Genomic DNA, 72,089 nt, shown 5'->3' on the forward strand with positions numbered 1-72,089 from the left:
CCCGGGGCTGCGCTCTCACCGCTGACCTTTTTCAGGCCACGGTATTCAGAGCTTCGCTTGACTTAGTCAGCGGATATCTGACTTCGCTGACCTCTTGGTCTGAGGTTATACTAATTGCTCCTTCATACCTTAATCAATGTTAATGTGAGAAAGCCACTCCCACGCCACCAAGCGTCCACTCACCTGATGTGGTCTCCTACGGGATCCCGAATTCTGGGTTCACAAAACCTTTATTTGCACACTCACGCTCGTTCACTCATATACACTTTTATTTTTTTTTCTGTACAGAAAATTAACTTTCATTCAGATAAGACAGCCTAGTCCCAGAGGTGACACAGTAAGACAAGGTTCTTTTAAACTAAATATTGGAAACTGAACAAATTTGTGCTATTATCGCGTGGCTACCGTATCGCCTAAACTGAAACAATGCTATTGTGTGATTTGTATTTAGTGGGCGTACCTGTACGCACGTTGCGTAAACACGCCACGTGTGTACGCCTTTACGTTGCGTACGCAGCCCCGAACGCTGTCCGAGACACGTGTACAAAGGCCGTACGTCCGCAGTACTACAAATCCCACACTTCTATAAATGTAAACGATATTTAACTATAATCACTTACTTAACACACACACAGTTTTTACTGTATCAACCTTTACAACTAGGCCAGGCTGCGTGTGCGTCTTACACTTACTCCCTTAAATATTAACTCTATATTTTAACTAAATAGCAACAAATTTTCCAGTACAGGTCAAAATAAACCTAGTAATCAGTGATTATGGCAACGGTGTGAGCAGATATGCAAAGTACAGAATACAGGTGTGTGCGTATGATGTGTGCGCATTTGGCGCCAAAACAGAAATTTACAGATTTTAAAAAGAAAAATAGCTTTTGCGTTCTTACCTTACGGATCCCTCCAGCATCCCTTCAAACCATGCAGGGAAGACGCTTATCTAATCAGCACTTATCTCCCCCGACCAAGAGAAGGTGAACAGGGGGATACCCTTCTGCCCTTTGCTGATAGATAAAGTCTGCGAAAACTCTGCTAGGCTGCGGGTATGAGAAGGAACCTGACGAGCCCTCAATTGATCATGTCGGTATTATCTTAGACCGCAAAGCTATACCCCTTTGTACACTATTACCGTTGAGCCGCTATGGCCGCTAGACTACGTGCGCGTGCTACGCACTTTGTACGCTATTTGCGTACAGGGTCCTCCACGTGGTACGCACTTGGCGTATACAGGCCGCGCTGAGTGTACAGAGAACACACAGCGAGCGCACACACAATTAATAACCTTTAAACCTTGTTAACGATATAATGTAATGATATGCTTATACTTTAAACCCTTAACAGCAAAGTACTGTATTGATGTAATACCTTTCAACCTTAAGTAGCACTGGCGATACAAAGTATCCGCAGTGCGTACACCTTAACAATGCTTACACACCTTACACAGGTTAAACTACTTTAAAGCCCAGGCAGGAAAGTGAAACACAACACTGTTTTGTAGTTGAAACCACAGGGTTCTAAGGCCTCCGTGGATTTGTTCCAAAAAGGTAAACACAATACAATTTATACACTACAGGCTAACAAGTAAATCTAAACAGAATAATGCCTACAGAGAATGTACGTACGTGAGAATATTCGCAAGCGCTTCCCGGATCCGGTCCTCCGCTCATCAGGTAGATAGCGTTCAGAGTCTTTGATAGTGACCTGGCCTGCAGCTCGCTCTTTATTCAGTAGATCAAGGCATAATACAATAGGCACTGTGTGCTCTTCTTCCATTGGTTAGGGGGTGGGACATGTCCTGCACCGGGGACCATTGGTTAGTTCAAGAAGTGGGCGATGGCTAGGACTTGGGATGTGGTTTCTGTTGTTTACATCTGAGTTCCCGCCCCACGATCAGTTAAACCCATCACATTAAACATAAATCTGGTATTATTAATATCTTAATGAGGTAAGTTTTAACAATGTTCTTATTCCCACCAGATTAATGTTCACGTGACTCTGAACAATATGATCCTACACATGATATTACTATCTATTTCAATCTTCAAGATATTCATATATCCACATATTCATATATATATATATATATATATATATATATATACATATACACACATACACACATACTCCTGCTATTACAATTTGTTAGGAATTATATATTTATTCATTTATATATATATATATATACATATATAATATATATAAATGAATACCTCTATCTCCATGGATTTTGGACTAGGAATGTTAGTATCCTAAATTCCTATCTGTCTGGTTTTGTTGTGGTTAGCTATAGTTTCTGATCTTCCAAACATACTTGGCTCCTGGGCATTGTTCACCCTTGTTTGTCCCTTACTTTCAGGTGAGACAATGACAACTCAGCACTCATTATTCTGAAGAGAAACCTGGCCATCTTAGTAAACAAAGGTGTATGCCCTCTTCATAGAATCTCAAAGCTTAGTGTAAATAAGGCCATTGTATCTCAGTCTGTGGGAGAGTTAATTTATGTGTGACTGGGTTCCATTCTCGTTCCCTCCACATTCTTAATATATTTCAAATACAATTTATATCTATATTCTACTTCTGCACATAACTATACGCAGGAACATGCGATTTTTCTCTAACCAACACCAGTATGTTTCCCTTAAAATACCCTACAGCTGGATACTAGACATCACCTTCCAACCTTTATCTGACCCTTCCTATCATGCAAAGGAGAATCTCTCTGTCCAGGAACTGTTTAAACTAATAATACTTGCTGACATGGTCTAGGGGAACTATATCTAAAATGTACGCTATATGGGTTAAATATGCAATGTTCTAATAACACGCTACGCGCTCACAAACTCCGCCGTAAATACCCATATCATGCGCACGATCGCCGGAGCGATCCTACGCAAATTGCGGATATGTGCACGCACGGCGGACTGAGTGCACGAGCAGCGGGCATGTGCATGGGGTTAGTACAAGGCATGTGCATTATGATATTTTTGACTTTGACATTACAATGCACAAAATGGTAAGCTGCTCAATCAGATTGTGATGTCACTCAGGTGCTAAAAGGGGAGGGGTAATTCTGTGTAGGAAAAAACAATGTCTTCCCTAATGCACACCGAGTGCCAGCATGCCCGTACATAAAGGGCCCGCTGGCACCTGTAGTCCACCTGTAAAGAGAATATAAAAAAAAAAAACACACTACACGTACTTTAAAAAAACCTTTATTAAACAGGGTCTTCACCTGGGGACGGCGGCCTTTAAGCTCTTTTGCATGGCCGCCGCCTTCCCAGGGCTTCTGGCGTCTTCACCTGGGGGGGCGCCACCTCCCCAGGGCTTCTGGCGTCTTCCTCCGGCGTCTTCACCTGGGAGGCGGCGGCCTTTAAGCTCTTTTGCATAGCCGCCGCCCATCCAGGACTTCCACGGCGTCTTTGGTCTTCAGGAGCTCTTCTCAGCTCCTCCTCCACCGTCGGACTGACAGCCGCTGCCTCTCGCTGACTTATATAAGTCAGCGGAGGGGACGGGGCGATGATGCGGCGAGCCATGATTGGCTCGCGGCGGCCATCTTGAATTTAAAAAATTACGCTGAGGCTCCATTTTTGAAATGGGTACCGCTTCCGCTGCCAAACTCTGCAGAACTGTCCGTACTGCCGCGTCCCGCCGCCGCTACCGCCGCCCGCATCTCCACCACCAGCACCTCCGCCGCATCCCGCACCTCGCCGCCACCGACGCCCACACAGTGATTGACAGCGGAGCCAGTGACGGATCCGCTGGCCAATCACTGTGGCCTCACTCACAGGGATGTGCTTTCATAGGTTGAAAGCACGTCCCTGCAGGAAAGCGGCACCTCTAATGGTGCCGCTTTCCCATGCAATTTCAATGGGCTTTCCTGCCCATTGCTAGGACCCGCCCGCCCATATATTTTCTCAATCACTACGGGAGGCACCACGATCGGTGCCTCCCAAACTAATTATGCACACTTTAATGATGAGTAAAATAATAAAGAAGATACTTATGTGTCATAAGTATCTTCTTTGTATTATTTTACTCATTAATGACAGGGGAGGCACTGCCTCCCATGCCTCCCCTGACTGCACGTCCCTGAGCGCAATGTGTGCTGAGCATGCGGGGGGAGACGGGGGGGCCGCTCACTTCAACCTGCGGGTGAAAAACATGGCAAGCGCAGAGAGCCATGTGCGGGGATACAGTACACTTAGACGGAGTCCATGTTGACCTATGTCAACATGGACACCAAAACAACAAAAACAACAGAAAAATAGGATTTTAATTACCTACCGGTAAATCCTTTTCTCGTAGTCCTTAGAGGATGCTGAGGTCCACATTAGTACCATGGGGTATAGACGGGTCCCTTGGGAGCCATGGGCACTTTAAGAGTTTAATAGTGTGGGCTGGCTCCTTCCTGTATGCCCCTCCTACCAGACTCAGTCTAGAAACTGTGCCCGAGGAGACGGACATACTTCTAGAGAAGGAAATACACAGATAGTGGTGAGATTCACACCAGCTCTCACACATAGCAACAGAAAGCCAAGCTAACCAGCTTGAAACAATCCAGCAACGGCTGAACAATAGTACTTAACCAAGTAACAATGCAGTACTCAACCAAGTAACAAATGTAGGAAAACGTAGCGCTGGGCGGTTGCCCAGCATCCTCTACAGCAGTGGTCTCCAACCTTAATTGGGGTGTGAGCTACTTTTGGAAAATAAAACCTCTGAAGGAGCTACCCCCTCCCCCCAATGCGCGTGCGTTACTGCGAAAGTGGGCGGGGTCTCACAAAAGTGAGTGTGGCCTCAACTACAAGTAATGCCCCCGCGTAGTGCTAGATACACAAATAATGCCCCTTAGCAGTGCCAGATACACAAATAATGCCCCTCAGCAGAGCCAGATATACAAATAATGTGAATATAGACAATAGTGGGTCCTAATGTGCGCAAATGTTGGCAGCCCACTGAGACAATGTACAGAGAGGCTATCCCCACAGCCCCCAATGTGACAATCTATGGAAAAGTAAAGTGCAATGCTCTGTAGGCGCTAACAAATATAGTGAAAAAAGGATTGTATACGTTCCTTTTAGAGAACTTGAGCCAAGACAAAACTAGGGTGTGTGGCCTTTCTTCTTCCTCTTAACGGTACTTTCTATGTATTTTTCATCAGTCGAACATCTTCCATATATGCCGCACAGTTGGCGACCCGGAACCGCTCGCTGGACCTCTGATTTCTCCAGGCAAGAAGCAGACTCTCTGTCACCGTTGTTGTGCCCCACCAACGCGTTTCAACCCTTCACATGGGTCTTTTTCAACGCCAGATAAAATGTTCCACCACAGTGTCCAATACAGTGCCCCACACAGTGCTAACTCTTGCTGGCTTCTTCTACTGACGCCAGTGCTACTCCTCCTGTATGAGGGACGGAAGGGGAGGAGAGTGCAGTGATCGCCTCTGCTGTGAAGTCCGGAGAGCGGCTGCGGTGAGGGTGACAGAGTCTCCGGCGGCGGCGGGCAATTAAAATATGGTGCCGGTAAGTGAGCCAATCAAAACTCGTGGTTCGGCAGCCAATTAGGTGCCGCCACTGCCGGTCCACGAGCTCTGATTGGCTGACAGCCGGCAACATATTAAAAATGAAGGGAGGAGGAGTGCCAGTGACCACCCAAGCCCGTGCGCTCTGTGAGCTACCGAAAATACTACGGCGAGCTACCAGTAGCTCGCAAGCTACAAGTTGGAGATCATTGCTCTACGGACTACGAGAAAAGGATTTACCGGTAGGTAATTAAAATCCTATTTTCTTTTACGTCCTAGAGGATGCTGGGGTCCACATTAGTACCATGGGGATGTACCAAAGCTCCCAGTACGGGAGGGAGAGCGCGGAGGCTCCTGCAGAACCGATTGACCAAACTTAAGGTCCACAGTGGCCAAAGTATCGAACTTGTAGAACTTAGCAAACGTGTTCGACCCTGACCAAGTAGCCGCTCGGCAAAGTTGTAAAGTCGAGACGCCCCCGGGCAGCCGCCCAGGAAGAACCCACCTTATGAGTAGAGTGAGACTTAACAGATTTTGGACATGACAATCCTGCCGTAGAATAAGCATGCTGGATAGTAAACCTGATCCAGCGAGAAATCGTCTGCTTAGAAGCAGGACACCCAACCTTGTTGGGATCATAAAGGACAAACAGAGTGTCCGACTTTCTGTGATGAGAAGTTCTCTTCACATAAATCCTCAAAGCCCTCACAACATCCAAGAACTTTGAGGTAATTGAGGAGTCAGTAGCCACTGGCACCACAATAGGTTGATTGATATGAAAAGCCAACACAACTTTCGGAAGAAACTGCTGACGCGTCCTGAGCTTAGCTCTATCTTCATGGAAAATTCTGACACGTCTAGCAGATGCCAATGCCAACAGTGTCCAAGTAAGAAACTTGACATCAACCTCCTGTAAAGGCTCGAACCAATCCAACTGCAGGAACTGCAGCACCACGTTAAGATCCCAAGGTGCCGTAGGAGGCACAAAGGGAGGCTGGATGTGCAGAACCCCTTTCAAGAAAGTCTGAACCTCAGGGAGGGCAGCCAATTGTTTCTGGAAGAAAATGGACAAGGCCAAAATCTGGACTTTTATGGAGCCCAAGCGCAGCCCCGCCTCCACACCCGCCTGCAGAAAGAGGAGAATGCACCCTAGTTGAAACTCCACCGTAGTAAACTGCTTGGATTCACACCAAGACACGTACTCTTTCCAAATTCGATGGTAATGTTTAAACGTTACTCCTTTCCTTGCCTGTATCAGGGTAGGAATAACCTTGTTCGGAATGCTCTTCTGAGCTAAGATCTGGTGTTCAACCTCCATCTACGTCAAATGTAGCCGTGGTAAGTCTTAATAAGCGAACGGCCACTGTTGCAGAAGGTCCTCATGAAGAGAAAAATGCCTCGGATCTTCCAGCAGTAACTCCAGAAGATCCACGTACCAAGCCCTTCTTGGCCAGTCTGGAGCAATGAGGATCGCCTGAACTCTTGTTCTTTTTATTAGTTTGAGAACCCTTGGGATCAGTGGAAGTGGAGAGAACACATACACTGACTGGAACACCCAGGGAGTCACCAGGACGTTCACTGCCACTGCCTGTGAGTCTCTCGACCTGGAACAGTACCTCCGAAGCGTCTCATTGAAGCGAGAGATCATTGTGTCTATTTGAGGCACACCCCAAAGACCTGTCACCTCCGTAAACACCTCCAGGTGGAGGCCCCACTCTCCTGGATGGAGATCATGTCTGCTGAGGAAGTCTGCTTCCTAATTGTCCACTCCCGGAATGAAGATTGCTGACAGCGCCACCGTGTGCTTAATCCGCCCAGAGGAGGATTTTTGTTACCTCTGACATTGCAGCTCTGCTCTTCGTTACGCCCTGTCGGTTTATGTAGGCCACTGTCGCTACATTGTCCGACTGAACCTGAATGGCCTGATCTTTTAGAAGATGCGCCGCTTGTAGACGGCCCTTAGTTCCAGAATGTTTATCGGAAGGATGGATTCCAGACTTGACCGCTTTCCTTGAAAGTTTTCCCCTTGGGTGACTGCTCCCCAACCTCCGAGACTTGCATCCGTGGTTAGAAGGATCCAATTCTGAATCCCGAATCTGCAGCCCTCGAGAAGGTGAGAAGTTTGCAGCCACCAGAGGAGCAAAATTCTGGCTTTCGGCGACAGACATATCCTCTGGTGCATGTGAAGATGAGAGCCCGACCTTTTGTCCAGGAGATCCAGTTAGAAGGACCATGCATGAAATCTTTTGTACTGTAGAGCCTCGTAGGAGGCAACCATCTTCCCCAGCAGGTGAATGCACTGATGAACTGACATCCGGGCAGGCTTCAAGACATCCCGGATCATTGCTTGTATCACCAACACTTTCTCCACCAGCAGAAACACCCTCTGCACTTCCGTGTCGAGGATCATCCCCAGGAAGGACAGTCTCCTTGTCGGCTCCAAATGCGACTTTGAAAGATTCAAGATCTATCCATGATCCCTGAGCAGTCGAGTAGTGAGAGCAATGGACTGAAACAACCTCTCCCTGGACGACGCCTTTATCAGTAGATCATCCAGATAAGGAATTATGTTCACTTCCCGTCTGTGGAAAAGTACCATCATCTCTGCCATCACCTTGGTGAACCCCCTCGGTGCCGTGGAGAGGCCGAATGGCAGTGCCTGGAACTGATGACAGTCCAGCAGTGCAAATCTTAGATAAGCCTGGTGAGGCGGCCAGATTGGAATGTGAAGGTACGCATCCTTGATATACAGGGATACCAGGAATTCCCCCTCTTTCAGGCCTGAGATCACCACTCTCAGAGACTCCATTTTGAACTTGAATTCCCTCAAATAAGGGTTTAACGACTTCAGGTTCAAAATTGGTCTGACCGAACCATCTGGTTTCAGTACCACAAATAGGTTTTAATAGGTACCCTTACTTTCCAGGTGAGGTGGAACCGTAACAATGACATCTGCCCTTTCCAATTTTTGAATGGCTTCCTGTAGGATAGCCCTTTCTGTCAGCAAAGCTGGTAAGCCTGATTTGAAGAATCTGTGAGGTGGGAGCTCTAGAAATTCCAGTCTGTACCCCTGGGACACAATATCCTGTACCCAGGGATCCAGGCCGGATGATATCCAGACGTGACTGAAAAGTCTGAGTCTCGCTCCCACCTGCCCGCTCTCCAGGCTGGGAGGTCTACCGTCATGCTGAGGATTTTGAGGAAACAGAGCCAGGCTTCTGTTCCTGGGAACCTGCAGGTACAGGTTTTCTGGATTTTTCCCTTTGAAGAAAGTGGTAGGGGCTTTGGACTTCTTAAACTTTGCGGTCCGAAAGGACTGCATAGTAGATGGAGAAAAAGATTTCTTCGGTGTCTGAGTGGCTGAGGGAAGAAAGGTTGACTTACCCGTGGTTGCCGTGGAAATCCACGCATCCAAAGCTTCCCCAAATAGAGCCTGACCTGTGAAGGGTAGGTTCTCCACACTTCTCTTGAATTCCGCGTCTGCAGACCATTGGCGTAGCCGGAGTCCCTTGCGTGCCGAGATAGCCATGGAAGACGTCCTTGCATTCAGATGACCAAGGTCCTCCACAGGGCCGGTGCTAGAGTGTTTGGCGCCCCCCTGCAAATAATAAATTTGCGCCCTCCCATCCGTAAAAAATGGATAGCGCGCACTGCAAAAAGGGGTGTGGCCACACAAAGAAGCAGAGTGACCACAAAGGTACCCACAATTCAAATTACGCCACACAGTATTACAATCTTATGCACATTAACCCAAACGTAGTGCCCCTGATTCATATTATGCCACATAATAATGCCACTTATTCACATTTAAAATCGATGACAGGGCCAGTTCTAGATCTTGAAGACCTCAGGGCAACAGTTTCCTCTGGCCATGCTCAGAACAGGGACAGTGCGCGCCGAAGGCGCGCGCAAAAAGTTTAGGGCCACAGAATAGTGCCAGTTCACATGACCCCGCACAGTAGTGCCCATTAGTCACATTACACCACACACCAGTGTCCGTTAGTCACATTACACCGCACAGTAGTGTCCGTTAGTCACATTACACCGGACAGCAGTGTCCGTTAGTCACATTACACCACACAGTAGTGTCCGTTAGTCACATTACACCGGACAGTAGTGTCCGTTAGTAACATTACACCACACAGTAGTACCCTTATACACCTTATGCCATACAGGAGAGCCGCTATTACATGTTACGCCAGAGTAGAGCTCATTATACACATTATGCCAGGTACAGCCCATTATACACATTATGAAGGTCATTGAGACCCCACTGCAATGGCGGCCCTCAGCGCAGTTTGCCAGTGCAGCAAACTGTGCATGCACAGTGGGCGTGAGGCCACACACATTGCGGTCACTTCCCCAATGGATGCGACCACAAAGTGATTGATAGGCGACAGCGTAGTGGAGATAAGTTGTTGCTGGGGTGACGCTGGAAAAATGGGGGCAGGCCGGGATGTCACACGCAGCTGCTCCCCCCCAAAAATGGCTGCTGACCAGGCTACACTGCCAGGGGTCAACCTTAGATCAGATGCATCCTCAATCAAATTTCGGATGCATCGGGAGGCGACGCCACACATGCTGGGCGGTCTTGCCTTGTGCTGGGCGGCCCTCAGCATGTGCAGAGATTAACGCAGATCCGGCTGCCTATGCATCCATCTGCGTTCATCTCTAAATAACCCCCTATGCCAGGTACAGCCCTCATTCCCTCCACAGTGCAGCCCCGTTACCTGCAGGAGGTCCCGGCTCGGGCGCTGCTCCTCCTCTTCCTTCTCTGCCTCCGGTTTCTTGCAGGCTCTTCAGCAGCAACGGCTGTAGGATGTCGGTAGTGATGCCGAGGGGGGGGGGGATTTGGAGGGAGCGGGTGCTAATTACCCGGGCCTAGGACTTAGCCTGGTCTGCAGCACTCCCACCACTATCCCTCTTTACTAGGCAGCAGCATAAGGCTCTCATCCTGGGAGCACAGCACATGCTGCTAATGCTGAGCCTCTGCCTGTTCTTGTACAGGTGGGGGAGGTGGGGGGTGGGGTGAGTGATCACACTAATCACCCTCCCACACCGAAATGACCCTGGCTGAGGGGCTGAGGGCTGGGGGCACAGGGATCATCAGGCACTATAAAGATTTTTTTGTTTTTACGTTTTCCATAAAGGGCGTGGCCACGCCTCCCACGATTAGGCCACCCCCCCAATACAGTTCGGAGCGCGAGAGGCCGGCGGCGGCAGCGGAGCTGTGAGAGGGGGTGAGTATGCACAGTGCGCGCTGCCTGCTGCAGTCTCACTCTGGAGTAGGAGGGGGAGGGAGCCGCGCTACCCGCTGCCAGCGCCGCTACCTGTCATCCAGTCTGACAGGCACAGCGGCTGCCGGCAGCAGCAGGGTAGCAGAGCAGGGAGAGCGCCTCTTCACCTCAGCGCCTCCCTGCATTGCATACCCTTGCTGAGCGGGTAGCGCCGGCTCTGGTCCTTCATGGCCTCCACCATGAAACCTGCAGAATCCTGTATGTGACGTAAAAACATTTCAATGTCACTTCTATCCATAGAATCTCATTCCTCTAGTAATGTGCCTGACCACTTTACTATGGCTTTAGAAATCCATGCACAGGCAATAGTAGGCCTTAACGCCATGCCTGAAGCAGTGTATATGGATTTGAGCGTAGTCTCAATCTTGCGGTCTGCCGGTTCTTTCAACACGGTAGACCCAGGGACTGTTAAAACCACCTTTTTAGATACAGACGTGTCTACTATAGGAGGGGTTTCCCACTTTTTCCTATCCTCCTCAGGAAAGGGAAAAGCCACAAGAACTCTCTTTGAGACCTGGAATTTTTTCTTTGGGTTTTCCCAGGATTTTTCAAATAATGCGTTTAACTCCTTAGACGCAGGAAAGGTCAGGGAGGGTTTCTTATTTTCTGTAAAGTAAGCCTCCTCGACCTGCACAGGTACTTTGTCAGTAATGTGTAATACATCCCTAATTGCCTCAATCTTGAGCTGCACCCCTTTTGCAAGTGATGCCTCACCCCCCCCCCCCAATATCCCCATTACCGCCTCCCATAACAGAGTAGGTATCCATGTCGACTTGCATAATTTGGGCAAGAGCACACTTTGGGCGGATACCAGGGGAGTTTGAGGAGGCTGTGGGAACAGAAAGACAAAACCTCTACAGATTTTTTCAAAACCTGAGTTTCAGTCTCATTATGAGCTATCCTAGATGAAATCTGGGATATCATTCCCTTAATTGAAGCCACCCACAACGGTTCGGATTCAGAAGGCTGAGACATGACATTACATTCCTGAGTACATGGAATGGATTCCTTTGGGGAAGATACATGGAATGGATTCCATTGGGGCAGATACATACTCTGCAGCGCAAGACACAGAGTCCCTGGACATGGTAATGTGAGAAATATGTACACACACACACGAAAATGTCAGACACAGTTTCCCCCCAGGTACCTTCAGAGAGACACCGAGTTAATAGAGCCAGCACCCACACAGCGCCCCAGTAGGCAGTTATATCATAAAAGCCTGTCGCTGACTGTGCAACCTTAATAGACTACACAGTGTAAAATAGTGACTAACACTCTCTCCCCGCCCCCCTTCTATAACCCCCTGGTACCGCACAGGATAGCTGGAGTTATGTGGAGGGTCAGCGCTCACAGTCAGCGTCTCTGTGTATGATCTGTAGGGAGAAAATGGCGCTGGTGAGCTGCTGTATCCGCTGACAAGAAGCTCCGCCCCCTGTCATGGCGCGTCTTCCCGCACTTTAGGATTATACTGGCCTGAGGTAAAAACATCGCTAGCAGTAGAAACGCTTCCCAGATAGCCCAGATGACCAGTTGTAAGGGTATTGCGCTGGCCCAGGGCACCCCTCACAGCGCCACACAGCAGTCCTCTGAACCCTCCGAAGCGCAGCTTGAGCGCTGTGCTCCTACCCTTATGCCGCCATACTCACCGGATCCCCACTTGTCGGGTCGCTGGCAACCTACGCACCACTGGCGTCTTCTGGCTCTGATAGGGGGTGGCGGCATGCTGCAGGAGTGAGCGGTCGCCTCTGGGGCTTGCGATCATCACCCTCAGGAGCTCAGTGTCCTGTCAGCGGAGATAGTGGCCATTAACCTTAGAGGGTTGCACACTACTCCTCCCCTAAGTCCCACGAAGCAGCCTCCCTGTGCCTAACGCTAATAAAAATAATAAAACTAGAAAAACTCCTATGGAGCTCCCCTAGCTGTGACCGGCTCCAGCGGGCACATTTTCTAAACTGGGTCTGGTAGGAGGGGCATAGAGGGAGGAGCCAGCCCATACTATTAAACTCTTAAAGTGCCCATGGCTCCGAAGGGACCCGTCTGTACCCCATGGTATTAATGTGGACCCCAGCATCCTCTAGGACGTAAGAGAAATAACTTAATGGTAGCGGCACTGAAGGGTATATAGAGAACTATATTATTTTACACAGAAGGTAAAAATAAAGGTAATCTGATAGATATCTTATCTTTTTTTTATACATTATTAAATATTTATATTGTATTAAAGTTTTATACAGTACATGTACAATAAAACCAATTAGAATAATTTATTCTGCTGTGAGCTGAAGCAGCGTGCCGATGGGAACCCGTGAGATCACTGCCTAACTAATATGATCAGTTGCTTAGATCAGGGGTAAGCTACCTGTGGTAATCAAGTTGTTGTGGAACTGCACCTCCCAGCAGGCCCTGACGCAGGCATTGTGTTAGGGCATGCTAAAACTGTGTCAGGGCAGGCTGGAATGTGTAGTTACAATATAAGAAAGGGAGTCGCACTACAGACACCTGGTGCCACATAGAATGTAAATTAAAAAGTGTGCAGCCTGAACATTAAAAATATAAACAATTTATTCAATTCATAACAATAAAAACGTTTTGATGAGTATCATACATTAAATTCACTCTCATAACAAAATCAATCAACAGATATAGACATAAAAGGTCTGTGAATTGGTAACAGAAGTATATCCCTTAATAGGGTTAAGTCTGTTGATATTACTTCTCCTCAAACTCCTGTATTATAAAGTTCATATAATAGAGGTTGATAAGACTTCATATACTGTGTGAAGGTTCGTTATATGGAAGTCCAACACTGCCGAAGAATAAGCCTGTTGGATAGTCATCCTGATCCAACGAGCAATGGTCTGATCGGAAGCAGGTCATCCAATCTAGGTAGCGTTGTAAAGGACACAGAGTGAGTCAGTCTTTCTGTGACGAGCTGTCCTTTTGACGTAAATCCTCAAAGCCCGAACTACATCCAGGGACTTTGGAGCAACCGACGTGTCAGACATCACTGGAACCACTATCGGTTGATGTATGTGAAAAGACGACACCACCTTCGGCAAAAAGTATGGGCGAGTCCTGAACTCCACCCTATCCCTGTGGAAGATCAAATAAGGGCTCTTACAGGATAAGGCCCCCAATTCCGACACAAGCCTCGCAGAGGCCAATGCTAGCAACATGACAGTCTTCTAAGTAAGATATTTCAAGTCCACCCTGTGTAAAGGTTCAAACCAGTCCAATTGGATAAAGGTCAGAACCACATTGAGATCCCACGGAGCCATGGGAGGGACTAAGGGCGGTTGAATGCGAACATTAAGAACATCTGTACCACTGGAACAACTGCCTCTGTACCTCTGATACCTCTGGAACAACTGCCTCTGGAAGAATATGGACAAAGCCGTAATCCGAAGTTTGAGGGAGCCTAACTGTAGGCCCAAATCCACACCTGCTTGCAGGAAGAGCAGGAAACGGCCAAGATGAAATTCTACAGTAGAATGTTTTCTAACCTCACACCAAGAAACATTTCTTCCACATGACCACCTTTTGGGCTTGGACCATAGTCGAGATACCCCTGGAAGGAAGACCTTTTCTGGGTAGAATCTCCCTCTCAACTTCCAGTCCGTCAAACATAGCCGCAGGAAGTCTGGAGAGACGAACAGCCCTTGTTGAAGAAGATCCTTGAGAAGCGGTAGAGGCCAGGGATCCTCGAGAGACATGGCCAATCCAGAGCAATCAAAATTGCTTGAGCGCTTTCCCTTTTGAGTCTTTTTAGAACTCTGGGAATGAGAGGTACTGGAGGGCAGATGGTAGAACTGGTAAATCTACGGCGTCGCAGAGTGTCCACCGCTATAGCCTGCGGATCCCTCGTTCTGGAACAGTAGCGACACAGTTTCTTGTTGAAACGAGAAGCCATCATGTCTATCAGTGGGCAGCCCCACCATTGAACTAGCTGTTGAAACACCTGAGGGTGAAGGCTTCATTCCCCCGGATGGAGGTCGTGCTTGCTGAGGAAGTCTGCTTCCTAGTTGTCCACTCCTGGAATGAATATGGCCGAGATGGCCCTTGTGTTGGCTTCTGCCCAGAGGAGTGTCGAAGTCAAAAATATTACATAGAGAGAACATACAGACTCCACACATTATGAGTCGCTATGCTTGCAAATACGCGCAGCGCGCACCGCAATATATGGTAACGTATGCATTTACACAGATATGCCACAAAGATAGATTCGACACATATTTCATACAGCACATAAATTGAACATATCAAGCGCCAGACATCATAATGTTTTAAATTATATAATGGAGTAACGTCATGTATGTGTATTATTGGAGCAGAGCAAGATGGACATGTCGTGCTTGGTGTCAAAGTAATCAGATTAATGAGTGTGTTAATTTGGTGCCTGTTATTAAGTTGTAGCACATTGCCATGAGTAGATATGATTGAATGTATGAATATTGTCACTTTTACTGGAACAAAAGGATTCTACTTAAAGCATGTGATAGACAGGAAACCTGAGACCAGCAACCTTGAACAAAAGCCCAAACACTGACCAGTGACTCATCATGAATGAGAAAGTTCCCTCTCCTAGACTAATAAGACCTGTGCACGCCCCCAACTGTCAGTGTATAGGTGATCACACACAGAGCCGGCTGCCCTTTTTGTCCCAGATGCTGAGCGAGATGGAGTGTTGGTAATATTTTGCTGCTGTTAGCTGGAGTTTAGACACAGCTAAAGATGGAGGAACTGGAGCGATTATAAAGTGCATTGAGGGAGATGGTGATGTATTACTGGCCGTGTCTGTATTTGAATTAGTTTGTAATAACTGTTTACTGTGTAAATTGTAACCATGTAACTATATATATATATATATATATATATATATACTGTACATTGTGATATATTGAATACCTATCCTTTTAATAACAAATATATACATCCATGAGCTTTGGAACTCAGATAATGTGTGGGTGTATTGTTTTTCTCTTATGGAATGCAGTGTTTTGTGATGTATAGCGCACATTCATAGCACATGGTAATAAGATGTGCAGGCGTTCACAGTATATAATAGAACTGGCATTTTAAATATTTGTTAGAAAGCAATTTGACTTTCACAGGAGTATCCTTGACACCTCTTGCATCGCGGCCCTGCTTTTTGTTCCTCCCTGTCGGTTTATGTACGCCACCGCCGTGGCATTGTCCAACTGTACCTGTATGACCTGATGTTGGAGGAGAGGGGAGGCCTGTAGAAGGGCATTGTAAATCGCCCTGAGTTACAGAACAGTTATCGGAAGAGAAGACTCCTGACTCGACCACCTCCCTTGGAACTGAGCCCGTTGGGTCCCAGTCATCCAACCGCGGATGCTCATATCCGTTGTCAAAAGAGTCCAAGACTGAGTTCCGAAACTCCGACCCTCCACGAGGTGAGAGACTTGTAGAAACCACAACAGGGAGATCCTTGCTTACGGCGACAGGGATATTCTCTGGTGCATGTGGAGGTTAGACCCCGACCACTTGTCCAGCAGATCCAGGTGGAACGGGCGGGCGTGGAACCTGCCATACTGGATTGCCTTGTAGGAGGCCACCATCTTGCCTAGCAGGTGGATGCAAAGGTGCACTGAGATCTTGTGGGGCCTGAGCACAGAACGGACCATAGCCTGGATCATCAAGCTTTGTCCATAGGGAAAAATACTTTGAGACACAGGTTGTCCAGTATCATCCCCAGGAACTGAAGTCTCTGCAATGGTTCCAAAAGTGATTTTTGTAAATTTAGGATCCACCCATGGTCCGTAAGAAGACGCGTACTCAAGTTGATGCTTTGCAACAGACGCTCTCTGGATATCGCTTTTATGAGGAGATCATCCAAGTAAAGGACTATGTTTATTCCCATCATGCGGAGTTGCAGCATCATTTCTGCCATAACTATTGTGAATACCCTCGGTGCTGTTGCAGGTAAGCATTTTTGATATCCAGGGATACCAGGAATTCCCCTTCTTCCATGCCAGAAACCACCGCTCTTAGAGATTCCATCGTGAACTTGAACACACATATATACGGGATCAGAGATTTGAGGTTCAAGATTGGCCGTACCGAACTGTCCGGTACCACAAATAGTCTTTAATAAAATCCCTTGCTTCTGAGCAGAGGAGGGACCGGTACAATCACTTGTGAAGTTTTTGAATGGCGTCTTGCAAGGTAACTCTTGTTACAGGTGAAGCTGGTAAGCCTGACCTGAAGAATATGTGAGGAGGGAGTGCTAGAAATTCCAACCAGTAGCCCTGGGACATGAGGTCCCTCACCCAAGCGTCTCAGCAGGACTCCATCCACACCTGGGCAACATATTGCAGTCGAGCACCCACCTGAAAGTCCTCCTGCAGCTGGGGCCAACCATTACGCGGAGTGCTTTGTGGAGGATGATCCGGAAGTCTGGTCCAATGATCCAGCAGCCTCTGGTCTGCAAGATTTACCTCTAATTCCTCTAGCTGCATTTGAGGCATCCCTGGCCCTGCCTCCAAACCGCGCCACATGAAAGGACTGTAGAGAGGGACCGGGTAGGGATGTCTAGCCGGAGGCACAGCAGATGGCAGATAGGTGTACTTACCTGCTGTTGCTTGAGAAATCCACTTGTTTAGTTCCTCCCCAAACAAGGCATCCCACGTGAAGGGAAGATTCTCCATGCCCTTTTTGGAATCAGCATCCCATGGTCCATTGTTGTAGCCACAGAGTTCTGCGAACTGGGACCGCCATAGGCATGAAATGGCCATTAATGAGGCCTATCTCCTTGACTGCCTCACTCATGAACTTAGCAGCATTCTTGATATGGTGTAGTAGAGTCGGGATCTCATCCTGAGGCATAGTGTCAAACCCCTCAATTATGTTACCAAACCATTTGACCATGGCCCTTGTGAGCCAACCGCAAGCAATGGTGGGCCTCTGTGCGACTCCTACTGCAGTATAAATGAATTTGAGTGTAGTCCAATTTTACAGTCCGCAGGGTCTTTTAGGGAGATAGCACCAGGTACAGGCAGCACAATCTTACGTGACAGCCTGGACACTGAGGTATCCACAACCGAAGGGTTCTCCCACACCTTCCAATCCTCAGGAGGGAAAGGGAAGGAATTCAGCAACCGCTTAGGGGTGTGACATTTCTAGTCAGGATTAATGCATGCCTCTTTAAAAAGTGTGTTTAATTCCTTGGAGACAGGAAAGGTGGCAGTAGATTTTGGTTTTACATTTAAAAAACAACAACTTTTCATCAGGTTATATTGAGTACCTCCCTAATCTCCTATATAATAGCCCTGTGATTCTGTGCCTGGGTCTCTAACACTGGGCATGGCTAGGAGCTCTCATTGGGTTAGTGGCAGGTCTATCACACCCAGTCCACAGCTGATTGGGCGAGAAACGCCCTCCCACACAGGTTACATCCAATGGGAGGCTCTGCCCTTTGCCTGCTGTGTTTTCACAGAGCAGGATTAGCAATGGGACTGATGGAGCTGCAGCTCCAGCCCCACACCCCAAAATAGGTCCACTGCATCTGAAGCAACATACCCTCCAACAATTTACACATAAACATTGATACAAATTGGAAAAGGGGGCGTGGCCACGGGTACAGCAGTATGGCCACGCCCTTTTTCCTATACTTTCAATGGAAGCTTGGAGAGTCAAAAAATGGTACAGACCATAAAAAAAGGGACTGTACCTGCCAAAAAGGTGCAGCTGGTGGGTATGTCACTGCATCTGCAGCAAGTCTCTGCACTGTAGATAGGGGAAAAAACAATCCTTTTACTGCAGCGTCCTATGGGGGTCATTCCAAGTTGATCGCTAGCTGCATCCGTTCACTGTGCAGCTATCAGGCAAAAACTCGGCACTTCTGCGCATGCAGCGCAAGTGCGGCGTACTATTACAACGAACAATGTAGTTTTACACAGGGTCTAGCGATGCTTTTCAGTCGCACAGCCAGCCGCAGAGTGATTGACAGGAAGAGGGCGTTTCGGGGTGTCAACTGACCATTTTTAGGGAGTGTTCAGAAAAAAGCAGGGCGTGTTCATGACGTCAAATCAGGAACTGAATGGTCTGAAGTGATCGCAAGCGACGAGTAGGTCTGAAGCTACTCTGAAACTGCACAAAATTTTTTTTTAACCGCTCTCCGATCCCTTCGTTCGCACTTCTGCTAAGCTAAAATACACTCCCAGTGGACGGCGGCATAGCGTTTGCACGGCTGCTAAAAACTCCTAGCGAGCGATCAACTCGGAATGACCACCAATGTCTTGCTGCCAGTCCACCTGCCCCCTCCGGCATCAACAATCCCCACTCCCTAGCCGCGCCGCAGGTGGAACAAAAGCTGCTGTGGCCACCGGCATAGGTGTGTATGAAAGCGGCGCAGCGGAAGGCTTTCATAGGCCTCCCTGCGCCGCATACACTCTGAGCCCCGGAGCCTGCTCTGCGTGTGATGTCACAGAAGTGCCTCCCCACCACAGCCGCACCCAGATCCCTAGAGGCCCTGACTCCGCAACACAGCACCTGGCTTGCCGGCCTGGAAGCCCCGAGATGGCTAATGTAGCGGATAGAGAGGCTGATATCGCGGAGGGTAATGCATGGACGCTGAATCAATGTAAAAGGTGACAGTGCTGTGCACTGCAGTGGGTGCGCAGTCAGGGCCGTTGCTAGAGTGTTCGGCACCCCCTGCAAACTATAAATTTCCACCCTCGCATACTTTACAAACGCACAGCGCACATAATGACCCCTGCAGTAGAGACACTTACACATGTAACGCCCCCTGTACCAGTGACGCTTACACATGTAATGCCCCCTTAACCAGTGACGCTTACACAAGTAACACCCCCTGTAGCAGTGACGCTTACACACATAATGCCCCCTGTAGTAGTGACGCTTACACACGTAACGCCCTCTGTACCAGTGCTGCGTAGACACGTAACGCCCCCTGTATCAGTGCTGCATACACACGTAACGCCCCCTGTACCAGTGACGCATACACACGTAACGCCCCCTGTACCAGTGATGCTTACACACGTAATGCCCCCACTACCAGTACCGCTTGCACACGTAACGCCCCCTGTACCAGTGACGCTTACACACATTATGCAGCAGTCACACATACATACTGTACATACATTACACACATACACAGTCACACATATATACAGTATACACAGACACTGTATATATACACACACACTCACTCTCTTTCCAGACACTTAACTAATGAAGTCTGGCTGGCCGAAGCTGTAGCAGCTCATCTTCCTGCTGCAGCATGGTCCTGTGTAGCTCCGCCACTTACTCCCACCTAGCTCCGCCCACTTTGGCTCCCTCCCGGCCACTGAATGTCACACAGGGGAGGGGAGAGGAGGTTTTGTGCTGATGGCGCCGAGGGGGAGAGGAGGCTTTGTGCTGTCGGCGCCGAGGGGGAGAAAAGGTTTTGTGCTTCCGGCAGCGCTGTATGTGTGACAGCAGCCAGCAGCAGCAGGAATAGCAGCATAAGCTCAGCACAGGGATGCAGAGCAGGGAGAACGTCTCTCCTTCCTGGTGCCTCCCTGCACTGCATCCCTTTGCTGAGCAGCTAGTGCCGGCCCTGTGTGCAGTGTCAACTGACACTGCACAGCACTCTCACCTTTTACATTGATTCAGCCAGTCACACAGTTCTGCCAGCCAGGCACTATTGTTAGCACCGGTGTCCCAACGCGCCTTATTATAGGGAAGTAGACGCACTACATAAACTACAGCTCCCAGCAGCCCTTAGCACCAAAGCATTCCGCCCCTTAGGGCTGCTGGGAGCTGTAGTTTATTGCGTACATCTTCCCTGTAATGCCTGGACACCGGCGCGAACAATAGTGACTGGCTGCTGTGCGAGTCTCTGGGAGAGACACTGCCAAAGGGAGGACAGCAGCTTAGCTGCTGACAGGAGAAGCAGGATAAGCATAACCCGCCCCTCCCCCACTCACAGTACCTCCGGGCCCCATCCGCGGCACCCCCACACACCCCCTCCAGCACCCACGATAGCTCCGGACGCCCTCCCCTCCCGCAGCGACCCCGCACCTGTACCTCTCGCTGCACCACCGCATTCGCCCCTCCCCCACCCGGGGCAACCCCACAACTGCTCCTCCCCCACCCGCAGCAGCTCCGGACCACCACACGCGGCGACCACCACACGCGGCACCCACCCCCACCTGCGGCACCACCGCAACCACCCCTCCCGTGGCACCCCAGGATCCCATCAGCCTCTTCCCCGCACCCCCTACTCCCCGAACCAAAGCACCTTCTAGGTGATTCACCAGGCCCTGCGTGCGCTGTTCACGCTGTTGCAAGGGGCTTCCACCCCTTAACCATTGCACGCCCTTTGTCCGTGCAATATTTAACCACTCACACAATTATGATTGGATGTAATACTCCATATAATAAAAATATTGCACGCCACAAGGGTGTGCAAGGGTTAAGGGGGCGTAGCCCCTTACGACGGTGTGAAGAGCGCCCGTAGGGCGCGATGAATCACCTAGTAGAATATATTAGGGCTTCCACACCCTGAGACAGATTATTGTCCTCTGTGTCTATGTCCACTTCACCCTCTTCCAAATCTGGCATGTCATTTTCAGAGTCAGATTGGAGTACATGTGGGAGTGTACGTTTATGTGAGACCAGCAGGGGGGCTGAGGAGCCAGTCTGTGGTCTGAAGTGTGTACTAAAAAATCATCCACAGATTTATTTATTTATTTTTAAGCATTTGTCTTTCCTGTCTGGCATCAGACAATTCAGTGTTAATGTTAGATATCATCATGGACGGCGCTACCACTAGGCAGCTTTAGGCAGCTGCCTATGGGCGGCGACCACTGGAGGGCGGCACCGCACACTGAATGAAAGACAGAACGCTTTCTTTATCACCCTGCCTCGCCTCAGTTAAGCCAAGCTCATCCTCTTCTTTAAGAGATCAGTCGAGGAGCAACCAGAGATGTTGTGGGCGCCCACCTAGTCTGTGTTCAGTGTGAGTCAGTGAATTATGGATCGATTCCTTTCTGCACACTGACTGTCCTTACTCCTGTTTCTGCAATCCTGCCGCCCCCCCACCTCCGCCCATAGCATAGCACCCACCCGGCATAGATATACCTGCCCGCATAGTGGAATGCCCCCAACCGTTTTAAGGATCCCCAGTCCCGCATATTAGCAGCTGGCAGCTCCCCCCGCGATTGGCTCCCGTGTCATGTTGCCCGCTCCCCCCCTGCGATTGGCCTCCTCAATGTTACTCACTCCCCTCCCGCATATCTCCACCCGCTCCCCCCCGCAATTGGTCTCCCGCTCCCGAATGTTACCCGCTGCCTCCCCCCTCCTGCATCTTCATCTTGTTACCAGCTCCCCCCCCCCCCTGGCTACCGCATGTTACCCGCTGCCTACCCCCTCCAGCATCGTTACCAGCTCCCCCCCCCCGCAATTGGTCTCCCACTCCCGAATGTTACCCGCTGCCTCTCCCCTCCTGCATCTTCATCTTGTTACCAGCTCCCCCCCCCTCCTGGCTACCGCATGTTACCCGCTGCCCCCCCCTCCCCCTCCAGCATCGTCACCAGCTCTCCCCCCCGCAATTGGTCTCCCGCACCCGAATGTTACCCGCTGCCTACCCCCTCCTTCCTCTTGTTATCAGCCCCCCCCCCCCGGCTACCGCGTGCTACCCGCGGCCCCCCCCCCCCCTCCGGCATCATTACCAGCTCCCCCCCCCCCCGCAATTGGTCTCCTGCTCCGGAATGTTACCCGCTGTTATGACAAGCTTCAAAACATCAAAGATTACATCAAAGGTGATACAAAAAGTAGTGTCTGCATAGTTTGTGTGTGTCAGTAAGTGGTGTCTATGTGCATTTGTGTCAGTAAGTGGTGTGTGTGTTTGTGTCAGTAAGTGGTGTCTATGTGTGTTTGTGTCAGTCAGTGGTGTGTGTGTCAGTAAGTGGTGTGTGTGTGTGTCAATAAGTAGTGTGTGTGTGTAAGTTAGTAGTGTGTATGTCAGTAAGCGTTTGTGGCGGTAAGTGGTGTCTGTGTAGTGTGTGTCAGTAAGTTGTATCTTTGTCAGCAAGGGGTGTCCATGTACAGTACATGCCAGTAAGTGGTGTCAGTAAGGGGTATACTGTATATGACTAAGTAGTGTGTGTCAGTAAGGGGTATATGTCAGTAAGTATCTGTGTCAGTACATTTTTGTGTCAGTAAGGTATGTCTGGGTATGTACTGTATGTGCCAATATCTGGTGTCTATATCAGGGGTATTTGTCAGTAAGGGGCATCTGTGTCAGTAAGAGGTATCTGCCAGTAACTAGTGTCTATATCAGTTAGGGGGTGCCTGTCAGTAAGTATGTATGTGCCAACAAGTGATGTCTGTGTCAGTAAGTGGTGGTAGTGTATCTGTGTCAGTAAGTGTGTATGTGTCAGCGGAATCTGTGTCTTTTTTTACATATTTTTTTAGGGGACGATTTCTTTTTGACAGCAGTGGAACTTCTAAGAAGCCACTGCCATACTTTTACCTGAGGGGTGGGTGTGTGTAGTGTGAGGGGGGGGGGGCAGCAGGCAGAAGTTTTGCCTAGGGTGCCGAGAAGCCTTGCACCGGCCCTGGATATCATCCCCTTAAATGATTCCAGCCATTCTGGTTCCTGACTACTACTTCCCTGAGAAAGAAGAGAGCACTGATTATATAACAGAAAAACCCCTGGAGAAGGGGAAAACTTTGTGTTGCAGGATGGACACACAGCCTTTCTGCCAGACATGCTGATACAGCAGAACACACACACATAGTAGTAGTGAAATAACACAGTGGTAGTAAAATAACACAGAACCCCAGACAGCCTGTATGGAGTGATGTAGAGAGGGATGAGACCAGCACACAATGCCACAACAGCTAAATCAGCGCTTTGCCGGACATAAACCAGAGCCTTAGATAAGGCAACTAGTTTTCTGACAATATATATGCTCCCCCCTTCTATAAATCCCCCTGGTACCAGTACAAGGTGACTTTGGAGGACCTCTGGAGAAGCAGCGCTTCCTTGGCTTCAGCCTGTAGTCTGAAGCAGCAGGAAATAGTGCCTCTGACCCACTGGTCCTGCTCTCTGGGAAGCCACGCCCCCATCATGGCATGCGGTCCCTGTGCATAATTATACTGGCAGTTAATTCCAAAATGCAGAAAACAGGGTTAAAACCCCTTTCTGCGCCAGAGTGGGTAACCACAGCGGGCACCACAGCCCACGGCCAAGTGTCCGCCGCACCCTTATGCCGCCACTGTAACCAGGGACCCGGTTTCTGTACTCATCACACCAGCATCTCTTCAGCTTCTGTTAGGGGTGGTGGTATGCTGTTGGCGTGCACGCACACCCTAGGGGTAATGCGAAACAGATACACAATGTGGATATATAGCACTCAACCCCTTTATTTGCACTTTCTGTTGTCAAGGATGTCAAAATAAAAGTGTTGTGAACCTGAATTAACTGCTAGATGACAAAGTAGTGTTTGTTGTAAGTAAAAGAGTGTTCTGATATGATGCGATGGGAACACTTGCAAACAACCTGACAATATGGTGAAATAAAATTATGCAGCAAACGGAAATTGAATAACCAATTAGTTTTTATTGAGGAGACACAGTGCTCCTACTAATTGACTGTTGTTAATAACTTTCTCACTGTGTGGAACTCTTAATTGGTCCGTGCAAAAATGTCCAAAAAGGTGTGAGATGTCTCTCACCGCAGGTAAATAGACAAAAGGGCTGAGGAAATGAGTTAGATGAAAGACTGTAGTTATTGCTGACCGCAAATGAGTTCAATAGACAATATCAATTCTAATGAGGAATACTGGATGAGGATAATGTGAATCCGTTTTTGTTGGTAATCGCAATTTGTCCAGTAGCGCCAATAACAATAAATGGTGGGGGATATATGTTCTGGGGGTACGGCGTCCCATTACAGCAGGTGCATATACTTACCCTTCTTCTTTTGAACTGTCCGAAGCCGCCGCTGAACACCACGTCTCCGTCGCTCCCCGTCCCGGGCTCAGGTGGATGCTGTCACTCTGTGTGCTGGCTTGCACACAGATGCCTGGATCTTCGGGACCACCGGTGGCTGCAATACTTCCGGGTACCGGCTACTTGGTTGAAGTGCGCGGTCTCCGGCGTGCTGCAGTGCTGCCGATCGCTCGACTTCACAGGCCTGTGAAGGAGACTAGGGTTGCGGTGCAGGAGATGTTGTCAGCTTCTTTTTTTTTTTTTTCATTTACATCCTAGCATGCCCGTGTCATAAACAATATGTAGGGAGAACAATCAGGCAATTGAAAATCAGGATCAGTGAACACATAAGGAACACACAGAAAGGTTCGGAAGAACACCCATTATCCACACATTTCATAAAATTCCATAACAGTGACGCAACATCACTAACATTCATGGGGATTAAAGAAATTAAACCTAACTGGAGAGGAGAGGACTATAGTACACAAATTAATAAAGAAGAACTACGAATGATCATTGAGATGGACAGACTGACACGCAGAGGTCTCAACCTAGACAACGAAGTCAGGTCTATTATATGCAAATAGTTTAACTCTCATTGCTTATTCATTCACAATAAGCAAAAAAGTGACCATTTAAGCAATTCACCCACCCAAGCTTTACAGAGATTATACACATCTGCAGTTAGTAACACCCTATATTTACAGTATAATTGTTCATGCAATACAGTAGATTAATTATGTTGGTACATTTGATCTATACATCCATCTTACACTCATTTACTTACAAACAGTTTGGACACTTAAAAAAAAAAATAATAATAATTTTTAATTCCTAAGCGAATTATCACTCCAGATTTCATGCGCCTAGGTGCCTAGTTATAGATATAGATAACTCACCCCATTTTTCTAATGTTAGAATGACAGGGAATCAATGCTAACCATTTAGCAACACCACTATTGATAAACTGCATTCTAAAGACTGCTTAGATGTCAAGAAGAACAAATAGAAATGAGATTGGATACGTTTATTGATTGACAATCTCAGCAACCAATCACTGAATGGACACTGAACACCAATCAGACGGACAAGCGGGCTTAGGCTCCCTATTTAAACACATCAATTACATGGAGGCATGCACCTATCTCCCAGAGGAAGGCCTCTAAGGGCCGAAACGCGTTGGTGGACACTGCATCACAAAGATTATCTGATAAGAGAAGCTGACGACATCTCCTGCACCGCAACCTTAGTCTCCTTCACAGGCCTGTGAAGTCGAGCGATCGGCAGCGCTGCAGCGCGCCGAAGACCGCGCACTTCAACCAAGTAGCCGGTACCCGGAAGTGCTGCAGCCACCGGTGGTCCAGGTAGATCCAGGCATCTGTGTGCAGGCCAGCACACAGAGTGACAGCATCCACCTGAGCCTGGAACGGGGAGCGACGGAGACGTGGTGTTCAGCGGCAGCTACGGACAGTTCAAAAGAAGAAGGGTAAGTATATGCACCTGCGGGAACGGGAAGCCGTACCCCCAGAACATATATCCCCCACTATTCATTGTTATTGGCGCTACTGGACAAATTGCGATTAGCAACAAAAACGGATTCACATTATCCTCATCCAGTATTCCTCATTAGAATTGATATTGTCTATTGAACTCATTTGCGGTCAGCAATAACTACGGTCTTTCATCTAACTCATTTCCTCAGCCCTTTTGTCTATTTACCTGCGGTGAGAGACATCTCACACCTTTTTGGACATTTTTGCACGGACAAAATTAAGATTTCCACACAGTGAGAAAGTTATTAACAGTCAATTAGTAGGAGCACTGTGTCTCCTCAATAAAAACTAATTGGTTGCTCAATTTCCGTTTACTGCATAATTTTATTTCACCATATTGTCAGGTTGTTTGCAAGTGTTCCCATCGCATCATGGGGGTAATTCCAAGTTGATCGCAGCAGGAATTTTGTTAGCAGTTGGGCAAAACCATGGGGGTCATTCCGAGTTGTTCGCTCGGTAATTTTTTTTCGCATCGCAGCGATTTTCCGCTTAGTGCGCATGCGCAATGTCCGCAGTGCGACGGCGCCAAGTAAATTTGCTATGCAGTTAGGAATTTTACTCACGGCTTTTTCTTCGTTCTGGTGATCGTAGTGTGACAGGAAGTGGGTGTTACTGGGCGGAAACTGGACGTTTTATGGGTGTGTGCGGAAAAACGCTACCGTTTCTGGGAAAAACGCGGGAGTGGCTGGAGAAACGGAGGAGTGTCTGGGCGAACGCTGGGTGTGTTTATGACGTCAAACCAGGAACGACAAGCACTGAACTGATCGCAGATGCCGAGTAAGGTTGAAGCTACTCAGAAACTGCTAAGAGGTGTGTAATCGCAATTTTGAGAATCTTTTGTTCGCAATTTTAAGATGCTAAGATTCACTCCCAGTAGGCGGCGGCTTAGCGTGTGTAAAGCTGCTAAAAACAGCTTGCGAGCGAACAACTCGGAATGACCCCCTATGTGCACTGCACGGGAGGCAGATTTAACATGTGCAGAGAGAGTTAGAATTGGGTGTGGTGTGTTCAATCTGCAATCTAATTTGCAGTGTAAAAATAAATCAGCCAGTATTTACCCTGCACAGAAACAAAATAACCCACCCAAATCTAACTCTTTCTGCACATGTTATATCTGCCTCCCCTGCAGTGCACATGGTTTTGCCCAATTGCTAACAAACTTGCTGCTGCGATCAACTCAGAATTACCCCCCATATCAGAACACTCTTTTACTTACAACAAACACTACTTTGTCATCTAGCAGTTAATTCAGGTTCACAGTACCTTTATTTTAACATCCTTGACGACAGAAAGTGCAAATAATAGGATTTTATTTACCTGCCAGTAAATCCTTTTCTCGTAGTCCGTAGAGGATGCTGGGGTCCATTTTAGTACCATGGGGTATAGACTGTTCCGCAGGAGCCTCTGGCACTTTAAGACTTTTTAACAGTGTGAACTGGCTCCTCCCTCTATGCCCCTCCTCCAGACCTCAGTATAGGAACTGTGCCCGAGGAGACGGACATCTTTGAGAGAAGAATTCATATTAAACTAGTGGTGAGATTCACACCAGCTCACACCATACAACAAAACATGCCGCCAAACATGGCCTTCAACATAACCCATGCTAACGTGCATGCCTAACATAACAGCAACCGCTGTAAAACATCTTAACACATGACAACTTGTGTAAAAAGATAAAATGTAAAACTGCAGGAAAAAAGGAGCACTGGGCGGGCGCCCAGCATCCTCTACGGACTACGAGAAAAGGATTTACCGGTAGGTAATTAAAATCCTATTTTCTCTTACGTCCTAGAGGATGCTGGGGTCCATTTTAGTACCATGGGGATGTACCAAAGCTCCCAGTAAGGGCGGGAAAGTGCTACTGTTCCTGCAGAACTGACTGACCAAACTTAAGGTCGTCAGCAGCCAAGGTATCAAACTTGTAGAACTTAGCAAACGTGTTTGCCACTGACCAAGTAGCAGCTCGGCAGATTTGTAATGCCGAGAAACCACGGGCAGCCGCCCAGGATGAACCAACCTTCCTAGTAGAGTGGGCTTTTACTGAAGTCGGTAACAGCAATCCTGCCGTGGAATGAGCGTGCTGAATGGTACCTCTGATCCAGCGCGCAATAGTCTGCTTAGAAACAGGACACCCAATCTTGTTGGGGTCATAGAGGACAAACAAAGATTCTGTTTTCCGTATTCGAGCCGTTCTTGTAGCATAAGTCCTCAATGCCCTGACGACATCCAGGGACTTGGAAACGGCTGAGGTTTCAGATGCCACTGGCACCACCACTGGTTGGTTGATATGGAAAGAAGACACAACCTTAGGAAGAAAATGCTGACGTGTTCTCTGTTCAGCCCTATCTTAATGAATAACAAATAAGGACTCTTGTGAGACAGAGCCCCTAACTCAGACACACGCCTGCCTGAAGCCAAGGCCAACAACATGACCACTTTCCAAGTTAAAAACTTCAACTCCACCTCTTGTAGAGGCTCAAACCAGTCCGATTTAAGGAACTGCAACACTACATTAAGATCCCATGGCGCCGCTGGAGGCACAAAGGGAGGTTGGATGCGTAGAACCCCCATCACAAACGTCTGGATCTCAGAAAGGGAAGCCAATTGTTTCTGAAAGAAAATGCACAAGGCCGAAATTTGTACCTTCATAGATCCTAATCTCAATCCAGCATCCACACCCGCCTGTAGAAATAGGAGAAGCCATCCCAATTGAAACTCCACCGCAGGAGACCACACCAAGATACATATTTCCTCCAAATACGATGGTAATGTTTGGACGTTACCCATTTCCTGGCCAGAATAAGTGTGGAAATGACTTCAGTAGGAATACCCTTACGGGCTAGGATCTGGCGCTAAACAGCCATGCCGTCAAATGCAGCTGCGGTAAGGCTTGATAAACTGACGACCCCTGCTGAAGCAGGTCCTCGCGAAGAGGAAGCGGCCGAGGATATTCCAGTAGTAATTCCTGAAGATCTGGATACCAGGCCCTCCTTGGCCAGACTGGGGCAATGAGGATTGCTCAAACCCTTGTTCTTCTGACAATCTTGAGAACTTTTGGAATTAGTGGAAGTGGAGGGAACAGATACACTGACTGAAACACCCACTGGGTCACCAGTGCATCCACTGCTATTGCTTATGAGTCTCTTGACCTGGAACAATATTTCTGAAGCTTCTTGTTGAGACGTGAAGCCATCATACATATCTACTTGAGGAACGCCCCAACGACTTGCTACCTCTGCAAAGACTTCTGGGCGGAGGTCCCATTCTCCTGGATGGAGATTGTGTCTGCTGAGGAAGTCTGCTTCCCAGTTGTCCACTCCCGGAATGAAAATTGCCGACAAAGCTTTTGCATGTCTTTCTGCCTAGAGGAGTATCTTTGTCACCTCTGCCATTGCCACTCTGCTTTTTGTTCCGCCTTGACGGTTTATGTAAGCTACAGCTGTTACATTGTCTGACTGGATCTGAATTGGACGACCTTGAAGAAGGTGTGCCGCTTGATGAAGGCTGTTGTACACAGCTCTCAATTCCAGAATGTTTATGTGAAGAAGAGTCTCCTGACTTGACCATCTTCTTTGGAAGCTTTCCCCTTGCGTGACTGCTCCCCAACCTCGGAGACTTGCATCTGTGGTTACCAGGATCCAGTTCTGAATCCCGAACCTGCGTCCCTCCAGGAGGTGAGAAATTTGTAGCCACCACAGGAGCGAAACTCTGGCTTTCGCTGACAAGATTATCCTTTGATGCATGTGGAGATGCGACCCGGACCACTTGTCCAGTAGGTCCCACTGGAAAACCCTGGCATGGAATCGGCCATATTGTAGCACCTCGTAAGCTGCTACCATTTTCCCCAGCAGGTGAATACACTGATGAATCGATACTTTTCGTGGTCTCAAAATTTGTTTGACCATGCTCTGGATTTCCTGAGCCTTTTCCACCGGTAGAAATACTCTCTGTACCTCGGTGTCCAGTATCCTTCTCAGAAATGATAACCTCATCGTCGGTTCCAATTGTGATTTTGGAAAGTTGATGATCCAACCGTGCTGTTGAAGCACCATCAGGGATAATGTTATGTTCTGGAGTAACTTGTCCCTGGATCTCGCTTTTATGAGGAGATCGTCCAAGTATGGAATTATGTTGACTCCTTGCTTGCGAAGGAGAACCATCATCTCCGCCATCACCTTGGTGAATATTCTCGGAGCCGTGGAGAGCCCGAACTGTAATGTTTGGAATTGGTAATGGCAATCCTGAACCGCAAACCTCAGGTATGCTTGATGTGGCGGGTAAATGGGGACATGCAAGTAAGCATCCTTGATGTCCACTGACACCAGAAATTCCATTTCTTCCAAGCTGGAGATCACCGCTCTCAGGGACTCCATCTTGAACTTGAACCTTTTCAAATAAAGATTCAGAGATTTTAGGTTTAAAATCGGTCTGACCGAGCTATCCGGCTCCGGCACCACAAACAGGCTTGAATAAAAAACCTTGGTTCTTTTGTTCAGCAGGAACCAAGGAAATTACCTTGTCTTGGCATAATTTGTGTATTGCGTTCAGGACATTTGCGCTGTCCTAAGCAGAAACTGGCAAGGCTGATTTGAAAAATCGGCATGGGGGAAGGTCTTGAAATTCCAACCTGTAACCTTGGGATACTATCTGTAATATCCAAGGATCCAGATCTGAGTGAAGCCAGACTTGGCTGAAAAATAGTAGACGCGCCCCCACCCGATCGCACTGCCGCAGGGGAGCCCCAGCGTCATGCTGCGGCTTTTGCAGAAGTAGTTGCGGACTTCTGCTCCCGGGAGCCTGATGGTGTTGTAGGTTTCCTACCTCTTCCTGTGAAGAAGGGGGTACCCTTCGCCTTTTTGTACGTGTTGGGCCGAAAGGACTGCATAGTATGAGAATAATATACTTTTTTAGGCGGCGCAGCTGCCGATGGCAGAAAAGCTGACTTGCCCGATGTAGTAGTTGATATCATGGCATCCAGCTTCTCACCAAAGAGGGCCTCCCCATTGTAAGGGAGCGCCTCAATATTTCTTTTGGATTCTGCGTCAGCATTCCATTGGCGGATCCAGAGTGCCCTGCGGGCTGAAATTGCCATAGCAGAGGCCCTTGAGCCCAGTAAGCCAACGTCCTTTATAGCCTCCACCAAGTAACCTGCAGAATCTTTGATATGACCTGAGCAATTGTGGGCCTGTGTAACATATCCGTAGCTATATATATATATATATATATATATATATATAGACTTTAAAGTCGTCTCTAGCTTGCGGTCAGCAGGTTCTTTTAAGGACGCTGACCCTGGGGCAGGCAAAATGATTTTCTTCGGCAGCCTAGAGACTGAGGTGTCTACCATTGGGGGGTGACTCCCACTTACGCCAGACCTCTTCAGGTAAAAGGAACGCTACCCGCAACCTTCTAGGAACAGCAAACTTCTTTTCCGGGTTAGCCAAGGATTCCTCAAAGAATGCATTTAAGTCCTAAGACGGAGAAAAAACCACCACCTGTTTTTTATTTAATTTAAAGTAATCTTTTTCCTCAGGTGCAAGTGTTGTGCAAACTCTAACACCTCTTTTATAGTGACTATCATACATTGAATGCTCTTAGCGAGTTTGGGGTCTACCCCTCTCAAATCCCCAGTGTCGACCTCAGTGTCGGAATCTGGGTCAGTGTCCCTCCCTATGCATAATTTGGGCCAGAGTCCTTTTTTGGGAACTGGAGGGGTCCCGACTGTATGAAGTGGAGATATCAGCAAACAATGCATCTTCCACAGACTGTCTCCAATACTTTGTTTGTTGTTCAGACTCAGAGAATTTCTTTGCCAGTTTAGACATATTACTCTGCAACTTTCTCACCCACACAGGCTCAGAACACTCTTGTGCCTCCAAAATGGGTTCCTCTGGGGAAGAACTTTCTCTAGACATGGTACACGCGTGTACAGTCACACTACTCACACACAGGGAAGCTATTGGGGACAGCTCTAACCTAATGTTTGTCAGAGGGACACAGAGGGAATTGCCAGTCCACACCATGCGCCCTATATGTATTGCATACAATAAAGATATATATTATATTTTATATATATATATATATATATATATATATATATATATACATATATATACATACATACATTTACACACACACACACACACACACACACACACACACACACACACACAACGCTTTTATCCAGTATGAAGTCCGCAGACCTCAACACATTATGTGCTCCCCTCCCTCTATAACACCCTGGTACTTGTATCAGCGATGTGAGGAGAAGCAGCGTTCAGGATCAGCGCTCCGGCGTCTCTGTGAGGAGAAAACAGCGCTAATTGAGTGTAACTAACAAGTCTGAGGAGAAGCCCCGCCCCCTGTAAACGCACGGTTCAGCCTCAGCAAATACAATATTTATACTGGCAGGGGTACGTACACCAGCGGCTCCCATGTGTGTACTTTAGTGCCAGTGAGAGTAAGGATTTAACCATGTCCCTCAGAGTGTGCGCCCCCCCCCCTGCACCCTGTGCTGAGAGACATGTTTGTACCTTTATGCCGCCATGATGACCGGAGAACCCCTCTCTGCAGGTTCCGGTAAATACTCACCAGTCTTCTGGCTCTGTTAGGGGGTGGCAGCAGTGCTGTGGGAGTGAGCAGCAGCCAGGCAAGGGCTGTGTTCAGTACCCTTCAGGAGCTAATGGTGGCCTGTCAGCGGAAGCAGAGCCATTGAACTAATGGAGAAGTTGGTTCCTACTCCCCCCCCCTAAGTCCCACGAAGCAGGGAAGCTGTTGCCAGCAGCTTCCCTGTAAAATAAAAACCTAACAAAGTCTTTTTCAGCAAAACTCAGTAGAGCTTCACTGATGTGCAGCCAGTCTCACGGGCACATTTTCTAAACTTGAGGTCTGGAGGAGGGGCACAGAGGGAGGAGCCAGTTCACACTGTTAAAAAGTCTTAAAGTGTCAGAGGCTCCTGCGGAACCGTCTATACCCCATGGTACTAAAATGAACCCCAGCATCCTCTAGGACGTAAGAGAAAAAGGGGTTGAGCGCTATATATCCACATTGTGTATCAGTTAACAAACAAGAAGGACGTACTTGTTCTATATTAGCAGCACTCCCCGACACATATAGATACCACGGTGCACAGTAAAAACCACAATTTTGTAATGTGAAACAGCACCGCAGGAGGTTTGTCCTGTCAGCGGAGATCCGGACCATTAACCCTATAAGAGGTTGGTTCTGTCCCCCCCTCCCTCCCTCCCTCCCCTAAGTCCCACGACCCAGGCAGACTGGTGCCAGCCAGTGCTGCCTGAAAATAAGAAATTAAAACAAATTTTGAAGAAAACACTCTGGAGCTCCAGAGAATGCACCCCACTCCTTGGGCACATTTTTCTAAACTGAGTCTGCAGGAGGGGCATAGAGGGGAGGAGCCAGCACACACTGAAGATTTCTAAAAGTGCCAGGCTCCAATGGACCCAATCTTTACCCCATAGTACTAATACCATCCCAGTATCCCCTAGGACATTAGAGGAAAATTGTTTATATTTTTAATGTTCAGGCTGCACAATTTACATTCTATGTGGCACCAGGTGTCTGTAGCACAACTCCGTTTCTTATATTGTTTCTCCATTATTTTAGAAAGTCTCAGAAACTCACAGAGCTGCGGCTGGATTAACCTCACTCCACATAGAGAACCAATTTACACTAATTGCCCAGCGCCAGAGTGATCAATGGGGGCAATTCCAAGTTGATCGCAGCAGGATTTTTGTTAGCAATTGGGCAAAACCATGTGCACTGCAGGGGAGGCAGATATAACATGTGCAGAGAGAGTTAGATTTGGGTGGGGTGTGTTCAATCTACAATCTAATTTGCAGTGTAAAAATAAAGCAGCCAGTAACTGCACAGAAAAAAATAACCCACCCAAATCTAACTCTTTCTGCACATGTTATATCTGCCTCCCCTGGAGTGCACATGGTTTTGCCCAATTGCTATCAAAAATCCTGCTGCGATCAACTTGGAATTACCCCCATTATACATATATTTGTGGCTTTTGGAATATGTAGTCCTGGGGCAGCTGTTTGTCAAAGGCTGCCTAGCCCTGGCTTAAGCTAGCTACAGAATTGAGTGATTTTCTGATCTAACAGACAAAAGGCGCGTTATGGTAGACCTCCCTTGTTTAACTCACTTTCTTCAAGGTCCATAGGTTCCACAGCGAGACAATGGTGTCTGGTCATTTACCAACACCTACACCCCAAACAGTTAAGCTTGTAGGTATTCCAAGATTCTCCCTCTGCTGCTGCTGGGAGGGACCGGAAGGTCCCTCTGCCTTCCAGCAACCAGCCCAAAATGCTGCCGATCATTGCTGATCAGTCAGCACAGCAGAATACCCCAGCGGCTACAGACAATTGCAGCTACTGGTAAGTGTAAATTATCGCCCCCACGCCCCTCCTGTGTAGCTGGCTGCTGTCCGGGCTCTAAAAACTAAAGTCGCAATGTTCCAATGTTTGAAGGGGGGGGGGAAATTAATTAAAAACTTTTTTTTTCTTAAATCATTTTGATAGGGTTATTTATGTTCTTTACCTAATTCACTCATAAACCCCCCCCCCCAACAAATTCTGAGCGGTTTTATGTGGAAAAAATTGTCAGTTAAGTGTTTAAGGAGGAAATGGGACACTTACTTGGGAAGGTAATCAGGTCACATTCAAAGAACAGCCCTGTACCGATGAAAGATCAGAAAGGGAGAGCACCTCCAAATCTGACACCCTGCGTGCTGATACAGTAGCTAGAAGGAAAAATAAGATTTTAAACCTACCGGTAAATCTTTTTCTCCTAGTCCGTAGAGAATGCTGGGGACTCCGTAATGACCATGGGAATAGACGGGCTCCGCAGGAGACATGGGCACTAAAAAGAACTTTAGATCTGGTGTGCACTGGCTCCTCCCTCTATGCCCCTCCTCCAGACCTCAGTTAGAGAAACTGTGCCCAGAGGAGACGGACAGTACGAGGAAAGGATTTTTGTTAATCCAAGGGCAAGATTCATACCAGCCACACCATCCACACCGTATAACATGGAATATACGAACCAGTTAACAGCATGAAACAAAACAGTATCAGTCCGAGACTGATCAAAACTGTAACGTAACCCTTAAGTAAGCAAAAACTATATACAAGTCTTGCAGATGTAGTCCGCACTGGGACGGGCGACCAGCATCCTCTACGGACTAGGAGAAAAAGATTTACCGGTAGGTTTAAAATCTCATTTTCTCTTACGTCCTAGAGGATGCTGGGGACTCCGTAAGGACCATGGGGATTATACCAAAGCTCCAAAACGGGCGGGAGAGTGCAGATGACTCTGCAGCACCGATTGAGCAAACATGAGGTCCTCGTCAGCCAGGGTATCAAACTTGTAGAACTTCGCAAAGGTGTTTGAACCCGACCAAGTAGCAGCTCGGCACAGCTGTAATGCCGAGACACCCCGGGCAGCCGCCCAAGAAGAGCCCACCTTCCTAGTGGAATGGGCCTTTACAATCCAGCCGTAGAATGAGCCTGCTGAATCGTGTTACAGATCCAGCGAGCAATAGTCTGTTTCGAAGCAGGAGCGCCAACCTTGTTGGCTGCATACAGGACAAACAGTGCCTCTGTTTTCCTAACCCGAGCCGTTCTGGCCACATAAATTTTCAATGCCCTGACCACATCAAGGGACTCGGAATCCTCCAAGTCCCGTGTAGCCACAGGCACCACAATAGGTTGGTTCATATGAAAAGATGAAACCACCTTGGGCAAAAATTGAGGACGAGTCCGCAACTCCACTCTATCCACATGGAAAATCAGATAGGGGCTTCTGTGAGATAAAGCCGCCAACTCTGACACTCGCCTTGCCGACGCCAAGGCCAACAACATGACCACTTTCCAAGTGAGATATTTTAATTCCACCGTTTTAAGTGGTTCAAACCAGTGAGACTTGAGGAACCGCAACACCACGTTAAGGTCCCAGGGCGCCACCGGAGGTACAAAAGGAGGCTGGATATGCAGCACTCCCTTCACAAAAGTCTGGACTTCTGGGAGAGAAGCCAATTCCTTCTGAAAGAAAATGGATAGGGCCGAAATCTGAACCTTAATGGAGCCTAATTTTAGGCCCAAATTCACTCCAGTCTGTAGGAAGTGAAGGAAACGGTCCAGATGGAATTCTTCCGGAGGAGCATTCCTGGACTCACACCAAGATACATATTTCCGTCATATACGGTGATAATGTTTTGCTGTCACGTCCTTCCTAGCCTTTATCAGAGTAGGAATGACCTCATCCGGAATGCCCTTTTCCGCTAGGATCCGGCATTCAACCGCCATGCAATCAAACGCAGCCGCGGTAAGTCTTGGAACAGACAGGGCCCCTGTTGTAACAGGTCCTCTCTGAGAGGAAGAGGCAACGGATCTTCTGTGAGCATTTCCTGCAGATCTGGATACGAGGCCCTTCGCGGCCAATCTGGAACAATGAGAATTGTCTGTACTCCTCTTCTTCTTATGATTCTTAATATCTTTGAGATGAGCAGAAGAGGAGGGAACACATACACCGACTGAAATACCCATGGTGTCACCAGGGCCTGAGGGTCCCTTGACCTGGCGCAATACTTCGGTAGTTTCTTGTTGAGGCGTGACGCCATCATGTCTATCTGAGGCAGTCCCCACTGACTTGTAATCTCTGCAAAGACTTCCTGATGAAGTCCCCACTCCCCTGGATGTAGATCGTGTCTGCTGAGGAAGTCTGCTTTCCAGTTGTCCACTCCTGGAATGAAGACTGCTGTCAGAGCACTTACATGATTTTCCGTCCAGCGAAGAATCCTGGTGGCTTCTGCCATTGCCACTCTGCTCTTTGTTCCGCCTTGGCGGTTTACATGCGCCACTGCGGTGATGTTGTCCAACTGAATCAGAACCAGTAGGTCGCGAAGCAAATTCTCCGCTTGACGAAGGGCGTTGTATATGGCCCTCAACTCCAGTACGTTGATGTGAAGACAAGCCTCCTGGCTTGCCCAGAGACCTTGGAAGTTTCTTCCCTGTGTGACTGCTCCCCAACCCCGGAGGCTCGTGTCCGTGGTTACCAGAACCCAGTCCAGAATGCCGAACCTGCGACCCTCCAGAAGGTGAGCACTCTGCAGCCACCACAGAAGAGATTCCCTGGCCCTGGGGGACAGGGTGATAATCTGATGAATCTGAAGATGTGACCCAGCCCCACTTGTCCAGAAGGTCCCATTGAAAAGTTCTCGCATGGAAACTGCCGACTGGAATGGCCTTGTAAGACGCCACCATTTTTCCCAGAACTCGAGTGCAGTGATGCACCGACACCCTTTTTGGCTTCAATAGGTCCCTGACCAAAGTCATGAGTTCTTGGGCCTTTTCCATCGGAAGATAAACCCTTTTCTGGTCTGTATCCAGAATCATGCCTAAGAAAGGCAAACGAGTCGTTGGAACCAACTGTGACTTCGGGATATTGAGAATCCAGCCGTGCTGTTGCAACACCCTCAGGGAGAGTGATACGCTGTTCAGTAACTGTTCTTTCGATCTCGCTTTTATTAGGAGATCGTCCAAGTACGGGATAATTGTGACACCCTGCTTGCGCAGGAGCACCATCATTTCCGCCATTACCTTGAAAATCCTCGGGGCTGTGGAAAGCCCAAACGGCAACGTCTGAAATTGGTAATGACAATCCTGTACAGCAAATCTCAGGAACGCCTGATGAGGCGAATATATAGGGACATGAAGGTACGCATCCTTTATGTCCAGGGACACCATATAATCCCCCCCTTCCAGGCTGGCGATGACCGCTCTGAGCGATGCCATCTTGAACTTGAACCTTTTTATGTATAGGTTTAAGGATTTAAAATTCAAAATGGGTCTGACCGAACCGTCCGGTTTCGGGACTACAAACAGGGTTGAGTGATACCCCATCCCCTGCTGAAGCAGGGGGACTTTGACCACCACTTGTTGAAGACACATTTTTTTAATTGCAACTATCTCCCTCTCTGGGGGAGAAGCCGGTAGGGCAGATTTGAAAAACCGGCGAGGAGGCACCTCTTCGAATTCCAGCTTGTAACCCTGGGAAACAATTTCTATTGCCCAGGGATCCCACCGTATCCTGTCCTTAGTCGGGAAAGGATACGCCATAAGAATCCTTTTGGGAATCTGCAGTTTTTTGTCTGGAGATTCTCAAGCCTTTTCAAATAATTCGTTCAGCTCATGAGATGGGGGAAAGGTTACCTCCGGTTTCTTCTCCTTATACATGCGCACCTTCGTGTCAAGGACAGAGGGCTCATCAGTGATAATCATATAATGAATACTTTTAGCCAACTTTGGCTGCAACTTTGCATCATCGTAATAGACACTGGAGTCAGAATCCGTGTCGGTATCAGTGTCTACTATTTGGGATAGTGGGCGCTTTTGAGACCCCGAAGGCCCCTGCAACATAGTGAAAGGCAGGGCTAGACTCCCTGTACATTCCCTGGACTCGGCTTTGTCCAACCTTTTGTGCAATAAATTCACATTTGCATTTAAAACAATCCACATATCCAACCAGTCAGGTGTCGGCGTTGCCGACGGAGACACCACACTCATTTGCTCCACCTCCTCCCTAGAAGAGCCTTCTGCTTCAGACATGCCGACACACGCGTACTGACACCCCACACACTCAGGGAATTCTCTAACTGGAGACAGTTCCCCCACAAGGCCCTTTGGAGAGACAGAGAGAGAGTATGCCAGCACACACCCAGCGCAAATGACTCTGGACAGAAAAAAAAATCCAGAGAGCTTTTATTTCATATAATTATATCACTGCGCCAAATTATGTGCCCCCCTCCCTTCTTTAAAACCCTCTGTCACCGTGTTCAGCAGGGGAGAGTCCGGGGAGTAAGCTTTCTCAGCGGTTGCTGTGGAGAAAATGGCGCAGGTGAGTGCTGAGGATCAAGCTCCGCCCCCTCAGCGGCGGGCTTTGGTCCCACTTGATTTCATTTAAAAACTGGCGGGGGATCTCAAATATACAGTGCAGAGCCTATATAAGTACTGCTTTTGCCAGACCAGAGGTTTAAATTGCTGCCCAGGGCGCCCCCCCTGCGCCCTGCACCCTTACAGTGCCTGCCGTGTGTGTGTTATGTGGGAGCAATGGCGAGCAGCGTTACCTCAATGAAGAGCCGAAGTCTTCTGCCGCCTCTGATGTCTTCTATCTTCTCATACTCACCCGGCTTCTATCTTCCGGCTCTGTGAGGAGGACGGCGGCGCGGCTCCGGGACGAACTGCTAGGAGAGACCTGCGTTCCGACTCCCTCTGGAGCGCGGCTCCGGGACGAACTGCTAGGAGAGACCTGCGCTCCGACTCCCTCTGGAGCTAATGGTGTCCAGTAGCCTAAGAAGCAGTGCCTAGCATTTAAGTAGGTCTGCTTCTCTCTCCTCAGTCCCTCGATGCAGGGAGCCTGTTGCCAGCAGGCTCCCTGAAAATAAAAAACCTAACAAAAAATATTTCTTTCAGGAAACTCAGGAGAGCTCCCTGTAATGCACCCAGTCTCCTCTGGGCACAGTATCAAACTGAGGTCTGGAGGAGGGGCATAGAGGGAGGAGCCAGTGCACACCCATATCTAAAGTTCTTTTTAGTGCCCATGTCGCCTGCGGAGCCCGTCTATTCCCATGGTCCTTACGGAGTCCCCAGCATCCTCTAAGACGTAAGAGAAAAAGTCTTTCCAGATAGCCAATTGAGATCCACTGATTACAGAGGTTCAAATGGAGGCTCCTGAAGCGCTTGGAAAACCAGTGACAAATCCCACAGAGCCACTGAATGGACGTTGTACACAGAGGACACTTGTAGAATAAAGGTGCGAACATCCGGCTGTGGAGCAATTCTGCGCTGGAACCAGACGAAAGGAGCAGAGAGGTAGACTTTAGGAGAGGCCAGATGGAGTCCAAGATCCAATCCAGCTTGAAGGAAGGCAAGGATTCGGGAAACTCTAAAAACCAGAGAGGGTCAAAGCATCTTGCAGTGCACCACTGGAAGTATATACGCCACTCACGGTAATAGATACGGGTGGAGGCTGGCTTCCGCGCTCTGAGCAAGGTCTGAACCATAGAGCAAGAGAAACCTTTGGATCTTAAGATTGATGACTCAAGAACCACATCATCAAAGACAGAAGTGCTAGGTCCGGATGGATACAGGGACCCAGAAACAGCAGGTCTGGTCGTAGAGGAAGTGGAAAGGAGAGACTGTGTAGATCAGAGAACCAATGATGCCTGTGCCATGCCGGAGCTACCACGAGGATGGTGCCTCCTTCTTGCTTTAACTTCCAAAGAACCCACGGAAGGGGGGGGGAGACTGGAAGAAAGACATATGGCAGACAGAAGTTTCACCTCACGGACAGGGCGTCCACGAAGGCCTTCTGGGTTTCTTGTCCTGGACCCATACACGGGAACCTTGTGGTTGTGTTGGGAGGGCATTTAGTCTGCATCTGGTTGGCCCCACTTGTGCACCAGGAGCTAGGTGTAGAGACCACTTGCCAACGTGTACGTCTTGCTGCCGGAGGAAGTCCGCTTCCCTGTCGAGTATTCCTGGAATGAAAACTGCTGAGATGGCCAGAAGATGGCGTTCGTCCCACATGAGAATGTGAGCCACTTCCTGCATCGCCAACCGACTGCGAGTGCCTCCCTGATGGTTGAAGTAGACCACGCAGTGGTGTTGATGGATTGAACTTGGACCGGTCTGCCCTGGAGCAGGACCTGCACTAGAGTGAGGGCTCTGTAGACAGCTCGGAGCTCCAGAACGCTGATTGGTAAGCAGCTTTCTGCGGGAGTCCAACGCCCCTGAAAGGAGTGTTGTCTGGTCACTGCACCCCATCAGCAGAGACTGGCATCTGTGGTAAGGAGTACCCAATCCGGAATCCTGAAGGGTCACCCCTGAAGCAACCAGGTTAGGCACAGCCCTTTCCACCGGGATAGGATCAGGTACTGCACGGGCCCAGAGCCGGATTAAGGCTCTGGGGGGCCCGGAGTACAGAAGGCAAGTGGCCCCTAAGGACTAAATATAGTACATACAGTATATTTATGTTTATATATATATATATGTGTGTGTGTGTGTGTATGTATGTTTGTATAGATATATATATATATATATATATATATTTATATTGCATGACCATTTAATTTTAATTAAAACAAAGAATAAAAAATTACTTCTGGCTTACTTTGAGCTGCTTGGCTGCAAACACAGCAGTGCCTGCAGCACGTTCCTTTGCCATTACCCCTTCATGTTCCCGTTGCCTCCGCGGCTCCTCCCTGCAGCCCACGAGACAGCCAGTCAATCTGGTTATATTGAAAGCCTGCACACTGCGCAGATGCAGGCTTTCACTTTGAATCCTCCCCAGTGAATGACTGCCGCCACTGGCAGCCCAGCGATGCTGTGTAGTGATGCGCCGGCGCGGGCAGCACAGCTATGAGGTCAGTGACTATCAGCGTAGCGCTGCAGATTGGTGATAAGATCCGATCTGTGGCGGCTGGTGGGGGGCCCTGTCACAGCGGGGGACCCAGGGATACATACCTCCTGGGCCCCCCCCTTAATCCGGCTCTGCACGGGTCTGGAGTGGAACTGGGTGTACTCCACCATGTCGAAGGTGGAGACCATGGATCCCAGGACTTGCATGGCCGAGTAGGTAGCCACTCGACTACTGTGCAGTAATTTGAATACTCGTTGCTGTAGTGGTGATATTTTGCCTGCATGCAGGAAAAGCCTCTGGACCCGAAACGCAAGGAGAGCTCCCAGATGTAGCATCCATTGCAAAGGCGAGAGGGGTGACTTTTCCAGTTGATGAGACAGCCATGTTGCTGTAGAAAGGCAATAGTCATCTGGAGATGGCGGTATAGGACCTCCGCGAGTGCACCAGAAGAAGCAGGTGGTCCTGATAAGTGAGTAGTCTGACTCCCTGATGACACAGCTATGCCGCCATAACTGCCTTTTCTTGGTACAGACCCTGTGCGCAGTAGAAAGACCAAAAAGAGTAGTGCTTGAAACTAAGTGTAAGGAGTGATACAAAAATATAAGTTTCACTATTATCAATCTCATCAAGATCATGCTCTCATGTGTTTTTAGCACCAAATACAAAGAACAGAATGAGTAAACATTCTGAAGATAGTACTTGTTACCCATTACATGCCAGGTTGCATACTGGCTATATACAAATCATGTTCTAAACTTCATTGGATTATTATAGGAGTGCTTTATGTTATATCTTTAGAATGGTGGTTGGTGTTTGTTATGAATATAATACGGTGTTTTTAATAGTACAAGAAGGGGGAAATATATATATATATTTAATACAAGGGAAATATAGATATATATATTTATTACAAACTATGTTCTGTGTGTGTCAGTATTCCTGACACAGGTATATTTTACAAGCAAGGGCAATGTCCATTGTCTGGTTATATGAGACAGACAAAAACAAGACAAGTGTTTGGAGTTGGACATATGTCAACATTGTAATGTTTGCATCTTCATATTAAGACAATGGTGTTTTCACCTTGTGTGTTAATCTATATAATCCATGTTACACATTGATATTTTTATGTTATTTCTAACACTCATAATTGAGGCAACAGTGCCCCCTACTGTTTCTTAGCATTTATGTATATGTCATCATATGAACTTTGGACACATGAAATACCCTTACTCAGGAGTTCTTCAGCCTATATAAGATAGAAATTTGCAATGTTAAAGTAGCCTAGATAGCCTGGATGAACCAGGATGATCTGAATAGAACTCAGCCTCTAGACGAAGAGGGCGAGGCTCCTGAGTATGATGATGTGATTGCTGTATCGAACTGGATCTACTGAATTGATCAATAACCTTAGCTAAGTATACAATAAATTCATATTTATATATCTTCAAGTTATTTGTTGAAGTACTTTTCTGGGAATCCACCAATCTGGGTCTCCTCGAACTTAACCCACCTGTAACATTTGGCGAGCCAGCCAGGAGACCCCGTTTGGACCCCCAGAAAGTGTTATATATTTTGTGTAAGAAAAATGTTTAAAAGGTTATTCAGTAAGAAGCGGGTAAGTGTTCCATCATATCTAAATAGATCCGGACACTGTTATGATATTTTGGAGACTGACGCTAAATACATGCAACCAATCAGGACTGTAACTCCTTTAGAAGATTTACAGAATGTTGATTTAAGTATTTTTTTGGAAAATGAGTATCGAGCTGTGACTGCAATTCAGAAGCTCAATGCACAGGCTGTCTGTAAACTCGTTTCACAGGTACAGGAAGTGCTGATAGAGCGAGATGCACTAAGGGAACAAAATACTGTCCTGCGAACTTGTGTGTTGTCCCAGGAACAGTGTACCAGTGAATTGCAGACACAGTTTGAAAATTATGTTGTAAAAAGAGTGAACTGTAAGAAACAGCTGGGTAAAAAGCCCAAACATGATTCTGTGCAGATACGCACATTGATTACCTCACAAAAGTGGGAACAGTTAGACAGTGATTCTGAGGTAGAATATGAGGAAGATGTGACAGGGCAGCTGCACTCTGTCAGACATACTACTTGCACTTCCTCACAAGAGAATAGACAAATTGAAGATGGGACGCCTAATCAGTTTGTTTGCACTAACTGTATACAAACCACAATAGATAATAAGAATGTAGTTAAAACTGCAGATGTAACAAAGGATGTTGACATTCTCAGACAACAGTGTGAAGTTTTAGCCCTCTCACATAGTTTCAGCCCAGATAGTGATGAAATCAAGGGGGGCTGTTCAGAGTTAGGAGGGACTGATGTTGATACCCACAAGATTTCACAAACTGCATGTGTGAAAGGGGGGTTTGATTTATACAACACAGAGAGGGGAGAGAATTGCTGCTCCATGCAGAATATCACAGACAGAGCCCAAACTGTGATAACAAATTGCCAGACAGAAATGACCATGCACATTGACACTACAGATAAGGGCAACAATGATTCTGAGCAGAAATGTGAATGTGGGGTGGTAGAAGATTCTTTTAAGAAAGTTACATGGGAAAACATACTGAATGATTTCAAGTTTCTTGCTGAAAAAAGTGAACAAGATGTGTTTCATGAGCAAACATGCAAAGTAAACTGGATACCTGATAATTGTATACCAGCTGATGACACACAGGCTGGGAGATACTCATTCAACAAGGGGGTTGGTAACACACTGATAAAGATTTACGATGTGCAACCCATTACAGACAAACTGTCTGATAACAGAGAGCAACAGAGAGTTAGAAACACACTGATTTGGGGATTTAGTTCAGATTTTGTGTTTGGTACTGAAATTCGAACCCCAATGTATTCAATGGTATTGAAACTGTTGAAAGATGCGCAGTTACCAACAACAACCGGAAATCTACTTGCTGGACTTGTCAAATTTAAACCAGTGTTGACAGAGATAACAGAACTGTCTAATTTGGATTTTTCCATAAGCACAGCTCCACGGTGGGAGGAACCATTGGAAGATGGAGTGAAATACTGGTTTATGTATAATTTTGTCACATTTACAGATGAAGACCAAGAGTGGACAGCTGATGCAGGGTTGAAGCAACCTATACAGACTGTCAGACTTCAGACAGAAGCAGTTGCAGAGACAATAAATCCAGTAAATCTTTGCTTTGAAAACTGGACAATTGTCAAGCCCATGTGGATGGTTGCTGACATGGAATATATACTGATGGTTGCTGACATGGAACATGCTGACAAATACGCTTATGTCTTGAAGGGCGTGCAGACACAAGAACTGAGTGCAAAGCGTGGTGTGCAAGTTGTCACAGATACAGCACTGATGGTGCTAAGATGCTGGGTTCAAATACTGATGCTGTTGTCAAGCCATGGAAGAGTGGAAGCTTCATTCCAGCAAGCTCAAGTCAGAGGTATTGCCTGTATCCAGACCATGGATGATATTACAGAGAACTTTCAAGTTTGCCAGCAGTTGAAAATGTGGAGTATCTTCCCTGACACTGAAAAAGGGCCCATGAACTTTGAAATATAAACTGCACAAGTATGGCAATTTGAATATAGAATTTCCTGCCAAGAAGAAGAATGCTGTATTTAACAGCTACAGAACATCGTCATCCAGGAGTGAAGTTGTCTCAAGCAGAGAGAAGCAAGATAAGAGACTATCCCGATGTTGACAAATACTTAAATACTTTTTTGTTGTTATTATGGGATGTCCAAGAAGATTTGAGCAGACAGACACCCATTTTACAGACAGAACACAAGAGTATATTGGTTCTTTAATGATTCATACCATTCACAAAACTGACATCAGTATGATTGAAGGAATGGATGTGTTGTTTAGGAAACAGGAATGTTCATGCATATGCAAACTGGTGTTTAGAGCAGACTGTATGTATATACAGATGTAGCCACCTTTATCTTGAGTGGCTGCGGCGTTTGTCCCGTTCGACCATACGCAGCGTACTGGGGCGTAGCGAGGCGCGCCTAGTCACAGAGAGGCTATCTAATCGCACGGAGACAGACATTTGACGTTTGGCGTTACCTTTACGTGTAATACCTGCGATCAGCCACCAGATGTCGCTTTTTACAATCACCACTGCGCATGCGTGTGGTCTCCCGTAAAATACAATACTGAAATACATAATAAGGACTACTTTACTAAGGCGTCTCATTACGCTGCATACAGTAAATACTGTACTCATTACGCTGCATTATTTAATACAGTACTGTATATACGACACCAACGCAAATAGTACAGCATACAGTATATGATCCATCTACAATACTTTATGAATACTGTATGTGAGCGTCCAAGTCCCGCAGACAAAACATACAGTACTGTAAAACCAGTAGTGTACACTGTCGCAAATGGATGTGTGTTACAAGTTCACTATTGCCTCTCAAGATTAGGAATTTTGTACAGTATGTTATCGTCCTAATCCCGTAGCCATTACAGCATAATCAAAACCAACGGATTTATACATTTGTCTGCGGCGAAGTGGTGAAGTGTTTCGCTTCCTATACTCAGAGTCCAGGGTTCGATTCCTTAAGTACGAATGCATGTTAGTTTTTTTCAGACACTTTATTATTATTTTTATTCACATAAACCAGGGCAAAGCTGCATGAGCGGTTCTATGCGATCGAGTCCGGTGTACCATAATGTGCAGGTTCTATGCAGGTTAAGGTTCTATGCTCCGTACAGTACACATACTGTACAATTCTGTAGCTGGGCAGACTGAATAGAAATGGCTACCACCTATGACTCCTTGCCCCACAGAGGCCCTAGGCAACGGAGCAAGTAATAGTCCAGATTGTACAGACTATGGGGCAATGCTGAAGGAGCGTCACAATCCCCTAGCTCAATTACACTGGGATAAGCGAGGTCTATGCACATTACGGTATACCGAGCTGGATCGCTTAGCAACCTGACAAAATGGCCGCCGACCGTGAACTCCCAGCACGTGGCAGCGCTCGGATATGTAGTGAGATACAGTATGGCATACATTTCACACTCCAGGGGGCAATGCTGAAGGAGCGTCACAATCCCCTAGCTAAAATACACAGTATGCACATTATGGTACACCGGACTCGATCACATACTGTAGCACACTGGCAAAATGGCCGCCGCCCCTGAACCCTTGTGCAGGTTATGGGGCAATGCTGAAGGAGCGTCACAATCCCCTAACCAAAATACACAGGGGAGATAGGGATAAGCTACTGTAGGATTGCATACAGTATTACGGTACACCGGACTCAATCGCATAGCACACTGTCAAAACGACCACTACCCATGAACCCCCACCTCCTGAACCCCCACCTCGTGGCAGGCAGCAGTTGGGTATGGAATGAGAAATGGCATAAGCTGTGCAGGCTACGGGGCGATGCTGAAGGAGCGTCACAATCCCCTAGCCAAAATACACAGAGATAAGCGAGGTCTATGCACATTACAGTACGTTACACCGGGCTCGGTCGCATAGCAAACTGACAAAACACAAGTTTTACAGTACATACAGTAAAGCAGGCCAAAGCTGCAGGAGAGTTTCTACTGTAAAGGTTCTATGCACCGTACGGTAATGTACACATACAATTCTATAGCAGGGCAGACTCAATTGAAATGGCTACCGCCTGTGACTCCTAGCTCCTAGGAGGCACTCAGCTATGGAGCAAATAACAGCACAGATTTTGCAGGCTACGGGGCAATGCTGAAGGAGCGTCACAATCCCCTAGCTACAATACACAGGGGTGATAGAGATAATCGAGTGGCTGGAGGGGGGGTCCCCTTGATTTAAGGGGCCCCCACTCCTCCAGGGTACTCCGGCCAGGTGTGACTAGTTGGGTATTTAATTCCATGGCCGCAGGGACCGGTATAAAAGTGTCCCCCGGCTGTGCATTATCTGTCCAGCTAGTGGAGCCCAGTGCTGATTCAAAAAATATGGGGAACCCCTACGCTTTTTTGTCCCCCTTATTTTTTGCACCAGGACCAGGCGCAGAGCCCGGTGCTGGTTCTAAAAAGATGAGGGATCCCGTGTCCATTTTTTCCGTATTCCTGCCGGAATTCGACCGCAATTGCATATACAGTACTGTACCCCTTAATGTCACTGCTTACAGTATACAGTATTTAGACATGAGCTTGTGTACAGTATCTGTCATGAGGTGCTTTTTTCACTGACACTATAACTTTTTTCTATTGTAATATACTGTACAGAGGCGGCAAACTAGCCAAACGGGAATAATCAGCTTCTGCTGAATAAAATGAGATGCTACAGTACATGCCTATATTCTGTGAGTGACTGCGGCTCTATGAAATTAAATCAGAAAATTTAAATATGAAATGCATTACTAATGTGTGGCATTACTGTACTGTATGTGTATAAGGTGTACTACAATATTTTCTGGTGTAACATAAGGAAAGGGCACTACTGCATGGTCTAATGCAGTGGTTCTCAAACTTGGTCCTCAGGACCCCACACAGTGCATGTTTTGCAGGTAAACCAGCAAGTGCACAGATGTATTCATTACTAACTGACACATTTTAGAAGGTCCATACAGTAGGTGGAGCTAATTTTTTCACTTGTGATTCTGTGAGACCTGCAAAACCTGCACTGTGTGGGGTCCTGAGGACTGAGTTTGAGAACCTGTGGTCTAATGTAAATAAAGATGAATGTGGTGGGGTGTAATGTGAATAAGGGGCATTACTGTTAGGAGTAATGTGGTACTATGATATGATGTCATGAGAATAAGAGACACCACTGCATGATATAATGTGAATAAAGTTGCAGTACTGTGTTGTGTCATTTCATCTTCGGGTATTATTGTGTTACCATGCCCCTTCCCAGCAAGAACATACTGTACACTGTTTTGGGCTGGCACTAAATGTGCACATTGTTCTTATTTAGATTATAGGGGGTAGGAGCGCCAAAATGGGTGATGGTGCTGGGAAAGGGGTGCAGGGTTAGAGGCGGAACTACGTAGCATCTGTGCAAGAGGGCATCAGCCAAAATCTAGCCTAGGGCATCATGTTGGTCAGGTTTGGCTCTGATAATACTGTATACTGTACTCTTACTGTACTTTGCATTCAATACAGATACTGTTTGCACACAGGTTTTACATGAATCATTGGCAATGCTGCAGGAGTGTCTCATTAGGCAATCTAAAATATACCACGACTATGGGTGGGGATACAGTAGGGAAGTTCTGTCACCATAAGCTGTCTGCTGTGTATAGCATATTTCCATCTGAGATGCATTTGTGTGTTTGTAATAAGAAAAAAACATTTTACTGTACATTTAGTGGATACAGTATTTCTCCCCCATAATGACGTATCATACTGTACAGGTACCCTCATGTACTGTACCGTACCATACTGTAAAATTGAATATTTATTGGAAAAACATCAATATTAATGTAAAAAAAAAGTATTACAACATCCGATTCCATGTACTGCACTGATCAAAATGTACAGTACTCTTATTCAGGACTTATAAAACTGAAAATAACTGTTCATACACATCAATAACATTACTACTGTATAATATTCTACATTAGTTTATGCAATAATCAGACAAAGGCAATTTTATAATTTTTTTTAATAATGCACCAATTTAAAATTTTAAACAGAAAATACAGTACAGAACTACATATTTGTGGCTTGACCATTTCTTTCGACTACAACAGGTAATACTTTATACAGGTGATTTATATAATTATTACAATGTTCAGGTGTGAGTACTTCTAGCCAAAATCTCTTTATCCCATCCACCAGTTGCTGTTTTGTTGTTGGCTTTGCAACACTCCTAACGTACCTCTTCAATTGAGCCCACACTAATTCGATTGGGTTCATGTCTGGTGATCTATATAAAAATAAAAAAAAAGCGTATAGAAAAAATTAATTACATTACAGTAAATAGAGAAAATTAAACATACAATATTGTACTGTTTATTAAACAAATTTTTTTTTTACAGTACTAGAGAGCTATCCAAAATTTTACTTGTACACTGTTGAAAGAATACTCACTCTGGTGGTGTGCGTTCCCAATTCATACCTTTCTCTTCCATAAATTTGGCTGAGGCGGAGTGTTTAGGATCATTGTCTTGGAATATCCTATGGTGAGTTGGGTAATATTTATTCACAAATGGCACCATACATTCCTCTACTATTGTTTCTTGGAAAAATTTCTTATCCATGATTCCTACAGAAATCAAAAAATGTTGTTCATTAATAAGCAACTCCTTTTATTGTGCAGTTACACGTACTCTACAGTACAGCATGTATTTTTACAGAACACAGGCACAGAATAAAGTATAGTACTGTACCTTCGAAAAATAATAGGGGACCAGCTCCTAATCGTGATATGCCTCCCCATACATGGACTTTCAAATGCCCTAGGCATTTGCCTATTGTAGTTTGCCTATGCCTAAGGCCGGCTCTGCTGCACGATGTGATTCACTATGCATTACACTCACTGCACAATACCATATACTGAATGTACACTGCATGACACGCTGCAATTACGCAGCACGATACACTGTGATACATTGCATATACTGTACACTGCATGATACTGTACACTGCACAATCGTAGACCACGTGGATTGTAAAGAACTACTGTATATACACAAGTTTAAAAAAATAACAATTGTTTTTGTAAAACGCATGTCGATCTTTTTCCATGTCAACTTAACGACCATGTCAACCTACAGTAACTGGTGTCAACCAATTTCAAAAGCCGCACCATCTAGGTCGACGCAAAAAAACAAATTGACCTTTTGACCCGGGTTAATGTTTGGTCCTTGTTTAACCATTTGTTTACCACAAATACTGTACAGTGCTGTATAGACCGGATACCTGCTGCTACAGCAGCCCCTGCTATAATGTACTGTACCTGTAACTACAGTAACTTAAAGTACAGTAATCTACAGTAATGTACTGTACTTACAATCCCTTATGGCCTGCAGGCGTCGTGGGGTCCTCCTCACGAGGTCACTCCATCTCCTCTGGAGTGACCTCACCGTTCTCCTCCGGTTGTAAGTCCGGAGGATATCCCTGCTGGCCCTCCTATAAGCTCTCACCTTCTCCTCGTTGCTGGCGAGAGTTCTGTCCCGCCAGCGAACGAGGAGACGCAGCTCACCCAGAGCATAGGGACGGTCCCGTACAGCAGCCATGACCGTCCTTATGCTCAATGAGCGTCTCAGACGTCGTGCGCCTCAGACGTCGTGCGTCTCAGACGTCGTGCGTTCCAGGCATTCAACGTACAGTACTGTAGTTACTGTACTTTGTGACAGTTTCCCTTAGTTTTAAATATGCCCTTTCTTTGACCACAGTATTTTCCACTGTCTTGCCCTACGCCCTTCCCTCCTGGGAGCCTTCACAGGTCTTATGCAATACACAAATACCGAAGATGCACAGTCCGTCAGAATACACTCATTTCATTCCCGCTGTTTAGGTGCATTTAGCGTAAAGAATCGCTCCTGCAGATGTACTTTGATTTATGTGAAACCTGTGTGCATCCTTCCATTGACTGTCTTACAATGTAAATAAAATAATACAGTGCATTATTACAGAAAAAAAAAAAAAAAGAAAGAAAGCACATCAGGTCTCGAACCCAGGACCCCCAGCGAGGGAGGTGGGAGCCTTCACCCCTAGCCCACGACGCCTCATGAGAGATTTCCAATTTCATGTGTGAAAGTACTGCAAACAGCGCCTGGCCCCCGCCCCATTGCTGTTGGTTTATGCCTTAGAGGACTCGGACGCTCGCATTTGTAAAGCACAGTGTTTTCCTCCGCCTCCTGCTAGCCTGTTGCCCTTCCCCCATGGGAGCCTGCACAGATCATGCAGTAGACAGGGAGGGAATGCAGGTCATGTGCAATACACAAACGCCCACTGTAGTACTGTTTTGCTCACTTACAGTACTGTACTGTAGGTTGCATTTAGCGTAAAGAATCGCTCCTGCAGATGTACTTTGATTTATGTGAAACCTGTCTGCATCCTTCCATTGACTGTCTTACAATGTAAATAAAATAATACAGTGCATTATTACAGAAAAAAAAAGAAAGAAAGAAAGCACATCAGGTCTCGAACCCTGGACCACCAGCGAGGGAGGTGGGAGCCTTCACCCCTAGCCCACGACGCCTCATGAGAGATTTCCAATTTCATGTGTGAAAGTACTGCAAACAGCGCCCGGCCCCCGCCCCATTGCTGTTGGTTTATGCCTTAGAGGACTCGGACGCTCGCATTTGTAAAGCACGGTGTTTTCTCCGCCTCCTGCTAGCCTGTTGCCCTTCCCCCATGGGAGCCTGCACAGATCATGCAGTAGACAGGGAGGGAATGCAGGTCATGTGCAATACACAAACGCCCACTGTAGTACTGTTTTGCTCACTTACAGTACTGTACTGTACAGTAGGTTGCATTTAGCGTAAAGAATCGCTCCTGCAGATGTACTTTGATTTATGTGAAACCTGTGTGCATCCTTCCATTGGATGTACTGTATTGGAGAGAAAAAAAAAAATGTTACAGTGAATGTCACGGGAACACATTAAAAATAAGGTTGGCACTTCCTTCCCATTGGTGTTGGTTTACAGTATGCCGTAGTGTACTCGGATGCTCATGTAATTGCATTTCAAAGGCACAGTATTTTCCATCGTCTCCCCCCTACCCCCATCGCCCTTCCCCCCTGGGGGCCTGCACAGGGAGGAAATTCAGGTCCTGTGCAATACACAAACGCTGAAGATCTACAGTACTGTTTTGCTCAGTTGGTAGCGTCAGAATACACTCATTTCATTCCCGCTGTTTAGGTGCATTTAGCGTAAAGAATCGCTCCTGCAGATGTACTTTGATTTATGTGAAACCTGTGTGCATCCTTCCGTTGACTGTCTTACAATGTAAATAAAATAATACAGTGCATTATTACAGAAAAAAAAGAAAGAAAGAAAGCACATCAGGTCTCGAACCCTGGACCCCCAGCGAGGGAAGGCTCCCTTCACCCCTAGCCCACGACGCCTCATGAGAGATTTCCAATTTCATGTGTGAAAGTACTGCAAACAGCGCCCGGCCCCCGCCCCATTGCTGTTGGTTTATGCCTTAGAGGACTCGGACGCTCGCATTTGTAAAGCACGGTGTTTTCCTCCGCCTCCTGCTAGCCTGTTGCCCTTCCCCCATGGGAGCCTGCACAGATCATGCAGTAGACAGGGAGGGAATGCAGGTCATGTGCAATACACAAACGCCCACTGTAGTACTGTTTTGCTCACTTACAGTACTGTACTGTAGGTTGCATTTAGCGTAAAGAATCGCTCCTGCAGATGTACTTTGATTTATGTGAAACCTGTGTGCATCCTTCCATTGACTGTCTTACAATGTAAATAAAATAATACAGTGCATTATTACAGAAAAAAAAAAAAAAAGAAAGAAAGCACATCAGGTCTCGAACCCTGGACCCCCAGCGAGGGAGGTGGGAGCCTTCACCCCTAGCCCACGACGCCTCATGAGAGATTTCCAATTTCATGTGTGAAAGTACTGCAAACAGCGCCCGGCCCCCGCCCCATTGCTGTTGGTTTATGCCTTAGAGGACTCGGACGCTCGCATTTGTAAAGCACGGTGTTTTCCTCCGCCTTCTGCTAGTCCTCCATTCCCATTATGCATTAGCGAACTCAGACGCTCATATATTTTAAAAGCACGGTGTTTATACATTGTACTGTACATTCTTCCTTTTACACAATTACTGTAGTTGCGTCTCCATACACATACAGTACTCCATACTTTTTCCACCGCCTCCCGTTACGCCTACAGTATTGCCAGAGCTGTAGATCAATCCGCCACTATACTGTACGATCGAAAGTACTGGATTAGTGGAGCATTAGCCACACAGTGGTGGAGATGTGTAATGCATGATGAGTATCTAGATCGCCTCAACGCGCCTGCCTGTGATTAAACTCAGCTATCGCATTAGCGTGACTAAACGCCCATCTCGGCGGAGAAACAGTCAAGATAAAGGTGGCTACATCTGTATGTTTTATTAACCAGAGGGTGGTAAAAGCTTGAATTTTTGGGGGGAATATTTTCAGGGTTTCTTTTCACAAAAACACACAGTGATGATAAGATTGTTCTGTAGAAATGTTTAGAAATAAAAACAGGAAGAAGAGATATTAGTAGTAGGATAAAGAAATGTTTATTTTGTTTTAATGTAATGGTTTATCTCACACTGTCTATTGTTCTTAAGCCAACAGACTGATTACTTCTACACTCGTTGAAAGAGGAGATGAGAGGACTTAACTTGAGAGGTGCCTGTGATGACTATGGCTAGAAAGAAGTTTCTTATACAAGAAAGAGACCATGAAGATAAGACATTTGCACAAGATGGATGACACAGCATCTATATAATTATGGAAAATTGAACTTGAACCATATATTGCATGGATTCATACATTCAGCAATATCCCAAGACTTTATTGAACTAGACTTTATAGACATTATTTACCCTTTGACAGCCCATATCAAGCGAGTACCAAAGTTAAAGGAGGAGTAACTAAATACTGACAATGATCCAGAATATGATATCCTGGTTTAATACAACAAATTGATTCTCTGGATTAAAAATGTTGCTCATAGGAATCCTACATCTAAAATGATGCTTTGCTTATGTTTTTAAAAAAATAATATTTGGTGATTTAAATGTGGTATATAGTTAATAGGTAAATGTTGTTCTTGTTTAGAAAATGTTAAGATAACTGATACAGGATATAACTTGCAAGGTATATTATGGTGCAAAACCAGAGAGCAGAGGGTGGAGTGTAAGGAGTGATACAAAAATATAAGTTTCACTATTATCAATCTCATCAAGATCATGCTCTCATGTGTTTTTAGCACCAAATACAAAGAACAGAATGAGTAAACATTCTGAAGATAGTACTTGTTACCCATTACATGCCAGGTTGCATACTGGCTATATACAAATCATGTTCTAAACTTCATTGGATTATTATAGGAGTGCTTTATGTTATATCTTTAGAATGGTGGTTGGTGTTTGTTATGAATATAATACGGTGTTTTTAATAGTACAAGAAGGGGGAAATATATATATATATTTAATACAAGGGAAATATAGATATATATATTTATTACAAACTATGTTCTGTGTGTGTCAGTATTCCTGACACAGGTATATTTTACAAGCAAGGGCAATGTCCATTGTCTGGTTATATGAGACAGACAAAAACAAGACAAGTGTTTGGAGTTGGACATATGTCAACATTGTAATGTTTGCATCTTCATATTAAGACAATGGTGTTTTCACCTTGTGTGTTAATCTATATAATCCATGTTACACATTGATATTTTTATGTTATTTCTAACACTCATAATTGAGGCAACAGTGCCCCCTACTGTTTCTTCGCATTTATGTATATGTCATCATATGAACTTTGGACACATGAAATACCCTTACTCAGGAGTTCTTCAGCCTATATAAGATAGAAATTTGCAATGTTAAAGTAGCCTAGATAGCCTGGATGAACCAGGATGATCTGAATAGAACTCAGCCTCTAGACGAAGAGGGCGAGGCTCCTGAGTATGATGATGTGATTGCTGTATCGAACTGGATCTACTGAATTGATCAATAACCTTCATATTTATATATCTTCAAGTTATTTGTTGAAGTACTTTTCTGGGAATCCACCCATCTGGGTCTCCTCGAACTTAACCCACCTGTAACACTAGTAATGTTAAAGAATAGCAAACCGTAGGAATTACTGATGAGAGGGTGCTATAGGGACATGCAGATAAGCATACTGAATGTCCAAAGACACCATAAAGTCCCCAGGCTCCATAGCTAGAACAATAGAGCAGAGAGTTTCCATATGAAACCTGGGTACTCTGACTTGTTGAGAGATTTGAGATTTAGGATAGGTCGATGAGACCCATTGGGTTTCTGAACCAGGAAAATAGACGTTATGGTAAGAACTTACCGTTGATCACGTGATTTCTCCTATGTCCTCAGGTATCCACAGGATAACATTGGGATATGCCGGAGCGACAGCGGAAATGGCACCAAACAGTCACGAGCTTTCTGGCCTCCCATGATGCATCGGGGCTTCTCCATATAATCCTGCCCACTGACTCAGTCAAATCAGTTATTTCCACAGCAATTTAGGCAGGAGCATCAGGTAGAAACTTATTCAGGCGATAAGAACACACATGCACACCCTTCCATGGAAGAGGGAAGAGGTTTAGTGATTGTAAAGCTCCTCAAATCAGGTGCATCAGGGTGGGACCCCTGTGGATACCTGTGGACATAGGAGAAATCACGTTATCAACGGTAAGTTCTTACCATAACGACTATTTCTCCGGCTGGGTCCACAGGTTATCCACGGGATAACATTGGGATTCCCAAAGCCAGTTTTAGTGGTGGGGACGCTCCTGATTAGACAGGAGAACCTTTCGCCCGAATTCAGCGTCATGAGAGGCAAAAGTATCCATGGCATAATGTCTAATGAAAGTGTTAATGGAAGACCATGTGGCTGCCTTACAAATCTGTTCTGCTGAAGCACCATGTTGTGCTGCCGATGACCTACCTTACGTGTAGAGTGAGCAGAGACATTAGCCGGAACAGGGAGATCAGCATGAGAATAAGCTTCTGAAATTACCATTCGGAGCCATCTTGCCAGCGTCTGTTTACTAGCAGGCCATCCTCTTCTATGAAATCCGTAGAGGATGAAGAGAGAATCTGTTTTTCTGATGGCACTAGTACGATCTACGTAGATTCTTAAAGCCCGGACCACGTCCAGCGACGCTTCTCCCGCAGAAAGTCCCGATACCTGAAAAGCTGGGACTACAATCTCCTCGTTAAGGTGAAACTTTGAAACCACCTTCGGAAGATTACCAGATCTAGTTCTGAGAACTGCCTTATCTGGAAAAAATATTAGAAAAGGAGACTTACAGGACAGTGCTCCTAAATCTGACACTCTTCTAGCTGACACCACTGCCAGTAGAAAGAGCACTTTAGCCGTCAACCATTTAAGATCTGCTCTCTTAAGTGGTTCAAACGGAGGTCCCTGAAGGATTTTAAGAACTAGATTCAAATCCCAGGGAGCTGCAGGAGGAACAAACGGAGGTTGAATGTGTAAAACTCCCTGAAAGAAAGTATGCACATCCCGTAAGTCAGCAATCTCTCTCTGAAACCATACAGTTAATGCTGATACTTGAACTCTCAAGGAAGCTACTTTCAACCCCTTATCCAATCCTGCTTGAAGGAAATCCCAAATCTTGGATACTTGAAAAGATCTTGGATTCAAACTTTTTTCACTACACCAATGAATATAGGCTTGCCCTATTCGATGATAAATACAAGCTGAAGGCGGCTTTCTTGCTCTAAGCATAGTTTGAATTACTTGTTTTGAAAATCCTCTAGCTTCTAGGATAGAGGTCTCAATAGCCACGCGTCAAAGACAGACGATCCAGATGGCTGTGACAACAAGGACCCTGCATTAGTAGATCTGGACGTTGAGGGAGCAGTATCGGTGCTTCCACGGACATCCTTAGTAGATCTGTGTACCAATGCCTTCTGGGCCAAGCTGGAGCTATTAGAATTATGGCTCCCTTTGCTTGCTTTATTTTTCTCACTACCCTGGGTAACAGGGAGATTGGAGGAAACCGATATGCCAGATGAAACTTCCAATTCACTGACAGTGCGTCTACAAGGATCGCTCCAGGATCCTTTGTTCTTGATCCGTATAATGAAACTTTGTTGTTCAGACGAGATGCCATGAGATCTCTCTCTGGCAAACCCATCCGTTTACTATGGTCTGAAACATTTCTGGATGTACTGCCCATTCAGTTTCCTGAATGGTGTGTCGACTGAGAAAAATTGCTTCCCAGTTCAGTACTCCTGGAACAAACACTGCTGACAATGCTGGAAGATGGAGCTCTGCCCACATTAGTAAGTGAGTTACTTCCTCCACCAGTCTTTTGCTGTGAGTTCCTCCCTGATGATTGAGGTATGCTACTGCTGTTGCATTGTCTGAGCGGATTTGGACTGGACTTCCTTGCAAACTGTCCTTTGCCTGAACTAGGGCCCTCATTCCGAGTTGTTCGCTCGCAAGCTGTTTTTAGCAGATTTACTCACGCTAAGCCGCCGCCTACTGGGAGTGAATCTTAGCTTCTTAAAATTGCGAACGACGTATTCGCAATATTGCGATTACACCTCTTAGCAGTTTCTGAGTAGCTCCAGACTTACTCGGCATCTGCGATCAGTTCAGTGCTTGTCGTTCCTGGTTTGACGTCACAAACACACCCAGCGTTCGCCCAGACACTCCCCCGTTTCTCCAGCCACTCCCGCGTTTTTCCCAGAAACGGTAGCGTTTTTTCACACACTCCCATAAAACGGCGAGTTTTTGCCCAGAAACACCAACTTCCTGTCAATCACACTACGATCAACAGAACGATGAAAAAGCCGTGAGTAAAATTCCAAACTGCATAGCAAATTTACTTGGCGCAGTCGCACTGCGGACATTGCGCATGCGCACTAAGCGGAAAATCGCTGCGATGCGAAAAAATTTACCGAGCGAACAACTCGGAATGACCCCCTAGAGTCATATATATATGGCCCTTATTTCCAACAGATTTATTGGCAGGCGACTTTCCTTTATGGTCCATTTTCCCTGGAACCAAAGGCTTTCGAGCACCGCTCCCCAGCCCTGAAGACTGGCATCTGTTGTCAGGACTTGCCATTCCTTTATCCAAAAGGGTCTCCCCTTGTTTAACTGGTTCGTCTGTAGCCACCAAGCTAGAGACCTTTTTACGTTTACCGGGAGATTTATCATCTGTGGTTTTTTTATTTTATTTTTTTATTATTGTCTGATAATTTCAGTTCCATTTGGTCACAATAAGGTGATGTAGAGGCCTGGAGTGGAATTGTGCATATTCCACCATGTTGAAGGTTGACACCATCAGACCCAACAGTCGCATTGCTGCATGGACTGACATTGTCTGACTATGCAACGACTCCTGAGACATTACCAGCACCTTGGATATCTTTTTCTCTGGTAAGAAAATTCTCTGTAGACCTGAGTCCAATATGGCCCCCAGGTGAACCATCCGTTGTGACGGATTCAGAGACGACCTTTCCCAGTTTATGAGCCACCCATGTCTTTGTAGACAAACTATTGTCTGTTGAAGATGGCTCAAAAGTAATTCCTGCGATTGTGCTAGGATAAAAAGATCGTCAAGGTATGGAAAAATTCTTATCCCCTGCTTGCGGAGATAAGCTGCCATAACCACCATAATTTTGGTAAATACCCTGGGTGCTGTTGCTTGCCCGAAGGGCAAAGCTTGGAACTGAAAATGTTGCTGGAGGATAGCAAACCTGAGGTAACATTGATGCGACCGTGCTATGGGCACATGTAGGTAAGCATCCTGTATATTTAGCGATACCATGTAATCTCCCGGTTCCATGGCCAAAACTATGGAGCGTAACGTCTCCATGTGGAACCTAAATGTATTTGTTTAACATTCTGAGATTGAGGATTGGTCAGAACGACCCATTTGGTTTCTGAATCAAGAAAAGATTGGAGTAAAAACCCTGTCCCCGTTGTGTCGGGGTACTGGGACAATTACACCAGACTGAAGCAATTTGTGATCTGCTTCTTGCAAGGCCCTGGCTTTCAATTCTATTTGAGACGGGCTGGTGCAAAAAAACTTCTGAGGAGGCTGCCTCCTGCAGGGGAAACCATAACTGAGAGATACCACCTTCTGCACCCAAGCATCTGTCGTCGACTGCTGCCATGTGTGCAAATTGAAGGAGTCGGCCCCCAACCCTGGAATCCTCCAGGCGGAGGCCCATACCCTCAGACTGATGGCTTCTGTTCTGGCTTGGAAGCTGGCCTTCTACTAGCCCATTGCTTCCTACCCCTGGGTGATTTATTGAACTGGGGTTGTTTAGACTCCTCTTTCGCTTTTGCTTTGCCATCGGAATAGCCGTAATTTTGCCCCCCTAGTCTTAGGGTTATAACTAGCCGGAAATCTGACTTTTTTGGATTCAGCTTCCGATTCTAAAATATCTGTCAATTGTTTTCCAAACAAAATATCACCAGTGAAAGGCAACGCTTAAAAAGATTTCTTGGATTCTGCATCCGCTTTCCAAGTGCGTAGCCAAACTGCTCTACAAGCGGCTACTGTCAAGGCTGATGCTTTATAAGCAATCGTACCCATATCAATTGCTGCTTCTTCAAATATTGCGCAGCTTGTCTTATACGGCGTAGATAAGACTCCTGCTCCCTGGTAGGAGGGGAGAGGCCATTCTCTAGTTCCTCCCCCATTCTACCATTGCCCTTGCCATCCAGGCTAAAGCCATAGCATGCCTTCTCACTGCCCCTGAGAGAAAATATATATATATATTTTTTAAGAAACAATCTACTCTTCTATCTGTGTCATTTAGTGAAGTAGACGGCAATGGTAAAATAGATTTACGCACAAGTTGAACAACATGTGCATCTACTCTAGGAGGAACTTCTCTTTTTGAACAGTCCGCAGCTGGAAAGGGATAGTAAGAATCCCTAAAACAGTTAACAAAGCTGCTCCAGGCCAGGCTTGAACTCACAACCTTTAGCATTGCTCAACCGATACTGTCTTATAAGTACCACGCACTGCCATTGCATCACTGGAGCACTGTTTAAATAAAGGTGCCTTAGATTTTGACACTGCTTTGGCTGATTCTTCCAGAGACAGAATAGCTTCATGCATCAATAAGGTCAGCTATATCTGATCATCATATGGGGTATTTGAATTCATCTTGTGTAGTCTGTAACATGGATGTATCTACCCTGGTTTTAATAGCCTGGCTATATGTAAAAGCTGCTGAAACCATAAGGAGGGAGCTGCATGTATGGGTTTATAGTGAAACCTATTCCCGGGGGTGGAACTGCAGGTGCTAATCTGCCAGCAATTGCAGACAAGGTCTGTGCGACCACACCCCACCTGCAGGGCGTTGCCCCTCATAAGTAAGATACTAGGCTATTCCATGCAAAATCACTATACCAGATAAGCATGTTAAGGGTGTAGGGCCTGATAAAGTATCCTCGTCACTTTTGCTGCTCACAGACAAGGTAAATAATCAATTTTTACAAATACTACACTCTTTTGTGACTGAAAATCACTTATATAGATATCAATCTGACCACAATCCGTGTACCTGATTTGAGGTTCAGAAACAATACTGACAGACATATAAAAGTCAGCCATCACATTAGCAGTCAGTCACATGTTAAATATTAGACATTGTCATATGAGAATATAATCAATCACAAACATTACTTTACAAGTAGGAGTACAATTACTGTATTTGTGTTTTTAGAACAGCTCTTATAACAAGTATTTCAGACATTATTATGCAGAAAACAACAGTACTGTAACAGGCCTCATATGCAATAGTTAACAAAATTAACAATTCATACTAATAAGTAGAAATTTTAGTACTGAATAACCCTTTCTCAGTAGAGTGGGATACAGGGAGACTCACACTTCCATGATCGCTCAATACGCTCGAAAGACGCTGAGTGGATTCAGACGCTACTAGTGTACACTGCCGCTCTGATAACTGATGAGAGACACAGACGCTCACTAACGGACACAGACGCTCAGTGAACGATAAGTGTATGCAGACGCTACGGTCTGTGACTCGGTCTAGGCGGCAACTCTAGTGTACACAACCGCAGCGCCTAAGCTGCGACCGAGTACCCTCGTGGTAGCGTCTGAGATGGAAGTGAGGTCATTAGTTCATGGACGGGAGACGCGCCGATACTGGTCATGAACTTTGGGGAGGGGCGACCAGGAGAGCATCTAACTCTTAAACTCTAAGGATCGCGGCCTCAACCTAGTCCTGGCGCCTATGATCCCTAATGCATAGCGCTGTTGCACTTAAGAGTGGCGGCGCATCAACCACTGTTTGTAGTCTCCTCCAATACAGTGAAGCTGTGTCCGGAACCACCTAGTAAGAGGAAACCGATGACTTACCTTCTCCCCATGCTCCGGCCACAGCCTGGTAACGTCTGCTGTACCTGCTAGAATCATCCGACACAGACGCCCGCCGAGACAGCACTATACCGCAAAGGTAAGCGTTGTTGCAACCCGGTGGAGAGTTGTTGGAGCGACTCTTTCTAGCATGCGTTTAAGACGCTGTTAAGAAAAGTCACTAAAAAAAAAAAGATTTTAAACCTACCGGTAAATCTTTTTCTCGTAGTCCGTAGAGGATGCTGGGGACTCCGTAAGGACCATGGGGATAGATGGGCTCCGCAGGAGACATGGGCACTTTAAGAATTACTTTAGGTATGGGTGTGCACTGGCTCCTCCCTCCATGCCCCTCCTCCAGACCTCAGTTAGAGAAACTGTGCCCAGAGGAGACGGACAGTACGAGGAAAGGATTTTTGTTAATCCAAGGGCAAGATTCATACCAGCCACACCAATCACACCGTATAACTTGTGATATACTAACCAGTTAACAGTATGAAAACAACATAGCATCAGTCCAAGACCAATGAAACTATAACATAACCCTTATGTAAGCAAAACTATATACAAGTCTTGCAGAAGTAGTCCGCACTTGGGACGGGCGCCCAGCATCCTCTACGGACTACGAGAAAAAGATTTACCGGTAGGTTTAAAATCTTATTTTCTCTTACGTCCTAGAGGATGCTGGGGACTCCGTAAGGACCATGGGGATTATACCAAAACTCCCAAACGGGCGGGAGAGTGCGGATGACTCTGCAGCACCGATCGAGCAAACAGGAGGTCCTCCTCAGCCAGGGTATCAAACTTATAGAACTTTTCAAAGGTGTTTGAACCCTACCAAGTAGCAGCTCGGCATAGTTGTACTGTTGAGACCCCTCGGGTAGCCGCCCAAGACGAGCCCACCTTCCTAGTGGAATGGGCCTTAACCAATTTTGGTAACGGCAATTCAGCCGTGGAATGAGCCTGCTGAATCGTGTTACAGATCCAGCGAGCAATAGTCTGCTTTAAAGCAGGGGCGCCAACCTTGTTGGCTGCATATAGGACAAACAGTGCTTCTGTTTTTCTGACACTAGCCGTTCTGGCCACGTAAATTTTCAAAGCCCTGACTACATCAAGGGACTCGGAATCCTCCAAGTCTCGCGTAGACACAGGCACCACAATAGGTTGGTTCATATGAAAAGATGACACCTTAGGCAAGAATTGAGTATGGGTCCTCAATTCCGCTCTATCCATATGGAAAACCAGATAGGGGCTTTTATGAGACAAAGCCGCCAATTCCGACACTCGCCTAGCCGAAGCCAAGGCTAATAACATGACCTCCTTCCAAGTGAGATATTTTAACTCCACCGTTTGTAGTAGTTCAAAACAGTGCGACTTAAGGAAACTCAACACCACGTTAAGGTCCCAAGGCGCCACCGGAGGTATAAAAGGAAAAAATAAATAAATCTAAGAAACACAGCGCTCTATGATTATACCACCGAGAAATCTGTTAATTACTAACAATAATTAAAACACCTAATCTCTGCTGCTCCCACCGGTGGTACTGTTCCACCAATTACCAAGAAGCATAGATTATATTAAACAAGGGAGCGCTGAAAACAGGGTCAATTTATATCACACATTTATTACAATCCACATATAGACAGCAAATAAAATCAAGAATAATATCCGGATATTAAAACAAAATAGTGCACTTTTTATTCAGTCCCATGTCCTGAGCTCAAATTAATAAGTGTCTATTCGCGTAGACAGATCCGTTCAACCTCCGCTGGTTCACATTAATTGTGTCTAACTGTAGCCATGTTGTTTTGAAAATCAGATTGGTTTAGACAAAGCAATCTTTTTAATTGTATCCAGCCAAGTTGCAACAGTCACTAGAGAAGCTCTTTAGTATGTAACAGTAGGGGGAGAGCGCTGTGTAGTGAGTGTATGCACAGCGGTATGCTTCGACCCCTACGTCCCAGTCGCAGCGCGTCCTTGAAGGGATACTCACAGCCGCCTCGGCTTCCCTTGGGGTGCGGACCGCCTTTTGCTCGGTTCTGCTGTTGCTTTGTCCCCAATATGGTAGTGGCATACTTACAGAGGGTATTGATTTATTGACCTAAATTGTTTGGTGATCAACACATAGGCATAGCTGTGTTGTACTAATAATAGTTTTTAGATCAGTGTGTAGTTCTATATACTATGTTTGTTATATTTTCATATTTTAATGGATAAATAAAAGTTATGTTTTATGATTATTAAGGACATTGATAACCCTGTCTTGGATTTCTAAGAGTGCCCCCAAAATAGAGTCTTCTTTTCTTTTTGTTTCCATTTTGACTTTCTGACTCTGGGGAGCAACACCAACCTTTGCCTGTGCAGCAAATATAGGTAACTGGTTTATAGACCCTTCTTACATACTTTTCAACTATATTTATAGGAAGAAAGGGTTCTTTTCTTGTTGCGGATCTTCACAACTGTCTGTTTCTTGTCCCCAATCAACCATATAAATTCAGAGCTCCCTTGTTTAATATAATCTATGCTTCTAGGTATAAAAGGAGGCTGAATATGCAGCACTCCCTGCACAAAAGTTTGTACTTCTGGGAGAGAAGTCAATTCTTTTTGAAAGAAAATGGATAAGGCCAAAATCTGAACCTTAATGGAGCCTAATTTTAGGCCCAAATTCACTCCAGTCTGTAGGAAGTGAAGGAAACGGCCCAGATGGAATTCTTCCATAGGAGCATTCATGGCTTCACACCAAGAAACATATTTTCGCCATATACGGTGATAATGTTTAGCTGTCACGTCCTTCCTAGCCTTTATCAGCGTAGGAATGACCTCATCCGGAATGCTTTTTTCCGCTAGGATCCTGCATTCAACGGCCATGCCGTCAAACGCAGCCGCGGTAAGTCTTGGAACAGACAGGGCCCCTGTTGCAACAGTTCCTGTCGTAGAGGAAGAGGCCACGGATCTTCTGTGAGCATTTCCAGCAGATCCGGATACCAGGTCCTTCGTGGCCAATCTGGAACAATGAGAATTGTTCTCACTCCTCTTTTTCTTATTATTCTCAACACCTTGGGTATGAGAGGAAGAGGAGGAAACACATAGACCGACTGGAACACCCACGGTGTCACTAGGGCGTCTACAGCTACCGACTGAGGGTTTTGATCTGGCGTAATACCTCAGTAGCTTTTTTTTTCGTTGAGGCGGGACGCCACCATGTCTATCTGGGGCAGTCCCCACTGACTGATGAAGTCTCCACTCTCCTGGATGCAGGTTGTGTCTGCTGAGGAAGTCTGCTTCCCAGTTGTCCACTCCCGGAATGAACACTGCTGTCAGTGCGCTTACATGATTTTCCGCCCAGCGAAGAATCCTGGGGGCTTCCGCCATTGCCACTCTGCTCCTTGTGCCGCCTTGGCGGTTTACATGAGCCACTGCGGCGATGTTGTCTGACTGGATCAGAACTGGTTGGTCGCGAAGTAATGCCTTCGCTTGACGTAGGGCATTGTATATGGCCCTCAGTTCTAGGATGTTGTGAAGACAAGTCTCTTGACTTGACCAAAGACCTTGGAAGTTTCTTCCCTGTGTGACTGCTCCCCAACCTCGGAGGCTAGCGTCCGTGGTCACCAGGATCCAGTCCTGAATGCCGAACCTGCAGCCTTCTAGAAGGTGAGCACTCTGCAGCCACCACAGGAGAGATACCCTGGCTCTGGGGGACAGGGTGATCAATTGATGAATTTGTAGATGTGACCCGGACCACTTGTCCAGTAGGTCCCATTGGAAAGTCCTCGCATGGAACCTGCCGAAGGGAATGCCACCATCTTTCCCAGGACTCGAGTGCAGTGATGCACTGACACCTGTTTTGGCTTCAATAGGTGCCTGACCAGAGTCATGAGTTCCTGAGCTTTTTCTATCGGAAGACAAACCCTTTTCTGGTCTGTATCCAGAATCATGCCCAAGAACGTCAGACGAGTCGTAGGAACCAACTGCGACTTCGGGATATTGAGAATCCAGCCGTGTTGCTGTAACACCTTCAGTGAAACGCTGTTCAGCAACTGCTCTCTTGATCTCGCTTTTATGAGGAGATCGTCCAAGTACGGGATAATTGTGACATCCTGCTTGCGCAGGAGCACCATCATTTCCGCCATTACCTTGGTGAAAATTCTGAAATCGGTAATGACAATCCTGTACCGCAAATCTCAGGTACGCCTGATGAGGTGGATACATGGGAACATGAAGGTACGCATCCTTTATGTCCAGAGATACCATAAAATCCCCCTCCAGGCTGGCGATGACCGCCCTGAGCGATTCCATCTTGAACTTGAACCTTTTCAAGTATAGGTTGTGATTTTAAATTTAAAATGGGTCTGACCGAACCGTCCGGTTTTGGGACTACAAACAGGGTTGAGCAATATCCCCTCCCTTGTTGAAGTAGGGGAACCTTGACCACCACCTGTTGAAGATACAATTTGTGAATTGTATTTACCATTATCTCCCTTTCTGGGGAAGAAGTCAGCAGGGCCGATTTGAAAAACCGGCGAGGAGGCACCTCTTCGAATTCCAGCTTGTAACCCTGAGAAACAATTTCTATTGCCCAGGGATCCACCTGTGAGTGAACCCAGATGTGGCTGAAAATTCGAAGACGTGCCCACTGTCAAAGTCAGAAAATATTGCAGTACACACATCACGTACAAACCACACACAGATGGCCTCTGCGCATGTACTTGTTCTCCCGTGCGTGCACATACTCGCAATTTGCGTATGGTCGCTCCCGCGGTCTTGCGCGTGGTATGGGTTCATAATGGTGATATATTATCTTATTACATTCACTATAAAATGGGTAGGAGACTCAGTACGCAATTGGCGTATGGGGTACCGTAAGGGTACGCACTTAGCGTAGCAGACGCTCAGCCGTGATCGAGACGCACGAGCGACACGCTCGCTCACAGCTTTACGCTTGGTGTCGAACACGCTATAGGCGGCCGACTACCGTAATGATACGCTACTAGCGTAGCGGACGCTGTGACCGCGAGGGGAACACGAGCGGCGCAGACGCTCACGGGATGACACTTCGTAAACCTTGTAGGCAACACACTATGATTGAGTTTGTATTGTAAACCTTACAACTGAAATACTGCACCGATATAACGCTGCTTAACCTTGCTAGTGTAAATGCTGTTTGAGCGATTAAGTCGCTCTGAATACCCTCTGCAATGTAATAAACACACAATACCTTGCTAAGGCTCCAAAACCTTTACTAACAGGATTAAGTTATATTAAAAGGGGAAATACAGTTGACAATTCATACACTACAAGCTAACATCAATATCTAACAAAATAACTACACATAAATACACAATAGCAGCACAATAGCAAACAATAACATACAATGAGAGAGAGAGAGAGATCGTGGCACAATTACAATCGGAGATTAAGAATGGTCACAGAGAGAGTACTTACACACTGGGGAGTGATTCGCTGCGCATGTCCTGGTTACCAGCTCTGGGTTAGTCAATGATGAAAACCGTTGTGGAGAGAAGACTTTTGTGTCCCCAAGCCTATTTCAAACTATATTTATGTACTAGCTCAAGACATACTTCAATAGATACTATGTGTCCTCTTTCCATTGGTTAGGGGGTGGGACATGTACTGCACCTGGGATCATTGGTTAGTTCAAGAAATGGGCGATGGCTAGGACTTGTCAGTATTCTAAATTCCTCTCTTGGTTGTATTGGGGAAACCTATTGTTTGGATCTTCCAAACAAACTCTGTCTCTGTGCTTTGTTTACCCCCTGGTCACCTCTTTCAGTTGAGACAATGACATTTCAGCACTCCTTATTCTGGAGAGAAACCTGGACCTATTCATAAACAAAGGTGTAAGCCCTCTTCATAGAATCTCAAAGCTTAGTGTAAATAAGGCTATTTGTTTTCAGTCTGTGGGAAAAAAGGTGACTGAATTCCAGTCACCCACCCTGCATTTATGTATAATTTATTCTGAATGCAATTAATCTTATGTTCTACTTCTGTGCATAACCATGAGCAGGAACTATGCGAATCCCTCCCAACTGTCATAGGCACAACACCTATTCAATACCCCACAGCTGGACACCAAACACTACCCTCCAACCTTTGTATGAACCCTCCCAGCATGTAAAGGAGAATTTCTCAGGTCCAAGAACCGTTTTAAACTTACCATACTTGCTGACATTATTAAGGGGAATATTAACTATAAAACGCATTATATTGGTTAAATATGTAGCGATCGAGTCGCTCGCTAGTCGCACACAAACACCGCCGTAAATACCCATCTCCCTGCGCAGGCGACGTCAGAGCGTCTCCTACGCAACCTGAGGGGATGCGTACGCACGGGGGGGTCGGTGCGCGAGCAGCGGGCACGTGCATTGGGGTTAGTATAAGGCATCATAGGTCGCTATATTTTTCGACTTTGACAGTCCACCCTTTGGCAGTCATCAATAACTGCCACTTCCTAAAACAATTCAAACAGAAAAATATATGTCATCATGGAATACCTTTTTATGATTGGGTAGAGGGAGGAGAGGAGAAGGTGGGAAAGGTATGACCTAGTGAGATAGTAGAAGCATGTGTGTATGAATCCATGTTTGAGGGGTCATGTATCATCGTGCCGTACGTGTTTTAAATCAAGCTTCGAGGTATTGCGAAGTATACATTTGAATCCTTCTTATCCCATATTAAGGGTCTGTGGATGGGCTTTCAAACTCTACCGATCTCTTTTCGGCTTTTGGTTGCAACAAATGGGGAGCACATTTAGTTGATGATACATGAATGGGGGGATATGCGAGTGCTGATATCTGTGTCTATATTCCCTATCGACTACGTGTGTCATTACCTGAAGGTTGCAGAAATGAAGATAAGCAGTTATTATAAATGCAGTCATAAACTATGTGAGTTTAGTATGCATTTGATGATTGAGGTCTTGTCTTGTGTCTTGTCTTGATGTACATGTTGACTGTAGTCTCCCGATGCTTTTGCTATAAATGGCGGCAAAAGTTTTTCCATTGTCCAGAAAATTACAGTCTCTAAAATATTTGGGGCTATCGTAAAATTTAAAGTCACTAGGGATATTGGGGGTCTGTGGTATGGTCCATCGATGGTCTGTATAAAAGAGGTTGTCAAATTCTTCTTCCAAGCGGATGTCTTTGTACCTTGGAGGAAAACAAAGGAGAAACGGGTGAAAGAAACGGACCGTGGAATCCCATTTTCATCACAACATTGTCTCTATTGTTGGGTCATAAATCAAATTAGTTGTTTTTATTACAATGTCTTCGCTCCTCAAACTCATCACTCTGGTATTACCTTTACACTTCGTTAAAATCCGAACGCATCTAAATATCAGACCAATCAATATGACGGCACCCAGAATACACAAGAGAAATTTCCCTACATCCATAATAATACCTTGGGCCCATTCTCCTAAACCAGAGAACCAATTTCGTGGGTTCAACCATGACACCCAACTGGTCAGCTCATTACCCACAGCAGCGAGAGTGAGGTTGTGTTTCCTTCGGAACTCCCACTTTAATTGTAAAATGTCATCCATCTTTTGGTCTATGACCTCGGCCGGGTCCTCAGTGCTGTTTGTAATGTACGTGCAGCACTTTACTCCATATTGAGTTGCTAGGGTGACACAATACCCGCCTGTCACAGCTGTGAGATAATTGAGAATCATCCTATGCTGTACCAGTTCTGTTTTGTAGGCTTGTAACTCTCTCCCAGTATACCTGAACGTGTCGTCATACATTTCAGTGATATTGTCTAATAAATTTGCGAGCGCAGATATATACCTAAAGTTTATCACTCCCCTGGCGGTACGAGTGATATCCATCGCGAGGAGAAATTGAATCCCGGTGGATTCATGGATCAGATCAGAGGCATGATGCTCTGTCTTCTCTATCAGGTGCCTTTTAACGACGTGCTCGTAGTGAGTGTGAGTATAAGGAGCTTGGGCACCGCGGTGAATATCTTTCATTTTGGTATGGGATACAGTCATTACTTCAGGCAGTACTTTTCCAATATAACATAATCCTTCTGAGTTTGGGGCAAGCCACTTATATGCCTTCCTCCCGCATATGAAATATGCATCATCGGGGAGAACATATGGGACGGAGTATGTCATAACCATGTTACAAACTTTCCATGTGAAATCTCCTAACCCTAATTCTCCCATCTGTCTAGTACACATATCTGGTTGTATGATATGTGCACAGTATCCTGGTGATACTTCTCTAACTCGCATGGTCCTACTTCCTAGAGTGTACCTATACCGGAAATATTTTCCATTCTCGACTATCTGGCGTATAAGTTCTGTGTCTATAGGCATTCTGTCGGCTCTGTGTGAAAATGTCATGGTTTGATTACTCCGTGTCACTTCCCAATTTCCCGGCTTTCGGGGATTGGAAATGTTAAAGCAGACTAAGGATCTATCCACATGATATTGGTGGAGCTTCAAACTAGGAGGACTAGAGATATTAAACCTCTTGTCCACCGGCCTCCCACCACTTAACTCAAAGTACCTCTCCTACAGATAAAGGGAATGGTACTAGCCCTGATTTGCTATGACCTTGAGGTACTTGAGAGCATACCCAACAGTCTGTCTTTTTTAACACTTTACCCACTAATGAGTGATAGTCACCCAATGGATGCCGGTCCATGTTAATATTAAAACTGGACTGACATTTCTTGATGCACCCATCCTCAACTATGTTGTCGCAATGCCTACAGATGCAGTTTTCTCCAGCTAACAATCCTTCACAATTCCTTCTATTGTCAATGCTACCAGATCGTTTTCTGATACTCGCCTTTACTCGGTGATTATGTTGTTCTTGGAAATCTACGCCTCCGTTTCTGTCACCAGATTCCATTCTAGATCCTTTCTCGACCTCACTGGTACTCTCACCGAAACAGACTGCTCTGGTCAACATCATGGTCAACAGGAAAACACGGACTGCAGTCTCTTGGGGCGAGTCCATCTTACAGGAGGAGAAAGAGAAATTTGTAATGGGGGTACAAAAAAAATACTTTGAGGGGAAAGAAAAATGTTACGATGCTTTTGTCCTCTAGTCTTGTTGTTCTTCTTGCTCTGCTGTCATCTCAAAGGTGCTGTCTCTCAGTCTTCCAAACGAACATTCTGGTGATACAATATTCCTTCCAAACCAGCGATCTCTCTGTAAGGAGCAAAAATCTTGCATTACCATTTGTCTAACTGATGTGTGACATACCATCTTTAAAACATGAGAACATGAGAGAGAAGAGAGAAAAAAAAACAAACGAGAGAGAGAGAACAATTCATCACATTTTACATTAAACAACAAACAAAAAACATTGTCAGATCTACCGTTCACCATCAGGCTGTCACACCAACACATCCATCGGTATCTTTGCGCAGTCTCCCCCACCAGTATTTCCACACTCCACCTTTTTTGTGCCTGGCCAGGACACACCGATGTCGGTAGGTCACACTGGGGTTAGGTAGACTTCTGCAAAGACCAAGTAGCTATGTGATGTTTGAGTTCTGCCGATGAACGTCAGAGATGGGAAAAAGAAACATTTACAGATAAATTACAACGTTTACCCGGCCGTTCTTGTGCCTGCAAGGAACTGACCTCCCATTTCATTAACTGTAACCTCAGGCTTACTGTCAGTCCTAATGATCACCTTTCCTGATTGCATCTTATGGGTGTGGCCCAAACTTCTTCCTATATGATCCCTGATTACAATTTCGTGTGTATCATGACTCTGCTCACGTTCTTGTCTAGGGGGTCTGACTTTATGTGGGCTGTTACAGTTGCTGGCATAATGCCCTTCCCTTCTGGCCATCATAACACCTTATCACCTTTGACTTACCCACAGGGATCTGAGGCTTTTTACCTCCCTGTGCTTCCTTGTGCTTGGATACCTTGGTTATGTTGTTGTCTAGGGGGTTGATATGACTTTTGTTTACTTCTTGATCTACAATCTCTTGCAAAATGTCCCTCTTTGTGACAATGGTAACAAACTACCACATTTGAATTTCTCACAGCGGTTTGGGTTTTAAGCTGGTGTGGCTTCGTTGTCAGGGCTTGTCTACTGATTGTCATTTGCTTACTGCCCTGTGACTCCAAGTGTCTTTTGATGTTCCACTCGACAACGGCTGGGAAATATACTCCTAATTGTCGGTTGATCTGCTTAATACATTCCTGAATGTGTTCCTCCGTTTGAGGTACTTCTGTGTCTAATTGAAAATCAGTAATAAATTTTGCAGGG

Source organism: Pseudophryne corroboree, chromosome 6, assembly GCF_028390025.1.
Source record: "Pseudophryne corroboree isolate aPseCor3 chromosome 6, aPseCor3.hap2, whole genome shotgun sequence".
In the NCBI taxonomy this organism is placed as follows: Eukaryota; Metazoa; Chordata; class Amphibia; order Anura; family Myobatrachidae; genus Pseudophryne; species Pseudophryne corroboree.